Here is a 72,089-nt window from a genome sequence, read left to right as displayed (position 1 = left end):
CAAGTATCTTGCTGAGTTGAAGAAGAAGCAGCCCGGTACATCCGGGACTTCAGGTATATTCTTCACCATTGAATTATATTCATTTTCTAAGCGGAATTCATGGGTTTACGACACTGGGTGTGGTACTCATATCTATAATTCTTTACAAGGGCTTAGAAGAGGAAAGAAACTGAAGTCAGGATCTTTACAACTGTTCGTGGGAAATGTCCTACCTGCAGCTGTGGAAGAGATCGGCGATTATCATTTGGTTTTACCTAGTGGTTTAATAATTGTCTTGAACGATTGTCATTATGCACCCTCTATTACTAGAGGTGTTATTTCAATTTCTTTATTGAAAAACAACGGTTACATTAATTTCTTTAATGATATTGGAATTTCAGTTTCTCGAAATAATGTTCATTATTTTGATGTTATTGCTTGTGATGGTATTTATGAAATTGATATGCGTGGTTGTGATTCAAAGGATAATTCAATGTATCAAGTTAGCAAACGAGTCAAGTCCACTTTGGACTCGACTTATCTTTGGCATTGTCGGCTTGCTCATGTTGGCAAGAAACGCATTGAAAGACTTCAAAGGGACGGTGTCTTGCAATCAAATGATGAATCATTTGAAAAATGCGTGTCTTGTGTTTCTGGCAAAATGACAAGGAAACCTTTTCCAAATAAACGGGAAAGGGCTAAAGATCTACTTGGACTAATACATTCGGATGTATGTGGCCCATTTAGACATGTGTCAAGGAAAGGTGCTAGCTATTTCGTCACTTTTACGGATGATTTCAGTCGTTATGGTTATGTTTACTTGATTAAGCATAAACATGAAGTCTTTGAAACATTCAAGGAATTTAAAAGTGAAGTGGAGAATCAACTCGGTAAAAGCATCAAGATCCTCCGTTCGGATCGAGGTGGTGAATACTTGAGTCAAGAGTTTAAGGATTATCTCAAAGCTTGTGGAATAGTTCAACAGCTTACTCCTCCATATACTCCTCAACACAATGGTGTTTCAGAGAGGAGGAATCGAACCTTGTTGAAAATGGTTCGATCAATGATGATTCATACGACTCTTCCTTTTTCGTTTTGGGATTATGCCCTTGAGACTGCTGTTCGCATTCTCAATATGGTTCCAACTAAGAAAGTTGACAAGACACCGCATGAATTGTGGCATGGGAGTGTTCCTCAATTGTCTTACTTAAAGGTCTGGGGATGTGAGGCGCTCATGAAACGAGATACGCTTGACAAGCTTGCACCTAGATCTGTTAAGTGCATCTTTGTAGGATACCCAAAGGAAACGATGGGTTACTACTTCTACTTTCCTACGGAAAATACTGTCAAGGTTCATCGATGTGCTGAGTTCTTTGAAAAGAAACTCATATCTCAAGAAGACAGTGGGAGGATTGTTGAACTTGATGAGCATCAAGAAGATGTGTCAACTTCTAAAGATACTAGCAATCTTCAACTTGGGGAGGAAAATGTTCAAAGAGATGAATCTTAAGATGAACTTCAAGTTGAAGATGAAGCGATTCCACTTCGTAAGTCCTCAAGGACTATATGTGCTCGTGAAAGATTAAATCTTATGATTGAGTCTGAACAACACGTGGTAGGAGATTTGAATGAACCTCTTAATTTCAATGTTGCATTATCAGATCCAGAATCTGAAAAATGGCTTGAAGCTGCAAATGTGGAAATGAAATCCATGAAAGATAATCAAGTCTGGAGCTTGGTTGATCTTCCACCAAATGGTAGAACCGTTGGGTGTAAATGGATCTTCAAGAAGAAGACCGACATGGATGGAAATATACACACCTATAAAGCTCGTCTTATGGCGAAAGGTTATACTCAACTCTTTGGAGTTGATTATGAGGAAACCTTTTCTCCGGTTGCGGACATTAGAACTATTAGGATCATCTTAGCCATAGCGGCGTACTATGACTTTGAGATATGGCAAATGGATGTCAAAACCGCTTTCTTGAATGGTTTTCTAGACGAGGAAGTCTATATGGACCAACCTGAAGGTTTTGTCGATCCAAAACATCCCAACAAAGTATGCAAGCTTCAAAGGTCCATTTATGGACTAAAGCAAGCATCAAGGAGTTGGAATAAAAGGTTTGATGAAGAGATCAAAAAGTTTGATTTTGTTCAGAATCCTGATGAGCCATGTGTATATCGCAGAGCTAGTGGGAGTAATGTTACTTTCCTTGTCTTGTATGTCGATGACATATTGATAATAGGAAATCACATTCCAATGTTAAAAGACGTTAAATCTTATCTTGGAAAGTGTTTTGCTATGAAAGACTTGGGTGAAGCAGCATTCATTCTTGGAATCAAAATCTATAGAGATAGAAGTAACCGGTTGATCGGATTAAGTCAAAGTGCGTATATAGATAAAATCTTGAAGAGATTCAAGATGGAAAATTCTAAGCGCGGGAACTTGCCTATGCAAGAAGGACTTAATTTATCCAACAAGAATGGTGCTTCTACACCTGAAGAGGTGGAGCGTATGAAGAGAGTTCCTTATGCTTCGGCGGTGGGTTCTATCATGTATGCGGTTAGATGCACTAGACCTGACATTGCGTTCGCGCAAAATATTGTAAGCCGATATCAGCAAAATCCCGGAGAGGATCATTGGACTGCTGTGAAAAACATTCTTAAGTACATGCGTGCTACTAAAGAATTGTTTTTGGTGTATGGAGGAAATCCGGATCAAGAGCTTAAAGTCACTGGATACTGTGATGCTGGATTTCAGACTGATAAGGATGATACCAAGTCTCAGTCAGGGTATGTCTTCATTTTAAATGGAGGAGCAGTAGATTGGAAGAGCAAGAAGCAATCTACCGTTGCTATGTCTGCTACAGAGTCTAAGTATATAGCTGCTTCGGATGCAGCAATGGAAGCTGTCTGGATCAGAAAGTTTATTTCTGGGCTTGATGTGATGCCATCAAATAATACACCTATGGATCTGTACTGTGATAATTCTGGAGCAATTGTCATTGCCAATGAACCTGGGGTTCAAAAGGGTGCCAGACATTACCAAAGGAGATATCACTATGTTCGAGAGCAAATCGAATCACGTGAAATCAATTTACTCAAAGTTCACACAGATAATAACTTGGCGGATCCTTTCACAAAGGCATTGTCGAAGGGAAAGCTCAACAAGCATGCAGAAGGCTTAGGTCTTAGATATTGCTAAGTTATTTCATGTAAATCTGTGATTAGTATTTGGATAATGGGATGTTAAAAAATTGTTATTTTCAATAAATGAATTTTATACGCGGTATAAGTGGTTTCATTTTTATAATAATTGTGTCCTGTATTTGCATGTTTAAATCCATGAATATTAGTTGGATATTCTAAATGTCTATTGTCGATTAATTATATGGGAATATGATTAAAGTAAGACAATTGTGAGAGATTGGTGAAAATATTTAAGGGAATATTTTGAAGATGGTGGATCGTACCAAACTCAAATGATATTCAAAAGGTGAATATTAGACTTACCCCACAGAACGAATTATCATTTTATGGATCGACGTCATTATTAATAAACCTTGAAGCGGTGTTGTCAAAGACTCAAAGTGATTTGAGATTTATCCCTACCGTTCGAACTTGCAGGTAGCTAAATTTCAATTCTCTTTCTTTATTATATATTATTTATTATTTATTATAAAAAAGTATAATATTTTTTACAGTTAACAATATATATAATATATCATGAGTATCACTTTAACAAAACAATAGTGTGATTTGTTGTTTATAAATCAAATTTTTTATGTATTTTTGAACTTATGAATATTTTATTAATGTTTTTAGGTTTATTTTATTTAACTTTAATATTTGATTGTTAATTTTAGAATTTAGATTAATCGCAAATTAATAGTCGTTCTTGAAAAATAACTTTTGCTATGTTTAGTGATATAACATTTATCGTCGTTTTTAAAGATTAGTTTATATATTATAAACTCGTTGTTCAACATATATATATATATATATATAATTTGTTGCGCTTGACTTATGGGCCTTTTTTGGCGCTCGGCCAATACCTATAAATCTTTAGGGACGGCCCTGGTAATACTAATTATTAAATGGCCATAAGCCGTCACTTTCTTCATACGGGGTGAGTCGATAGCCGTATCTAATTGTGGTACCGGGGCTTAAGTTCCCCATAATAATATCTACTAAAAAAAACTAAGAAATTTTTTTTGAAAAGCTTATATTACCAGCAATATTTTATACCAACAGATTGAAAATAAATCATTAGAATAATTCGTAATATATAGAGGCATTAATTGTAAATCATTAGAAAATCAAGATAGTAAAAAACTTTAGGAAACGTAAGAGTTGGATTGAGAGCTGGATTCATAAAAGACCTATAGTGTCAAACTACCATAAACATATATGCTTGAAATTACTACAGATTCAAGTCTAGAAAATTTTATAAAAGAGAATTAGTATAAGAATACAAGCCTCATTAGGATAGCAGAACACTAATCAGAAACAAAAAAAAATAATACATCAACTACTACAAGGAGAATGCCAAAAAGCACATAATGAGAACAAATGAAACCTATGAATGTATTTGCATTGGGTGGAGATTATGGTCTACTTCACCACTTTAAAAGACCTTCTAGAGATGACACTTCCCCGGTGAAAGAAAGAACCTAGCAGGAGGATTCAAGATCATGAATGTCCTGATTCATTCGTCACTAAAGGCACGACGCTTTCAATATAACTTGTAACTTGATCAAACTTGACGGTTTTGGGTCGTAGAAACTGATAACCCATAAAGTATTTCACTGAGTTAAAAACTTCCAGTCTTCATATCAAATCAAACACAGGCACACCTATCATATTCCTAGATGGCCTTTTCGGGTAAAACAAAATCTCTTCCGATTTACCAGGCCTCGATGGAAAAGGCCCGTCTAATTAAATCAACCCATGACTTGGAAATAGAAAAATATAGGTTTTCTCACCCAAACACGAATTTCATAATCTTCTAGCTAATACCCAAATTAAGATACATTTCGTTACGTACTTTCCACCACACGATCATGACAAAGAACACCTTACAATCCATCAACTTAATTTCATAACTACAGGGATGTTCAATTTCTTCGTATTCTTCCCCTTCCTAGTATACCTAGTCAAAGGCACAAATGCAAAAGCCTCATTTGGAACCTTAATTATCTTGTAGGCGGGTCGATGTGTTTGATTGGAAGTACGAAAATTAAGGATATCTTGTATGATTTCAATTGGGAATGAAATTGATTTTGTTTGGTGGTTTGATTGCTTCTTCTTCTTTTAGGGTTTGGGTTTCCATTTTTTGGGAAGATCGAGCAGAACAAAATATTTTTCTTTTAAAAAAAAACATTGCAGGTTAGACTGGACTAAGACGACTAGATATCGGCCTATCGGGTATGAAGACAAAGACATGACATTTGGTCTATTTTGAATTTGACTTTTAAATACTTAATTTATTAGATTGACTTATTAAGCAATCAAATCGCTTAACTTATTAACCAATTAAATCGTTTAATTTTATCAAATTGACTTTCGCTTATGTCATCATTTAGATTAACTATAAATTAAAAATCCTAATAATCATTATCCAAATATATTATTGTATTAGTATTTATATTATTTTGTAGAAAAAGTCTCATTAATTTATACTTTTTTGGTTTCCATCAATATTTTACACTTTTTAACCTTAAATACTTAATTTATATTTATTTTTAACCATCAACTTGAGAACTTTTTTTAAAATTTATAATCATTTAATTAGTTAAAAATAATTTCAATATATTAAATATTGTCTACAAAAGATTATTTCAAAACCTAATTGTAGAAGCAATTTCTGATAGGCTTTTGTTGTCCGTTGTAATACAATTCAAAGGGTTGATTATGATGAAAAGAAGACATCATCAAGGTCGTGATGACGTCATCATCACTTCGTGATGACGTCAGCACAAGGCAGCAGTTCGTGCGAAGGAGCTCGAAGCCCATGAACATGATAGAAGCTCAGCCCATTCGATAGCCTATATATACACGACTTTGGTTACAATTTAGCATTAATGGTTTTAGACTAGTCAAAAAGCTATTCATAGGATCGGTGTAGAGATCTATACACCGTGTCCGCCCATGTAATTCATTATTATTGTCATCTCTTTGATTGTAATCCGTAATCATTGAGATGTTTTCTATACGGATTTATCATTATATTGTAATCGAGATGACTGAATAATAAAGGAATTCGTTTTTTATCTCTTGTTCTTTGTTCAATTCGTGCATATATGTTCATGTTTATTCAGAATCCTCAAAGACAATTACAATCGGATTCCGCACGTTTGTAGTTGCTTAGATCACGATTTGAACGGTCCTCGTGTTTCAACACTAATGACTTATTAACATATTAGATTTGATTTTTATAAATTATAAATATTAATATTTAGTTTAATATTTAATATAAAGACAATTTGAACTCTAGATACATATCCAAAACATAATAACAGATGACGATATACAACATCGTTCTGCTAAAAACAATAGGAATCACAAAACATGCGATGGTCACAGAACAAAACACGATTTACAACACAGGGTTACTTGAATATTAAATCGAATTCAATATGAACTTTATTGAAGATTCATTACATCTCTCAAATCAAAAAGGTACATAATTTTCTTTTCTTTTTTTGTATATTAGGTTTGCGTATTAATGTTTAAAGCTACAATTGTCACTCAAATCAAGGGACCTAATTGTTATCAAAGAGTATGGAAACAATCTTAATTGTTATCTAATTATCATAGGACAGGTGATTGAAAATAAACCTATACGTGTTATGGATCCGCATCATGATTACATACATATACTTGAATGTCAAATACATGATCAAAAGTATGTTTATATTTTAATTCTTAATTATTTTTCATAATAATATCACATTATGAGTACAACTGGTTTCAAAAAGTTATATAATAGAGATTTTATTATAACATGTGCCTTGTGGAATGAATATGACAAACAATTTCATCAATATGTCTCAGCTAATAATGACAGTGACGAACATATGATTATTGTACTACTACTTGTAAAGTGTAACACTTAAAACCCTATATCTTCAAAATTATAAACTTTTATGACTTAAATGTATGAAAATCTAATATTCATAATATAGTAAACCCCGTGTCCAATGTTAGACACGGGTCTAAAATCTAGTAACTTGATTATTTGAGTATAAATATCAAGTAAAAGATAAATATGTATTATCAAATTGTTTATATAACTGCATGTTGTAAATATACTTAATCCACGACATATGGGTTCACAATTTTTTTGATTATTTAACAAAATTTTAAGAAATTGGCTAAAGCAAGACACCAGATCAAGGTTTTGACTACCTACCTAGCTTTTATTTTTATTTGTGTTTGTGAGATAAATAATAGATCATATAATTAATGCATTTACTTTTCAAAAAAAATTATAATTAATGCATTTTGTTAGTAGGATACTGAGTGTAAAACTAGGCCTAGCTAAATATATTGGGCTGGTAAAAGGTGCTCATTTAGTCATATGACTGAAAGCCCAAAAGTGGGCCAGGGAAACAAACTTCCCTTTTCAACTCATTGTAACAAAAGGCGCTCAATGTGCTCTTAACGATTAATAAAAGGGAGCTAATTAGATGTATAGATTTTCTTTTTTCTGAATGATATATCTGAGCTTAACATTACTCGTCCGTAACTATTCCAAAGAAAAACAAATGGTAATTTCCGAAAAGGCCCATGTCTCCAGCCCGGAAAGTATTTTACTCCACATGATCCTGATTCGAACCTAAGACCTTAAAGTCTCAAATACTTTAAGTAATAATCCCTATTGATTATAGTTACATGTAGTTGAAGTAGTCAATGGGTGACCGGTGTTGCATACAAGGGATCAAAAGCGACAAAGGGGATGTTATTCTAAATCTACTACTCCCTCCGTCTCATTTTAGTTGTCATGTTTACTAACTTTGACCGTAAATAACTTTGTTTGTACTATATAGTAGTTGATGAAACTTATATGAATGAAAAATACATTAAAAACCCAATCCATTCATATATTTTATATCAAGTGTTACATGATACAAACAAAGTTATTTACGGTTAAAGTTAATCAACATACAACTAAAATGAGATAGAGGGAGTAATAAAAATGGTGTATAAATTAAAATACTCATATATTCATCAGTAAAAGGATTGTAAGAAAATGTTTCTGATTTGTTGTTTTCTTGAATGACCCCACAAGCTCTCTCTCCATGCACATGCACATGTACAATGTCAGTCACAATAGTCTGCTATCGATCATTTGTGTTCTTGGAGTTTGGCACGCACGCTTTCCTATTCCTACAAATATGTATATATAATAATGTGTAGATGTAAATAGATAGATACATATATATATACTTAGCATTAATAGTGGGTGGGGGGGAGGTAGTAGGAGTTGGCATTGTCCAATTAAATAGGCAGGTAAGGTTGGCATTTATTTCGACAAATCGGATGAATATATCTTTCTGTAAGTAATAAAACTGTTCTTCTTTATTGTATGTTCATGATCATTGTACGTGTTTATATATAATAATAAAATAATATAATATAGTTATACTTTGGCTTTTTTGAATTTATAACTCAATGTCAATGATACCGTACGTCATCGATCTATTTGATGTAGGCAATGTCTTTATCGATGGGTAAGTAGACTGTTTGTTGAAAGACCATTCGACTAAACAATTATTATATATCTAAATATATATAAATTGCCAAATTGTTACTCAAGGATTATAAAATGAAAAATGAGCTTCAATCTTTTCTCCACCCAAACTATAATTGTGTTTGAAAGTTAGATTATTATATATATATATATATATATATATATATAGCAACAACCAATTCCCTTTGTTTTTCGTTTTAGCCTAGTTTTTATTATTATAATAAAATAACCAAACAAGTATGAAATTAATAGCGCAATATGATATGGTTTTAACTTTTTTTACATGGGAATTTTACCTCAGACGCGTATGATGTGTGATAATTGCACAACGAAAGTGTCTCGCACTAAGCGGATCCTAAATAGTATTTCTCACCATACCACCTCCTTAATTGGAAAATACCGTCGAGGAGAACATACCAAGGCTCGAACTCGAAACCTTGAAGTAAACTCCCCCGGGGCCCCACATAGCAGGTTTAGTGAAACACCTCTGGCCACTGTGGTTTAACCCAGTGGTTATGATATGGTTTTAACTAATTTGCTGAATAAATGGACTTTTATAGAGTATTAAGCCATTAAGTTAATTATGGCAACTTTGAACTATGGTCTTATGGATGACATTTTATTTTGTTCGAATTTTTGTTGGTGAAATAACTGGGCCTTAATTCTTTTTGGGAGCCCGTTTGATGTCTACAAGCTTGACAAAGAAAACCCAACTATAATTATATAAAGACGGTCTGAGCCCAATTGCGCATAGATTCTAATAGGAGGTTAAAAGTTCTTTTTTTTTTGTTGATTTTGAGCTGGGAAATGAAATACAAGGGGTTTTGACTCTTTTGTATTAGGGGATTAAGATTCAATACAGGGATAATACAAAGTTGCGCAACAATGCACATTAAAAAAACATGTACATAACATTGACTAATTATTTAAGCAAAAATTTTATACAAAAATTTAACATTACTACATTCAAAACGTGTTTAAAAATATTTCAGTATTACTAACTTAATCTTTTGTATGCATGTATAAGAGTTTCCTCGTAATGCTGGGTCTCGTAATCATGACTCCTGCTCGGCTAATCTGGATGATTAACGGACTATTGGAGCATAATCGTGCCATCGGTACTACTATACCACCCTCCTCGCCCAACAAGAAAAACCTAAATTTTGGTTTCATGTGATCATAAGACTTAAACTCATGACCTTCTCAATATGTATTTCGGTTAAATGTAGTTTTAAAGTCCTACACAATTCGATCTCAACTCTTTCTCAATGTCATGTATCAACGTCACATCACAACTTTCTGATTTCATATTTCATAAGATGTCACTATCAATCATACTTTTTCTCTGAAGATTTGTGACAAAAATGATCTCGCTCAACTAATTAAGCTACACATAGCTAGTATTCCTAATATTAACTAGCTATCAGTGAGCCTTCCAACAAGACGCGGATCGCCATTCCCAAATTATCGTTTGATTGATATCTCTACATCCATTTGCCTTTACTTTCTTTCTAGTGCATTTAATTTCTATAGTGAAATCCTGGTATGTATAGTAAAAGATTCCGAGTTTAACCGAAAAAAATTATTAGCACATATCCTAGCTTGAATATTTCATAAAAACGTTTTCTGAATTTCATTCCATGGTATATTTATATACCTAAAATAATAAAAAGATAAGATGAGAAAAAGGAATAAATGTCGTAATGTTGGCAAGTATTTTGTTTCTAACGGCATTGTATATGAAAAAACTAAAAAAGTCTAGCAACATGCTAAAGAATTACCGATTAAGTATATTTTTGTCCTTCTAACGCCAATGCATACTAAAAAAGCTAGGAATTAAGATAGTGAAGATACTAGAGAATTAGCTAGCTAGAGAGTTTAAACTTTAAACATAACAAATCTACGGATCGATCCATATATTTGCCAATCGAGACGTACATTAGATATTTACATACACCATCTACAAATCCAATTAAAAGAGTAGAAGAGGACTACAATATAGTCAAAAATATATAACTTCTGGTATGTAGCGTTTATATAAGGTGGAAGTAGTTAAGTTTAGCAAGAAGCTAGAATTGATAGGATGAACTTTCTTTTTTCCTCATCTATAGATGGCATTGAACTTGTTAGTATATTTCGAGCTGATCTTTATAATTCTTTAAACTCAAACCTTATATATCACTACTAATTTAGCTACTTAATTTAACTCAACTAAAAGATAGATTTGAGACTATATATAAGTCTTGAGTTCAAATTCGGCGAGTTTTATTGCTATGGGTTTTTGGGGTGGGTATTTCCCAGAGCGAGCTTTGGCTATCAACCGTTGTTTGTTGTACATTATAAGTGTCTTCCGCCAGGTAAACCCGATTATTGAGACATTAATCTTTGTTATGCTTTAAAAGACTCACAATGAGTCAAACACATTTTCTTACTCGAATAACTACTGCATGAAATTACAATTCATTTACAGCACATTTATATCAAATATATGATGAATTTGACAAAAAAGAAATTAATGGTATCAATAAATTTGACCATCCTATTTCTGTAAAACAAGAAAATAGACTATAGAGGTAATCATTACACCTAGTTTTCATCACAAAAGATGGCAGTTTTGGGGAGACAAAACAAAATAATATACAGCATTTCATACTACACAAGTTTGATTATGTAAAATAGAAACAACTAAAACAAACAAAACACTATTTGTACATGGACCCATCTCCTGGTCTCTATCTATTCATTTTGTGGCAAATAATTTTGCAAATAATAACAATATTATCAAATTTTAGCAAAAACAAAACTTATAGTATAATTAATTATAATCATATAGTTTCAAGTATAAATAAAATTATGATATAGCATCTCAAGTAATATGTAGTATCATTACAATGAAGCAAGAATCAGATTAGAAACACTAGAAATGAGGTTGTTTTTGGCAATATATATATATATCTCCAAAGATAATTATATATGGATGTGATTACCTTTGAAACCCTAAGGATCAATTGTTGTTGGCCCATCATCCGTTCCGGCGCCTCGAGTTTGTTGGAATTGCGGGTGTTGGCCAATACCTCCGGTGGATATATTCATAGCAAGAACACCGGCTGAAGTGTCGTAACTATTGTTGACATCAAAAGCCCTAACGACAGAAGTTTGTTGATCCCTAGTTGTGAAAAAGGGTGGGTGGTGGTGGTATAGATGGTCTCGAGTGACCCCACCACCACAACAGGAAATCAAGTTGTTTCCTAGGGTTTGGTGGTGGGTTGCTGCCGCAGCTGCTGCGGCGGCAGCTATAAGTTCTTGAGCGGCAGTACCGCTCAAGTTATGGTTCTGGTACTTGGAAAGTTCGGATTTTGCATATGTAAGATCCATTTGAAGCTGGCGGAGTTGGTGTTGGAGGAGGGAGATGACACCAACACAACCATATACCGGATCCCGGAGACGCATGTCCGCTTCGTATGCAAGCGAGTTCACGGCGTCTTCACGTTGGTGAGGATGGAGTTCATTCAGAAGCTTTGTCACGTTGCTAGCTCCAAACACTTTGTGAACATTAGCAAATTTTTGAGGCTGGTCTGGTGGGAAATAAGGTGCAAAAACACATTCTGGTTGGCATTTTCGCCTTAAAAACTTGCAGGCTGCACATGGCGAATTTGAAGATGATGCCATTATTTATTTTCACAATTATTCTTGCACCAGTTGTGTTCTTGTAATAATTAATAGATATATTTCCTGCAACAAAATTTGTACAACATTATAATCAAAGTTACTAAATTCACAAAAAATAATTAGAAAACTTAAAAAATAAAACTTGATAAAAACTATTTCAAAATGAAACTCATAAGTTTTTTACTAGCTTGTGATCAAGTAGATTACACAAACCTAGATCTGATACTGATAACCCTTTTGCTCACCGATGACTACGGTGATTATTTTAGATCCGGTTTTCGTATCTGGTAACCTTTTTTAATATCTCTTAACAAACAAGTTAACTCTGACGAACGGAGTTAACTCGTTCAGAGAAAAGAACTAGTAAAATGGAAGAAAAAAGTGTGGAATTATATATATATATTATGATGAAGCTAGAGGGTGATTTGGAAATAGCTGAATATTGATGAAGAGAAGCCAATTAATTAAGAAGATTGGATCTCGTGAAAGTGAGGAGAAGTTGTTGTTTCAAGACGAGGGTTTTGAGGGCTTAGATTTGTAAAATGCTTCTTGGGATAACAATCATTGATGACTTTTTTGCACATTGAATTATTTATAACTATAGTTTTTTTGAAACTACATTACAAAACTTTATGAAATGAGAAAAAGACACTTAGTTACATCAATTGTGACTAAACAAAGGATAGAAATTTTGGTTGTACAAGTTAACAAAACATTTTTAAAATTCTAGTGAACTCAAAAGATCCACTAGATGGAATGTTGATACATCATTGACTACATTATTAAATGGTAATAATCATACTATATACATTGAAAAAAATTATTAAGCATATATAAAGTGAAAGTATAATATAACCTGAATTCTATATACTCTTCTTGGAGTTAGGAGTTGGGAGCAAAGAAGGAAGGAAAGATATGATGATGGCCTCGATCTCTTCGGTCAAACCCCTTTTTTTCTCTCTTTTATTCTCTTTCTCTCACTCTCACTTACAATCACACAAACAAACTCCTTTTTTTATTCTTCTATAAATAAACTTTAAAGAGAAAACAGTGTGTGAAGTAAGAGATGAATTGAAGAAAAATTTGGACCTCAAATCTTTCTAACCAAAAAGACAAAAAAGAAAGTTACAAAAAGGTTTTGATGAGTGGCTGGTCAGCTTAGCTTTTTATTTTTTCTTCTTGAACTTGAGAGACAGAATGGACTTAAAATAATCTTATGAAATGTCTATCTAAGCTATAGCTAGCTATCATAGCTACTACCTGTTCACTGTAGTGTCAGCTAGCCCTTACTACTGTTGTGTTCTTTCAAGTGTAAGTGTTTATTGGTAGCTTTCTTGGTGAATAAAGGATGGATATAATTAATGGGTTTTTTTTAGGGTTGTCAAGAAAAAGGAAAGTTTCAAGTCTTTCTTTGTGGTGAATAAATTATAAAGTGGATATATGTAATTAAAGAGGTTTCAAGAAACAAGAAAGTTTGAAATCTTTCTTGGTGAATAAAGGAAGATATAACTAATTAATGGGGTCTTTTTAGGGTTTTCAAATAATTGAGATACGGAGTATATATGAAAAGGAGAAAAATTAGAAAGGATATTTTACTACTATATTTGTGTTTCTAAGATTAAAAAGTTAAGGTTTTGATAAACGAAACTCTTAAGACTTTCATTAAAGTGCATTAAATAGTTGTATACTTAGCATAAAATTCAAAGGTTGAACTTATAATATGGAAAATACATATTTTTTATGCACGTTAAATGCAGCCTTTAAGGTTGCATTTAACATTTTCCAAAAAGTTATTATTAAGTTATTATTAGTAATTATTCGGGGTTGATACAAGTTAAAAAGAAATGGGAATGTGAATATGCAAAAAAAGTATGGATAATGAGTTTGTATAAGTTGTTCTTTGCATTTATACGTTGTCATTAACAAATGCAGCGTATAAAAACTTATATTAATAAGGCTGTGGCTAGTAAAATCTTACTAAATAATAACTTTAAAAAAATGGATAAGACTTTTGCTTAGTGAATAATGCAAAATTGTAATGATATATTTAATTAACTATATGTTTCTAAATAATTAATAATTGTAATATTCAACTAGTCAATCTAGCTTACATTCATCACTTTTATATTATATGAATTATCCTAAACATATATTTTCATATTTTAAAAAAGTTATGCATTATCATTTAACTAAATATACGATAACTTGTGACACGTAAATGTATAATCTATGGGAAATCATATGAACTGCAGCTGTTTGGAAAATCCGAACTATAGCTTTTACATTGGTGGGTGGGGGGTTGTTGATTATTTATTGGAAAATGATTGATCCTTCCAAAACTTTAGCCTAATAATCCTCCTAATATCACAACATTTTGACATGTGTAATCTACTCATTATCTTTCATACATCACCCCCTTGATTTTTCCATGTGGTTTAATCATATAATTAGGAGGATAATTAGGTTGATCTATTAGGAGGATTTATCATTACTCTTATTTATTTCATCACATAGGGAAAATTCAGAAGATGTAAGGTAACAATATTGTACAGTTCATATCATTTTCCCATAATCTATTGAATGAAAAAAGTTCTATGTTAAACTAATCTATGTTTTAAAAAAATAAAATGCACCAAGTTTATCTCTAGAAAATGGCTGAAATAAATATATAATAATGTTAGAAAGATTATGTGAAGAAAATAGAAAAATGTAAAAAGGCAATCTTTAGGCCTTCATGTAATCGGTTTTTAAGGGTAAAAAAGTGCAGGATTTAAAGAAGCATATAAAGATGGTGTCAACAGAAGGGAGACTGTGAGAGAGAGAGAGATCCCCCATGAGCCGAGCCTAAGGAAACGCGGAGAAAGCGAGCCTATTTGATCCTACCCTATTGTCCTTTCTTTCTAGCTTACTTGTTTCTTCAAATAAATACATACTTTTTTTTAATATTAAATGAACATATACTAGTTAAATAAATACAGTATGTTTTTATAGTTTTAAACCAATGACCATTTGAATGGTTGAGATCTAATATTTAGATTTGAGGATTTTATATCATGAGTTAGAACATATGCAATTCGATCAAAATCATTTTAATATAACTAGACACTATATATACCTATGCGATACGACGGCAATGATGGTATCTTTGACGGTGATAGTAAACGGCGGCGATGGCAATATGGTGTTGAATTAATGTAAATTTAATTGATGTAAAAATAATTAATATAATTATTTAAGCATTGAAGGATCTACGTTATAAATTATATTATTAAGAGTATAGTTATAAGTATATCAGGTAAATTTAAATTAATAAATAAAAAAGTGAAATAATATAGTTATTTCGAAGTCTAAATTGCTTAAACAAAAAACAAATAGTTTGTTTTATATAAGATTAAAGATATTAGTTTAACCTTTTGTGATAAAAGAAGAACATGGTTCATTTGCATTATTTCATTTAACTATCATCATTGAATTCAAAAAATAAAATTATAATAAAAGACAAAGTCAAAAAATAAACTAAATCTTTTTTAAAATAAAAAAAATCTTTTTAACATATCTTTTAAGTTTTTTTAAAGGTGTTAATTACTCACGAATATCGGGAGGTTTAACATATTTTATCTTAACTAGGCTTGTGTTAGATAGCATATTACTAGATCCTTAGCTTAAACTCTTCAATAAAAAACGCTTATATAGATCTGAGCAAGAAGTTCACTCAGACCCAATTGAACCTATATATATATATATATATATATATGGAAAATGATCCGTACTGCAGACTTTACCTAAGCTTAGATACTGTCACATTAAAAAAAGTTACATATTAAACCTTTGAGTTTAATAAACATACATAACCCCCCTCTGAATTTTACATAAATTCCCCCTGAATTTTACATAATCACCCCCTACTTTACCTAAGATAGGTACTGCATGCTTTACCTAACATTTCCCCATATATATGCCTATCCCCAAGTATGGATTATTGGACTTTATCAAGTGTAGTATTGATCTTGTTGTTTAAAAAAATTACTCGTATTACAAGAGTATTTTTAAGGGTAAGTTCTCTAGTTCAATTTTTAAAGAAAAGGAGAAGAAAATAAGAGAGATGAATGGAAGAGAAGGGGTAGATTTTTCATCCTTCCCAATCATCCCAAAAATGGGATGAAAGTTTCTTGGCTAAAATCTATTGTATTCTCCTTCTAAATCTTTTCCTTTCTTTTCTCTTCTTCTCTTAAATAAAACTTAAGAACATAACTATTTTTAAAATCCTTCACAATCTTTTTAATTTCTTCCAACAAAAAACTCGAGAACTTACCTAAGAGATTATATACATTATCCACTTTAATTAAAATAAAAAAACTCAACTACTAATTTAATAACATTAAAAATCTTAGATGTTATGAAGTGTTATATATGGATGGGTTTTAACCGACCCATCAAACCCAAGAAGAAGTCTTTTCACAAAATATTTGGGGTCTTGCGGTACGGTGTACTTGCATAATATTCTGAGGGGTAGTGAATGAATGTGTGTTGTCTAATTGTGACAAGACCTTTCCTATTCCTTTCTTCTCTAATATACTACTACTAGAAATCTATAATAGACAAAAGACCATTTTGTTATGTTTTGCCCCCACCCCTCATTATTTCTTATCTCCCTTTCACGCACATTAATGAAATAATACATGTATTTAAACACACATATATGTGATTTTGTAGATCGTATTGTAAGTTTGAAGGTTTTAGGAACAATAATCATATACAGTCAACTATAACAATAATGATATCTAATTCGGTCAAAGACAGAGTATAAATAGATAACTACCTAAGTAGACTGTTTTAAAACTTCCAATAAAAGTATGTGACAAGCTGACAATATATATGTCTCTATGGTTCTATACAAGTATTATATAAAAACTCTATGAAATAATTAGTGTAAAAATTTATAGTTTGTCATGCAAAGTTCTCTTTGAAATGCAAAACTATAAATTTGTAATTGCTTCACTCCAAAATCATAAAATTAATTTTCACTCCATGATTGTTTTTATATTATATATAAGAGAAATGGCTATTTTCCTAGGGTGTGGTGCCCTTCTACATTTAAGTCATTTGTCGCCAATGTTGCTACCCCTTGATGGTCAATATACTCAATACATAGTCAATTAATGTCATGGTTTACCATTGCTTTTCTTTTTATTAATGAATATGATGATCCATCTAATCACATTCACTAACCTATGATATCACCTGTGATCTATTCTCTCAAGCCAAATCATCTAGCCATGTCTCGAGTGCACGCTTATTTTATAAACCCACGGACTAGTTATAAGTTACTGTATACGCTTCTTAGTTTATTCAGCCGTACAACAACTTCTCTGTTCTTATTTTACTCAACTCACGCTTAGTTAAGTTGATTAAGGTGCATAAATATAGCAACGGAAATCTTGGGTAAACGTTTTTTGCACGATGTTGTGTTCTGTATTTCGGGTCAACCGGATGTCGATAAATGAAACTAATTCTAAAATTTCGAAATACTTTTCTAGCAATAAATTATTACACTAATCAACTTCACACTTTTATTCATTACCGTACTTGTTAATTGTTACTTGTCACCAATCTCATTTACAAATTAAGGAAAGACCACCTTAATATAGTGAATGTCCAAGTCAAAAATTCCAAAGCATATAGAAGCCGTAGAGAGGCCCAACGTATAACATTAGCCCAAATCGTAGTGTAAAATCAAATCATCCAAAACCAAATGCGAGTCCGTTCACTATTTGGTACTTAGTATATTAGCTAGTTTTTTGTTTAAATAAAAAAAACTATAAAAAAAAATCTTTTTTTTACTTTTATATTTCAGTGCAATTTTGATTCGTTCAATAATGAATATTTTTTAAAATGGGATATTCATCACAACTCTAATCTTGTATTCTTATGTCTTAATGAAATCAGTAATCTCACTTTTGTAGAATTATAAGGCGCTAATATGAAATTTTAGTGTAGTTCGAACTCCTCTCACAATATTTTTTCCAAATGGTAATATTTATCAATCACATATTTATACTACTATATAAAAATTATACTCCAATATTGAAAAGTTAAGATTTTTGAAACATGCAAATTACCATTTTCCCCTTAATGAATTAACTTACATAATTATTCAATTATCTTCTAAAATATATTCACGTTTTTAAATCAAATATCTTTATGTCAAATACATACACCACTTGACGCAACTGCCGCCACCAACGGTCGTCGCTGCTGTCCCATCCGTCGATGCCACCACATCACTGTCACTGTCATCACTACCGCATTGCGCGGATAATTTGTTCGTAATTCTTATATAATCATACTTCGAACTACATATGTTCACTGATAACTAAAGACAAGAAGTTTTACATCAATACATATTGACATTTAATAGTAGTAAATTATTTTTGAATATTTTTATTAATAATAATATAGATGGTATAGATATACTCCGTAATTATTAAATTTATAAAGTGCAATCATCAAAATACTATCTACCCTGATTTTTGGCAGATAGTCGGGCTTAATCAATTTGATTATTTGAACATTATAATCTACAAAGATATTGGTTTTTTTCTTTTTATTTTTAAAGATTTTGGAGTGAACTAGCTAGAAGTTTCATGCGATTCAACAGTGTTTGAAAAGAATTTTTTTTTTTGATTTGAAACTGTAAAAATTCCGAACTGGTTTTGGGTTTTCATTATTTGATTATACATTAAAAAAAATCATTAGGGAAACTTTTTCTTTGACAAACAAATGAATATCTATACCATCTATATTATAAATTTATATTATAATTTATTTTTAAAGATTTAGGTGTGAACTAGCTTGAAGTTTCATACGATTCAACAGTGTTTGAAATTTTTTTTTTTTTTTTATTTGAAACTGCAAAATTTCAGAACTGTTTTGGGTTTTCATTATTTGATTATACATTAAAAAAAAATCATTAGGAAAACGTTTTCTTTGACAAACAAATGAATATCTATACTATCTCTATCTCTATTACATTATAAAATATTTGTTCCTTCTAAATTTTTTCAACTTTCAACTTTTCAATTACTCATTATTCTTCATCTCCTCAAATCTTAACCACTCATTTTTTTTTCTTCTCTATAAATCATTTTACTACTCTAAATCATTATCTTTTATTTCAAAAACCTTACATCGAAAAATTAGGACAGGTACGAGGGCTTCAAGAGAAAAGAGTATGAACCGATTGGTTACTTATCAAAGCTCTTTCCCTCTCTCATTCCACTTTCGGTGGCAACAACTCTTCGAAGAAAGACAATAAAAATTATATGTGTGTTCTTAAAACTTCATGTTCTTTCATTAGAGAGGTTATTCAATATACTTTCGACAAATTTTTAAGTCCGAAGGCGGAGCCCGTACGGCTAAGGCATTTAAATATCACACTCTATGACTACCCCACCATCTCACCGCCACAAAGCGCGGGTACTTTCTCTCGTACTATAAAGCATATTTTCTCTAAATTTTCAACATTGAACTTAAATTTTTAATATTGATTTTAAGTACTTCCCCAAAATGTTCTTCATATCTATTCTATATTTACCTAAAAAACTATAATATCATTTCTCTCTCCTCAAATCTCAACCAATCATTTTTTTTTCTCTCATCCATAAATAATTTATTCTTCCAATTCATTCAAAATCTTTTATCTCAAAAACCGTACATTGATAAATTATAAAAATTATATGGGTGTTCTTAAAACTTCATGCTCTTTCATTAGAGATGTCATTCGATATACTTTCAACGAATTTTTTAATCTGAGAACGGAGCCCGTACGGCTAAGGCATTTGACTATCATACTCTATAAAATATCAACTCCTATTACCTATCACACTTTATGACATATCATACCCTATAAGGCTATAACCTAGGTATCACCTCCACCATCTCGTTATATAAGATTTTAAAAAAGTACATAATGGAAAAACAAAAAAGAATAAAAGAAAAATAGGATTAAAAGATAAGAGCGACATGCAAAATTTAAAGGTTGTTGGTCAAAACCATCTATCTACCTATCTATTAAAGGAACCCATATTTTTTTTTCCAATCACCTAAATGCAATTCAGCCTATAAACTTAACTTATAAATTTAACTTTTATTTACAAATAGCTCCTTCTTATTTATTTTCAGATCCCTCTAAATCTTAAACATATTCAAAATCCATTTGCTGACATAAAATTATAACTCCATATTCTACATTCAAAATCATGTTAATTGTCTCACATGCATATGAATCATGTTATTCAACCTCCTCATATTTGAGAACAATTATAAACATTTGTAGCGGATGATTACTTTTGAATCAAAAATCTAAAATTGGTGGAGGTGCATTCAAGACCTATTGTTAGTGTTTTGCATAATAAAATTGAATCTTTGAATTTTTAATATCTGCTATTAGTAATTTAGTATTACTTTTTTTTATTTAACTTTATTTTAATGCAATGAAATTGATGTAGTTGAAATTCAATATGTCTGCTTCCATCTTCCCTTTGATTCATATAGACAATTTTTTAAGCAAAAACTTTATGGAACCGTATGTTAACACGGGACCAAAATCTAGTAAGCTACAAAATCTGAAGCCTCAAAACTCTCAAAGTCTCAAACCACCATAAACGGCATAAACAAGATATTATTGGTTAATTAAGCTGCCAATAAAATTTACTTTTTAAAATTCAATCATTTAATAGTAACAGATTTAGTTATTTGGGCTGTTATGTTAAAAAAGTGGGCCGTCCCAAGTATTTTTTTTTTTTACACATATACGTTACTAGTGCTCAGCCCGTCCAATAGACAAGTACTCTCAAAATATATTAATCAAAGCTAAAAAGTTATAATTGAAGTATATTAAATAGATACTGAATAAATTTTAAATACCTAAAAATAAAACATAAAATCTTTGACTCTATATGAAGAGACACACTATTACTTAACCTCACAACATCCTTAGCTATAAAACCATGATAAAAGAACTCAACATTTGTCAAGGAATGAATAATGATAAGTTTTGACATAAAAGCATACTACAATTTAGTTATCACACATTTCTAACACTCAATAAATATCCATAGAAAACAGTTGTGTGACTAAAAAAAAAAAAGAGAGATGCACAACTTAGACGATTTAAAAATCACACGGTAATAGTATGATTCGAGTAACCATCAATATGACCAATATCACAATTTAATCAATACAAAAACTAAAGAAGAAACATATAAAAATTAACTCCATATAAATATTGATTACAGTTTACCTCTTTTTTTCCAACTTTAATTAAATAAATAATTTATAGTTTGTTATATCTAAACTTATTACAAACACAAACAAAAAGAGAAACAAAAAATATACAGTATATAATTTGACAAATACATACCAATTCATTAACAAAGACCATCTCAAACGTTTTGATTTGATTAACATGTGTTGGCTTAAGATTTTCAAGATGAACTAATGTGATCTTATTTTTTGTTGTTGAAGAAGAAGTCATAATGAATTTATAATGGACAACAAACTAAATTAAAAGAGATAATAATAACAATAACATAAGAATTCAATGTTAAATAATAATAATAATAATAATAATAATTAAATATGAACAAAGTATTATTTTAAAATTGGGTTAAAGTGTAAATTAGTGATGGAAAACCAAAAGGTGTAAATTAATTATTTTAGATTGGGGTTAAAGTGTAAATTGGTGATGGAAACCAAAAAATGTAAATTAATTTAGATTAATATTAAAAAAAATTAGATGATTAATAAGGAGGAAGGATTGGCTCTAGAAGGGAGATTAGGGGTGCCAAGTGTACCCCCAACCCCCTCTTTTAGTTATATTATTAGTCCTAATACCCGTACAATGTACGGTAGCTATATAGATTGTATCATAAAGAAAACTCAAATATGTATCATACATGATTCGTGAGTGTAAAATAAATTGTGGTTAAGGTAATTGATGATCGAAGCTAAAGTAATATACAGTAATGATAGATATAATTAGTTAGAACTTTGGATTAACCTTTAATTTTTAAAAGCACATCAAAATCGGAACTTATAAGCATAGTGGATGTATGATGACAAATAGCCTTGTGATTTCGGATCGTAAACTTGAATTTTTGAAGTCTTCATAATAATAAGAGTTGAATAATTGAGAAAAGAAAAAAAGACAATTTATTAATGAGAAAACGATTAATCAAATAAGGTTATAATGTCTTTTGTATTAATAAAGCCAAGAGTTAAAGTTTAATTTTAAATCTAATAGGGAAATTGAATTTATATACAATTAAAAACTAATTTGAATTTATATACCACTAAAAAAAGCTAATTTAACAAAATCAATAAATTAAAAGGACACGTGTCAATCAAGGATTACGACACGTGTCGTTTTAATAATATGTCAATACTATTTTAGTTTATTGATAGATAGATATTTTTTGTGAGCAGCTTATTGTGATTGTGACCCCATTTTGATAGACACGTAAGACATAACGCATTCCAACGGTTAAAAAAAAAAGTTACTCGTTACTTAAACAGTTAAAATCAAGTCAGTCGTTATGAACAGTTAAGAGTAAAAAGTTTTTCTGAATTTGTAATATCATAAGTCATAATAGGTGAAAATAAATATTTTCTGAATTTGTATATTATGAATAAAAGTCATAGGTGATAAGGGATAACTGATAACAGATTAGTGATATATAGTTTGGGCCGATCCATGCATCCTCAATAAATAAATAAAAAATAAAAAAATTTGATAATATATACTAGATTTTAGACCCAAGTCAAATATATGGATTTTACAACATTATTAATATATAAATTAGTATATGGAATAAAAAAAAATACTTATACGTTAACATGTAAAAATATACTAATTTTTTTTTGAGATATTCAAATATAAATATTGAATGCTAAATCATATCAAGGTTGGAAGTTGCAGCAGATTTTCTTTTATACAAACTCTTCCAAAAAAATAATATCTTAACCTTGATTACACAATTTACCGAGTTTTCATTGATATCTTGCAAAAAAAGAAAAGTAATTTTGTTTTCGTTAGCTATGGTTCTTAAGAACAATAAAAGCATTAGTTGGTTCGTGAGCTTTCAATGATTTCGTGTGTTATGATTTTATTTGTAGCTAGGGTTCCATTTACATAAGAAGAACTTGTATATCCTAAATATAATTTAATACCAATTACTAATAACAACCCAACAATAATTATCTTAATTATAGTCACCTTCAACATAAAATAAAATACAAAACCTGAAAGAATACAGGTGTAGTGATCTGATAATGTACATTTTATCTACATTGAAAAGTTTGAACAGTATAATGTTACTATTAATTAGGTTATGATTTTGCTAACCAATAATCCTGATAAATGCCACTAAAGATTTGTTAAATTTTAACTAGTGATGTATACAGGCGAGTGGGAGGTTACCCAAATGTAAAAAGTTGGCATTGTAATCCCAATCAGATAAAGCAACATCAATAATGCAAAATTTTGCCAAAACATGTTAAATTTTTGGAGGTGGTTGCGGAAAACATATAAAATTTCTTTCTAATGTTCAATCTAATTTAAGCTTAGAAAATTGGGGGTCCGAGACAAAAAAAAAGATTTGAGATCCATCATGCCGCAAGCACACAAGTTGCATGCAATGCCATCCGTGAGCATTTGCAATTTTGCATTAAGTCCATCTCCATAGCCAATAAACTATGGGAGGTGATATTTGTAGTTTCGTATCATTGTTTTTTATTGATATATCAAAATGTATAAGTTTTATAGCTGATTATAGAAGCCATTATTGTATAAATATGATAAATCAATTAAAACAAGTGGTATTAATATCATCTTCTCAGAGCCGACCTTGCTAGTGGGCTGGATAGACAGAAAAAGTCAAGGAGGCAGCAAGATACAAGTCTATACATACATGTATAGGCTCAATTTTATTTTCAATAGATTTTAGAGTTTAAGCCCACTATAAGAAAGAAATAGTTATACTTTCCGTTCTTTTGTCTCATTTTCATTCTTTTACAAGTACTAATTTACCTACGGTCGTTTTCGAAATTTTGAATAAATCAAAAGGAAAAACAGAAAGATCAATATCTTATCATATATACTATACTATCAAAATCTACACACCCATATCCAACCATACAACTTTTTTCCATTTCAAGGTGACATCTTTCTTTTATATTTTTCTATTTATTTTTTTATATATGTAGTTTATTAATTTAATATATGTATTAAGAGTTTAACAGAAAAATAGAATGTATACATAGTTTTCTTCTTTTTGTCATATTATTTTTTATACTTTTAATTGGTTAGTCACTTATTTGTTCATATAAATCGTAAACAACCATTTGATGCCCAAATAAAAAAAAAATAAAAAAGCAACAAGAAGAAGTTATATACTCAATATTTAGTAAATACCACGAGTCAAAGAACGATTAAACGAAGTTATCAATATTAAGTATTAAAAGGAGGTTCTTAGCTAATGTAAAATATGACAAAATCATTGAAGCTTTTGTATCAAAAACTGCACTTAGACTCATTTTAGATGACTCATTTAATTTGTTGTAATTTCAATTCAAAGTTTTGTTAACTGGTATTTATTTATGAATTTTTATTTATTTTTAAAAAAATCGGTGTGAAATGAGCCGTCTAGCTTGCCTGGGTTCTAATCCTTTATACAAGTTGTGTTGTATTATTAAAAAAAAAATTATGTGGGCATAAATTTTACCATTTAGACATGAGCATCCAAATCTCATCCAAATCTTTAGGACAGGCTCTGCATTTCTCATAGATTATATTAAACATTTTACGTCAATAATAATGGTTATATACTTTTTGAGACTTAATGGAGAACAAAACAAATTGTGTTGCCTTTACAATACAAATGAAAAGTCAATGTTCAATAACTTTAATTAAAAAAAAATGGGGGCATGAAAAAGTATGAAACCTCATATACTAAATAAAATATTTAATCATTTGAAAACTAAAATTTATATGAAAACCAGAAAACTGACTAAAATACACTGTGATCTTATTTAACACAATGTGTTTTTAATATGTTTTTTAAAAACACATTATGTTAAGTTTATATCACAGTGTGTTTGAACAATTTCTGATTTACAGCGCTATCAAAAACACACTGTGATTTAAAACTTAACACAACGTATTTTAGATTACACAATAAAAACACATTGTGTTTTATAAAAACATAATTAAAACACATTGGGTTAAACTCAGATCACAATGTGTTTTAACAGTTTTCTAATTTTCAACAAAAATTTAGTTTTCAAATGGACAATTCACATTAAATAAATAAAGGTTTGCATATTCGGAACTTTTGGGCGAAACGTACAAGATATGCCTCTACAGCTCTACTCTATCATATTTTGATAGATGAATAACACACTATTGAACTTGGCCGTTGACAAACAATCTGAAGGACGCACTAGTAAGTAAAATAAACTATTTATAAGGTTACGGATATATGGGGTGTTTGGTATGATGGAATGGAAAGGGGAAAAAGGGAATAAGAAAAACTTCCCTTGTTTGTTTGAGACGAAGAAAGGGAATGAGAAAGGAGAAATGAGAATCAATTTCATTCTCTCCATTCTCTACAAATTGTAGAGAATGGGTGAGAATGGAAAAAAAAAAAATTTTTTTTTGAAGATGTTATATGTAATAAATGTATTATTATTTAAAATTTTATTTTTATATATATTCATTCTCTGTGGGTACCAAACAACGGAATCCATTCTCTTTCCAAATACTTATTCTTTTTTTCACTATTTCCATTCTCTATTACATTTTCATTCTCTATGATTTCCTCCTATCAAACACCCCTAGATTTCAAAAAAATATTGTAACTAACTTCATCATTACAAGAACTTTCAGTGAAACTTCATTATTATCTACAGTAATGTTGACATTATGGCCATTTGAATCTATTGTTTATAGAACTAGTTTATCAACTCGGGTGATACTCGGGCATTATTATGATATTTTTAAAATTTTAAAACATATAATCGTTATTAACGTTAATTAGCATATAATCGTTATTAATGTTAATTAATTTTAAAAATTGATTGTGGTAGAGCTATATAAATTTTTTTATATATATAAAAAATAGATGATATCATTGAAAGTATTTTTTTTATTTAGAAAAGTGATAAGGATCAACATCGTTAAATTTAAAATAGAGTGTTCTATTTTAACGTATGATACTATTTATGAAAATTTGAAACATTTTTTTTTTAAATAGTTAGAAAATATTAAACATTAAAAGAAAATAAATATGTGATGTCATAATGTTGTTATTTTATGGAAAGTATAAATTGTAGAAAGTTATGGTAGTGCTACATATGAAATTTTTTTAAAAATGATTACCTCATAACAATTTTCTTTTATTTATATATAAGATAAGATTTTAATTTTTATTATCTTTATAAAAATATCATTATTGTCTTTAATGAAAGATATATTTAAAGATCATTCTAAATAATTTTGTTGTTTGTTTCTTTTACTATATATACACTAGTACACAAGGTTGATTAACTTTTAGACTAACCTTATCGACTTCTTCAAATTTTACTAAAGCTATAAGCAATTAAATTAAGCTAAACCTAAAACCTCTAAACATGAATGAATAAGGCCTTAATTATCTCTTAACTCAAATCAGAAACACATAACACAATTTAAGTTATGTGAAGTTATGTGTTCTTTATCAATATTTATATTTATGTATGTTCGGCTAAGACAATGTAATATATTCTGAGTGACACTCACCTTTGTTAGTATGTTAGTGATTTTTAGTTTCATGCTGTTATATTTGTTTGTGGTGTTTATTTTTTTATTGAACGTTCGATGGTCAGAGGCTGTTAATCATGTTACGGTTTCTACGCTTGGTAGACATAATCACTCGGATTCCAGGAAAAAAACTCTCGGGACAGCTCGTCAAACGACACGAACCCGGGTCTAACTTTTCAGACTTCAACCAGGGTGTCTTCCGGCCAAACCTTCATTATTAAAGGACTTACGATGCCACAGGGCTGTGAATCCATTGGCTTGTGCTTAATTTAGTACGAGTAATTAGTTTATGGTTAATTAAATAGATAAACTACTTACTAACTAGAAGAAATATGACGAGAATCTTGGTTAGTAGGAGGTGATTTATTGTGACAAGTATTTTAAGGGTCCACGGCCGGCACGAATCTCGTGCTTAATGTCATGGCAACTGGTCTATAAAATTATACCATTTGAATAGATATGGATAAACATAGATTAAATTTTCATATAAAATTATTGATAGATTAGATTTTGATACTTAGTTAGGTATTGTTTGAGCATCAACTTTACATATTAGAGGTATCAAATTCGAGATATGCGAAAGACATTTTCATGGAATATCTCAAAGAAAATTGTCCAGTGAAGCAGGTTTGAGTTCTGCAAAAAGACATGATTTAATCCCAATTAAATGTCGTGTATTCGTAAGGTTTAGTTGGGAGTTTCTCATCCTATCAGGTATTGATGAGGGTGAGGGGACTCTCTAGCGGACCCGGTTAAGACAACGTAAGCTAGATACCCCTGTTGCGAGCAAATGATCCACACCTTTCAAAAAAAGGTATTGTTTATAATAAATTAATTAACTTAATATAAAGGGTAATGGGGGAACCCTAGCCCCGGTACCACAATTGGATACCCATCGACCCACCCCGTATGAGCCATATGATGCTGGTAAAATACCTCCATTCTAATCCCCACATGATCTGGGCACCCCGAAGGATCGAACCCGCATATTTAAACTTCACATATGCGTCTAGGCTTCATTGGTAACAGGTACCTTAAAGAAATTATTTTTTGTTCCAAGTGGGGATCGAACCTGAGACCTTAAGGTCACCAAGTGCTTGCCTTACCACTAGGCTAATTCCTTAAAATATGAAAAATAATGATGACAGTCCTAACGGTTGTCATTAACAGTTTATTACACGCATAAAAACTAATACTTTATACATTATTAATCACCCCTCTAAATTTTCGAATATCAAAGTACAAATTTTAATGCACCTAAATAGTCAATATTGACACCTTATTGGCAATTTTTATGGTTGTCATTTACAAAATTCTAAACATATTTAATCTATTAAGTTAAATAAAAATGTTCTTTAAGAAAAAATAAATAAGGAAGATATCTTGACCCCGGAATCACATTGGATACAAATCATGCCACAAAGTCACAGGGTTATGATGCCGATACAATACTTTTCCTTAACATTCACATAATTTGAACAACCCAAAAATTAAACTTTTATCTCTCAATTTGCTATGTGAGTCCAAACTGCATTGGTACGAGTAACACTTCATTTATTGATAAATAGGCTGGTAAAAATGTTCATTTTTAACAATCTTTACTTAATGGATGTTTTATTTATTATTAATATATTATTTATCTGTTTAAATACTTAACTGATTCAGTATATAATGACTAAAAAAATTAAACCGGCCATGAAGTCAAATATACATCTACGTGATGCAAAAGAGGCGCTTTGTATGAATCGTGAGAATTAATGATATCCAAATTAGCATTCATACAACAACGATTTATAAAAATTTGACTGCCAAGAAATACACCAATTGATAGTATCGTTTACTTGTATTTAGATTACAAAATTTGAAATTGTTGAGAAGTCCCTCCGAATCCTCCATGTGTCTGTCTTGGTGGGTTGGTCGAATTCTCTTGATTTTTATGGTGTTTCACCTAAATGGCTAAACCCATGGTTGAGTCTTTGACCATCTCTTATCATTTCTTCGGAAAGATTTTATTATTATTTTTTTTCTTTTGGAAGGGCAGATTGGAAAGATTTAATATAACATCTGTCCAACACTTCAAATAAATGATTAAAAAAATTTATTCGCTTGATGCCTTTATAATAAGAAAATGTAGCATAAAAATGGATTGTAGCAGAGACAATTCATATCGTTTCTTAGGATAAAATTCTGTATTGTTTTTATCAATTTGATCACCTTTATAGAATATTACAAAAAAAGAAAGTAAAATTATCTTTCTTTTTTTTTTTGAAAGGTAGAAGTAATATACGAGTATATCTAGAATATAAAAGCAGTTTATGTTATAAAGTGTTGTACTTGTTTTGGTGTAAAAATATGAGAATATCAATGAGGTTTGGATACTATCGTAATCTTTTTATTTTATTATATAAAAATATAAAATCATTTCGTGGTGTTCAAATTCCACTGGATACAAACAGGAATTCATATACACACATGGAAACTGGAAAGGGACACTCGACGTTTTACATAAGCCTCACAAATTAGAATTAGGTTAGGCTTCGTGCAAACATAGTTTCACAAAATATACATCTTATCTTGCATTGCAGTAGGAGTAGTATAATCGTTAAGGAACTTTAAAGAAGCATCATATTGATCAAAAAGAACATTTTTTACTCTTTTAGATGTTCTATTTAATGACATTACAATTTATAGCATTCAAGCATAGCTAAAAAATCTCACAAATTAATTACATTTAAATTATACATTTTTTTTAGCTTCAATTCCAAGAATTTTTTTTTCTTTTTTTAATACGAGTATTACATATTTATTTTATATTATAAAGCAAATCTACTTTTGATTTTTAACTTTTAACTTAAAATTCAATATTGATTTCAAGTTTTAACAATGTACACATTCTATACATCATAACTACATTATATCAATAACTTTCATTATTCACCGGCTCAAATAGCTAGAACATCTACGATTAAAGGTACCCAATAATTTCTTTCTGGTCCACCAAGAATTTTTTTTTCAACTAAGTTAAAAAGCTTAATAAAAAGGTTTATACAAAGAATACTATTAGTCTATTAGCAAGAAATTTTGCTCAATTTGGAATCTCCATGATCCATCTCATTTCTGCCGCCACCGGTGCTGCCACCATCACCTGTCACCGCAACCATCACATCATCACTACCGCCGCCACCTTCATCACCCATCGTAATGCGCGGGTACCTTACTATCGTTTTGATGAATTGGTCACTGCCTTAGGTGGGCTAAAGAGATGTTTTAATTAAAACTTGAGGTCTTGAGTTTAAGTTTTGCCAAAGAGTTTTTCTTGAGGGATTTAACTTCAGAGATTTGCTCAAAATGGCCTTTTATTGTAAACTATGTTAAAATAATGTATGTTAGATCTCTTGCACAAATGGTTTACACATTTAAAAAATATAAAGTTATTTGATTGAATAATTTGAACTCTAAAAAGGAAACTTTAATTATATTTAATTAGTTTTTTTTTCTTTTCTAAATTCTTTTTTAAATTTTTATGATTCTTTGGAGGTTTTACAAATTATAAGTTAGACATTTAAAAGAAAAAAAAATCAACATTATCATAAGTATATTTAATATCCAATATACTTTTTACATTAATAATCTACGCTACTTTTTACATTAATAATCTACACTACACTGGGCCACCATCACCAACGTATTGCGCAGGTTTTCGTTTAGTATATATAACCCATGGTGTATATCGACACATAGTATAAATTCCATTATTTTGTTCCATTGTGCTTAAAATGCGACCATCTAAACCAATGATTCTACCGTAAATAAAAATATAAGGAGTTTAATATTTTTGACCTTAAGGCTAACGTCATAGCGCCTAAAAGTTATTTTAAGAAGCTATTAATTTCATGTGTAACATTTTATACATGTGATATGTTATTCATATCCGTTACACTTACAAATAACAAAATCAAATACGAGTATATAATAACAAAATCCAATATATAAATAGAACTCGTGCCTTATGTTTGGCCAACCCCCATCAATTTAAATTAGTCAAATATGAATACAATATTCACTACTACAAAGCACTCCTTTCTCTATCTTTGGTTCACGACTTCACTTTCTAAATACTATATAAAGTATAAACTTATCTAATCATTATTTATCACATTTTAAACTCCAAAAGTTGATCAACAAATAAGAAATTTAATGAAATAAAAAAGTTGTAGCAATGCACAAAGAAAGAGGGAAAATTTTGTTTGTATGTGGAGTGAGAAAGAATGAAATCAATCTTATGCCCACTTTCACTAAAAGGTAATTTCTTTTTCATACAATACACTATATAGATACATACACATATGCATATACGTCTTATAGATATAGACACATATATATACTTGTATTAAAAGATGGTAGTCAATAAACAGAGCACTCTTCTTTTTGCTTTGATAAGTGTGCATTGATGAAGAAAAAGAAAACAGCCTTTTATTAACATTCTTTCCTTTTTTTATGCTTATGATTAGAGAAAAATAGGCCCACATAGATTTTGCAGGTTTTTTGTTCCTTGGTTTTGGATTTTTGAGGCATGCTATCTTTATCAACTCTCAATTGTTGTTACTTTTAGATTCCTCTGTTTTTGCCTCTTAAATCAGACACCCATTTTCTTGTTTTCTTTTGCTTGTTTTTAACAAATGTATGTTTATTTTCTTACAAATGGGGTTGCTTGAAAACTAAGATTCTCAAAGTGGGGTTCTTTTGTTTTTCGAGTGAAACATAGTACTTGGTTTGGTTTGATTGAAGTGTGGTTTTTTGGACTATTTTGCCCTTGTGAATGAAGGAATGGATAGTATATATTGTTAGATGGTAATTGAAGTGTGTTTTGGAAGTGTGAAATGAGTATCATTGAAGAGAAGACTTGTGTGCATAATTTAATTGAGGAGATGAAATTGTTGAAGGAAATGCAGGATCATTGTGGTAAGTTTCTCTAATTTTTCAAATTATTTAGCAAAATATCAAGTATGTGTGTTATTATATAAGTAAGGTGGCATAGTAAATTAGTAATCAAATGTCAAATGTGATATAATTGTCAAATATTATATAAGTTGGCTAGTATGTATATGTATTGTACTTAACTTTCAAAAAAAAATAAAAATATATGTATTGTACTTAAGTAACCAATGTTAACAAATAACTTAGGTGTTAATTCAAGAATACTTGCTTTACTCCTCTCTCTTGGTTACATAAGTAGAGTTCATCCCTCCAATTTCCGTTATGCAAAATGCAATCAAATTTAGTTACCACCCACAATTGCATGAAGTTAAACTGTAAACAATTTATTTCACTTGAATATTTGAAGTTAATGCTTTGGTGGTGTTTTCCAAAGTAAATTATCATTTGTTTTATATAGTATTGTCAATATTTTGGACTTTTGGAGTATATTTTAGATATCAGTCACTTTGTAAATATGTGTGGATTCTGTATGGCTCTGTGTAGTTGTCTTACATAAAAATTGAAACCATATAGTAAAAGCCTAAAAGTTTAGGTGTCGTAATGAAAGTTATTACTAGTATCTTTTTATGTTTAATTTTAAAGTTTTACTTCTTGACATTAGTGGCAGAGAGTGAAAATGAGAGTTGTCTTTGGCTTTGTGGTTTTATATCTGGTAGTTTTGTTTTTATCCATTTTGTAGGGGTAAAGAAACCAATACATTCAGAACTATGGCATGCATGTGCTGGACCATTAGTAACCTTGCCACAGGTTGGAAGCCTTGTTTATTACTTCCCACAAGGACACAGTGAACAGGTTTGGTTCCATCCTAAACAAGGGTATATAAGTAATTTGGCATTATTCCCGGAAAATTATTTTTGTTGCAGTGAATAGCGACAATGATACTAGCTGCAACAAATAGCTGCCTCAAAACTAATTATCCGGGAGTAACATCAATTTACTTGTATACCCTTGTGGCCTTGTCGCTGCTAGTATGAAAGTGGTTATTTAACCCCTATAAATCAATTTTTTTAGTTCAACTTTTCTTTTTCAGAAACCTTGATTATAATGCTCTTGTTAATACTAAAATTAAGCTATAGCAAACAACACACGAAACTGATAATTTGATCACTAACTAATGCTTAAATGTGGTTAATTAGGTGGCGGCCACGACAAATACAATTGCAACAACTCAAGTTCCTAACTATCCGAACCTTCCTTCTCAGCTATTGTGCCAAGTTCTGAACACCACACTACATGTATTTCATCTAAATTGCATGAGAAACTGCTTCTTTGTTTCTTTGGTCAACTTGTTATTAGCGCTAAGTTATCTTTTCTCTTAAATAGGCAGACAAAGACACAGATGAAATCTATGCACAAATGAGCCTTCAACCACTGAACACTGTAAGTTTTTTCAATTTTACGAAACTAAGATGTGCGTGTGTAGAGGTGACAATTTCAAACCACTTATTTAAACAAGGTCAAAATGGTTTTCCACTTATTTCTTAGGCTTAAAAGTCGCCTTATCGTATTTCTTGTAACATCTAATGTGTTGAAAACTTATTGAATAAACAGACAAAAAACTGGGTCAACCAAACTCAAACCATTTTGACCTGTTACCAACTCGTCTGTCTTGTCACCTCTACTTTTGAAAAAGACTTGATTTTGCATGACGTATGTGATGCGCGAATACTCTTATCATTCAGGAAAAAGATGTTTTTCCAGTACCTGATATTGGAATGAGTCTGAGCAAACATCCAAGTGAGTTCTTCTGCAAGACTTTGACCCCTAGTGATACAAGCACACATGGTGGGTTCTCTGTGCCTCGCAGAGCAGCAGAAAAGATTTTCCCCTCATTGGTGAGGTTTCATTTTCTTTAGTTCTTTGAGTGTTTGACAAGATAAGTTAAAACTAGAAGTATGAGTTTTTACACATTTGCTTATCTGTGGGTCGATTTTGGAGATGTATTCTCTCTAATGGCTGAAACATGTATAAAGAGATATCTAAAAAGTAAACACGTCAAATAGTTTGAATATATCCCCAGACCCCAAAGGTATTTTCATTGTAACTTCTGTAATTATTTATCCAAAAGTTATTTCACCCAAGTCGACCCATGACAAAATCACTCATTATGACCCAGTGTCTGACCCACCCAATTTGTCACCTTTAGCAAAAATAGTTTAACGTTATCATTTGCCCATGTCATTTTACAGGATTTCTCGTTGCAACCCCCTACTCAAGAGCTTATTGTTCGAGATTTGCATGATAATACTTGGAAATTCCGTCATATATATAGGGGTGTGTACTGTGTATGCCATTTATTTTGGATGTTCAACTTGTATAATCTGAATGCTATAATACTCCAAGCAAAAATGACCCGATAACCTTCAAATCAACTTAAAATTATGGTTTGATGCTGTGCAGGACAGCCAAAACGACACCTTTTAACTACAGGCTGGAGTACATTTGTTAGTGCGAAACGGCTTAAAGCAGGCGATGCAGTCCTATTTATCAGGTGAGTGCCGCTTAATGCTCAAGCAGTCTTTTTCACATCCCTAAGTGGTGAATTTAGATCATTGTTTAAGTACTTTGTACTTATATATTGTGGCAGGGATGAAAAATCAAAATTGTTATTGGGAGTAAGACGTGCAAGTCGTCAACAAACAACTTCACCATCGTCCGTTTTATCTACTGATAGCATGCACATAGGAGTTCTTGCTGCTGCTGCTCATGCTGCTGCTAATCTAAGCCCATTTACAATATTCTATAATCCAAGGTATCCCTGAGTCTTTCAGAATTATAGCTTATATAATACACAAGGATACATATTTTTCTTGTCATTTAGGTAATTATTGTGTTATTATCTAGGGCTTGTCCTTCTGAATTTGTTATCCCAATGGTAAAATATCGAAAGTCGGTGTATCGGATCCAACTTTCTATTGGCATGAGGTTTGGAATGATGCTTGAAACTGAGGAATCAGGAAAGCGCAGGTATATGTATATATGTGTTGTTTTGAACTTTGAAGTATTGTCGTTTTTTGTTTCTTTATTAACCCATTCACTCATGGATGAGTTGATTTGGGCCATGCATTTATCTCTAACGAGTCAAATGGGCAAAATTAAAGTTCGAAAGGAAACGGGTCAAACAGTCGAACAAGTCGCTGAAAGTGTAATTTTAATGCATAAGAGTGATAAGACCGCATAAACATTCTTCTGAAGAAGTTCAGATTATTATTGAAGATGTTTAATGTTCAAAATCATGCTTGACGCAATTGTTTATAAAAAGGTTGAGGACAAAAAGAATTTTGAATCAACCCAACCTATTTGAAAATATCGTTTGAACAGGTCACCCAACCTACTTGACCTAGACATTTGCCACCTGTGTACCTGATCTTTCGCTTATAGGCTGAAAATGTAAGTCGATCATTTTTTTTATTATGTAGGCATATGGGCACAATTATGGGCATAAGCGATGTAGACCCATTAAGGTGGCCCGGGTCGAAATGGCATAATCTTCAGGTTTGTGTATTATCATTTATATAGGTTATATCAAGGGTAAATCCATACATCGTAACTTCAATACTTCAAAAACTAAATTCAGTACGCATTCTCTCATATAATTACACATATCAGGTGGATTGGGATGAACCAGGGTGCAGTGATAAGCCAAACCGAGTGAGTCCGTGGGATATCGAGACCCCTGAAAGTCTTTTCATTTTCCCTTCACTCACTTCCACCCTTAAGCGACCCTTTGGATCTAGTTTCATAGGAGAAGAAACTGAATGGAGCAACATGGTGACCCGACCATTTAGCCTGGCTCCAGAGACCATGAGCGCCAACTTTTCTATCTCGTCGAAGTCTAATCAGTGGTCAGAACAACCAATTAATATGTTAAAAAAGCCTCAATCAGCAGATAATAAGGGCCCTATTCTGCCTGCTATCGAAAATGCCTTTGCTATCTCAGAGACAGTAAAATCGGATAATTCTCCCCTTGAGCCCACAAGCAGTCCACAAAATCTTGTAAACGAGATGTCGATTCATAGCCACTTTTCGCCTCTTGAACAGCTTGATCCATCTCTTTGTGGTTTCTTCCCTCTCCTTGGGCATGAAATATGGGATGCACATGATGATGCTTATAATTGTATCAACTTTGAGGCCAGTACTGGTGGCTGCTCAATTGTTAATCCGTCGGTATCAAGTGCAGTGTTGAATGAGTTTAAAGATGGTGATTTAAGAAATTCTTCTGATCGTTTAGTGAACAACAATTATAGCTCAAGCCAAGATGTTCAGTCGCAGTTCACGTCATCAAGCAATGAAGAGTTCACTGACACTGGACTCCTACAAAATAGCTCGTGGCAAAAAGTAACTCTGCCTCCCCGCGTGAGAACCTATACAAAGGTGAGGAGTATTCTGCTTATAGACTTGTATACACACATGCACCTCCTTATGCTCAAATATTTCTAGTATCCAAATTCAGTATCCATGAATGGGTTTGTTTGCAACCTATGCAAATGGATGTGCTATGTTGGCTGGATCGGGCTGGTTGGGTAATGGGTCAAAACTCAAAACTGGAGCAGGTCATAACAGATATTTTAGGAGGGTTCAGGTTAACTTAAAACACATTTTTCTCAAATCTTTACACTTTTACATAGTGTCTATTAGGTATGAATCATAAAATTGTAGTATTTTAACAGTATATTTATTTATCAATATAAGGTTTTACTTATGAAAGACGCACTTTGGTGATTTTTCTTTTTTGCTGTTCCCCTTTAACCTATATCTTAATTGTTTTAACTGTTTGACCCAGTGTGACCCGTTCATAAGTAAACGGGTTGAAATGACCTCCTCATTACTAAACACGAGTTAAAAACCTTTGCCACGTTTCTTGCGTGTCAGAAAACATCATTTTTTATTTCTTTCAGATTCAAAAGGTAGGATCAGTAGGAAGGTCCATAGATGTTTGCAGTTTCAAGAACTATGAAGAACTATGCTGTGAAATTGAGAGGATGTTCGGGCTTGAGGGGCTACTTAATGATTCGATAGGTTCTGGTTGGAAGTTGGTGTATGAAGATTTCGAGAATGATATCCTTCTTGTCGGTGATGATCCATGGGAGTAAGTTGCTTTTAATCATATTTAAGATAGCAAATTTGTTTACAACTTAAAATATGTGTATTTATTTTTTTTAATTTTTTGAACAGCTTAAATTAAGTATTTGAATATTACCAACAGTCCAACACCAGTACTCTTTATTAGGGAAAAAGCTAGAGGTGACAAATTTGATTACTTCATTTTTGAATGCGTCAATGCTACTTATGTTTTATCTGAAACCGGTCAAATTAGAAAATTTGCTTAAAAGAAGATGGCCTGAATGGTCAAACGGGCCAGAGGCCACCCAAATCCATTTTTAACGCATATAATCCTCTTAATCCTTTCATTGAACACTTGGATTATTTTTAAAACAATATGATCTTTGTTATCACATCTGACATACTAGTAAGTTGTATAACTTGATATTTTTGAAGGTGTTACAGATCAACCTCTTCTAATTATGTCGACCTTGCAAAAAACCCATTTAACTTTGATCTCTTTTTGACCCATTACCCAACCCATTAAGTGGTTGAAATTCACCTGGACACTAGCCTGGCTGGGGGATTAGTCGGTACCAATTGGTACATGGGATCAGGGGGTTTCCATCCAATTACCCTTTTTTTATACATAGATACAATCGTGGGCTTTCAATGATAGTTTATTTTTGTGAAAATGTCACCAAGTTAGCCAAAAAACTGAAACCACCGAGTCGTCTTGGTTTTGGTTGGTTGGTGGTTTCTAATATCCAACAAACAAAACATGGTGGTTTGGTTCCATCAAACTGACTTAACCGAACCGTGAACCACTTCTTATCTTGATGGCTTTGATGTAGGGAATTTGTTGGGTGTGTACGATGCATTAGAATACTATCACCTTGTGAAGTTAGGCAGATGGGGGAAGAGGGAATGCAACTTCTGAATAACAGCACAGCCGCATTACAGGCGTTAATTGCATGAAGACAAAACAAACTGGATGACAATTGTACTATGATCCTTCATTCCTTTGATTGCCCATTCGCATGTGTTTATAGCCATCAACCTTTGTAATATATGAGTGCTAGTTTATCGATGCTAGAACAGTATAATTTAGCTTATGCAATTATCTGGTAATTTGTTACCATAGGTGTACCGTATTCGTTGACCCTGCAATTGTCGATGCTCGGCCTCGCTAATCATGAGTTATGGATAATAGTTGGATGTAGGACAATGACGAGCTGTTTAACTTGTCAAATATAGATCAATTGAAAACAGGAAATTTCTAGCGTGGGTCGAATAATGATTCTAATGACTCAGTGTAGATATAATTAAAAAACGCCTAATTCGTCTAATCTTAACGTATGAAAACGAACATGTTTTGTGAATGTTAATAGACGATTAGGGCATTTTTATGTTTGTTTAAGTGTTTCAGGTCTTTGGTGACAAATTGAAGTTAAATGGATCATTAAGAAGTCAAGCAAAGTCGAAAATCAAGTCAAGAAGTTTCTAAGCAAAAATCTGAAAAAGTGCCATTTCTGGAGGGCAGTCTCAGACGGCCAGGAGGCAGTCTGGGACGGCCATATCTGTATACAAATCCGAATTTGGTGGTTATATTCTAATTTTCAGTTTATATCCCCTCATGGACGACTTTGGGAGGTTACAACTCATAATTTCACACACAAGAATCAGTTTTTAACCTTCCCAACACCCCAATTTCATCATCAATTCATATTTTCATGGAGATTCAAACCCTAATTGAAGAATCAATGATGATATCAATGATGAAGATTTTAGGCTAATTATCTTTTGATCATTCTCATGTGAACAATTATGTAAGACAATTGTATTCAACTTTTCTTATGTTCATGTTGGATTAGATGTTTAATTTCCCATTAGTCTTTTAACATCTAATGTTGTTTGGATTGTTTGAATGATTACTAGTTTATGACTTGAATGGATTCCATCTATCTTTTGATTTCAAATTCTTGTTAATCAATTATTATTGGAAGAATCTCTTATGAACTTGTAATCTTGTTAATGAATAAATAATTTAGTTGTGTCAATTCCCCGGTTTTCATTATCGTGAATCATCACAACCTAATTGATTAATTCTTAGCATTCATTCAATCCAAGCATATAACGAATCATGTCTATATGATTTTCAACGAACATAAGTTAGGTCATACTCTTGAAAACATAATTTGAAGCATGAGAATGATCCCTTTTATTTAATTGAAGTATTTTATTAAGTTTATGATCAATTGTAGTTTTAATCAAAATCAATCAATCAAATCGTTTTAAGTTTATGTCTAGTTCAATTAATTATTGTAACTTGTTTAACACTCTTCCTTGATTCCCTGTGGATACGATACTCTACTTACCCTAGCTAATTAGTGGTATTTAGTTTTAATTTTGACCGGTTCAACGACATTGATCTATAATACTAGATTACTAGGTATAAATATGTTTGAAATGAATTATAGCAAGTGCAGTTTATAAATGTGTTACAATTAGAATTGAACTTTTTTCAGATGATTAAATAAAAGGACTAAATGTCAAAAAGCTTTTTTGACATGTGCAAAATTCATAAGTGAAATTACTATTTCTTGTAAAGGTTTGAATTTGGATCGACATATACATATGCATCTCAACATTATTGCAAACTCAAATTATGGTAAAGGTATATAATCTTAAGCACTATCAAGATGATTTAATGCCACACAAAATGTTTATGTTTAGATATCTTTAGATAAAATCAAGAAAAGTTCGAAAAATATATAAAAAAAAACCCGATACAATGAAGTAAGAATAAGCAAACAACTCAAAAACCCCAAAATGACAAATCACCCGAATCTGTACCGAGCATATTTTATGTTTAGATATCTTTAGATAAGTATCTTGGCAGTAGTCAAGAAAAGTTTGAAAAATATTCGGAAAAAAACCCAATACCATGAAATAAGGATGAACAAACAACTCGAAAACCCCAAAATGAACAAATCACCCGAACCTATACCGAACATATTTGACCTGGTTTCCGGTCTTATTTTTTCCAACATTTTCGGTTTCGATTTTTGCCGTTTCGGTCCGGTCTTTGGATATGAATTTCAAAACAATATAAGGTACCATTTCAAAATAATATTTCGTTTTTCATATTTTGTGTTGACTCAGTTTTGGTCCGGTCCTCGGGTTCTTCTTCCTATTATCGGATTTGACGGGTTTGATTCGAGTTGTGACCCAATCGCATCGCTACTTTAAGTTTAAAAAAAGAAAAGATGTATTATTGTTTCGTAATCAACTCATTTCAAATAGATTGACCACTGGTTTGTTTTAAAGTGAGTCAAGAGAGTTTTTACTCTTTAAGGTCTCCTTAACATGATGATAGTTTTTTCATCGATGTCTTAAATGGGGATGTGCTTGTTGAAAGCGCTTTCTAGCAAATTTACAATTCAATCCCAAATAGTTTCAATAATCCCAAAACAACCCCTACACTCTCCCACCACTTTCCATACACTTTCCGGCCCAATTAACACCAAAAATCTCACATTCACACCCACAATGAATAATATAGCCACCGGAATCCCATTATCATTATCATCATCTTCTTCTTCCACTTTATTCAATCTCAATCGCTATCGCCAATTTCTTATCACCTCATTTTCTTCTTCTTCTTATGAACCCCAAATTAAACCAAGATTTTATAGAAAAGTTACAATGTCTTCATCTTCATATGCATCCCCGGCGGCCAATTCCGGTGTAACACCGTCGGTTCCCGGAGACCCAGTTACGGAAATTAGCAAGAAGCCGCCGCCGCCGCCGGCAAAGCAATATCCTTGGCTGATTGTCGGTCTTGGAAACCCTGGCAAATTGTATAACCGCACTAGACACAATGTTTGTATTCCTTTTTTCTTTTGTTTTATATATATATATATTGAAAAAGTTTACTTTATGAATTTGCCATTCATAGTAAATACCAAGAAAATAGTATGATTAACCCGACTCTTTGTTATATATGTATTCGAAATTTAGTATGGCTTTAATCAAATTATATATCTATGCTGTTGTATAAAACATTGAACTTGTGGGACTTTCCAAAGAAGTTGATACAACCAAGTAACCGACACAAAGACACGTTCTATACGTTTTTAGTTTTGTAGTATTGCATGAAGACACTGGTAGTCTAACCTTAATCATTGGTGTTCTGAATTTGCCATTTATAGGAGTGAGTTTTGGTGTATACAAGGTTTAAATCGGCGTTAGGATGAAATTTAGATTCGTACAGTAATTTAGTCATGCATTGAATAAGTGAATACCAAGAAAGAAAAACAACATGGATGCAACTCTTTTAGTTATATATGTTTAGATGGGTAGCCAAGAAAATCAATACAGATGATGCATAGGATTAGTGAATGTTTAGGAAAAAGTTTCGAGATTTAGGAAGTGGGGCAAGAAAAAGACCAAATGCTAATCGTATAATCACTGGAACTTACTTTATTTATTGGTATAACAGTGGGTGTTGTAGTTGATATGATTATGAAAGTGTAAGGTAGTGAGATTTGAAGAAAATGATGAATCTCTTTTGTTGAGTATGTAACTGAAAAAAGGTTTGAAACGACCGGCATGACCTTTGGATACTTGCAGGTGGGTTTTGAGATGATTGATGCAATAGCAGAAGCTGAGGGTATTCCCGTTAGCGGTGTTTCTTTCAAAGCATTCTTTGGGAAAGGTTTGTTGGTTAAATTAATTATTGTTCTTAATGTGAGTATGCTCTAACTAAACGAATTTGTAATGCATGTTCAGCAAATGAAGTATAACCTAAAACCTGTTTTGCATTGACAAATAGGCTTAAATTTTATTAGTATGTTATAAATTTCTCTGAAATTTCTGAATTTAATAACTTCATGGTGTTGGTTTTTCTTTCTTGTTAGGGTCTATTGGAAATGTACCATTGATGCTTGCTAAGCCTCAGACTTTTATGAATGTTAGCGGTGAGTCTGTAAGTAAGCTCATCGGATTCTACAACTGTTGTGTTTTCTTTTTCTTCTTTTGTTTTATACAATCTTGTTGACTTCTTGATTTTTTTTTTCAAGGTTGGAGCAATTGTTTCTTTCTATAAGATTCCACCTAAACAAGTACTCGTGGTAAAGTGTCCAACTAATATTTGCTTTCAATTTATTTCCTTTTAAATACTTTGAACTCATGATTTGTCACTTGCAGATTTACGATGACTTGGATTTGCCTTTTGGAAAGTTGCGGCTATTGCCAAAAGGTGGACATGGTGGACACAACGGGTAACTAGCACAAGCTCTATAGCTGCAAAATTTAATAAAATCTACTGTTGTATGCCGAATAATACTTCTTACATGTAATGATGTAAACATGTAGGACTCTAAATATTTGAAGGGTTATGACATGAGTAATCTAAAATGCATGTTTAAGAAGTTGAACTACTCACATAGGAATTGCTAATTATATACCCCTGAAGGAGAATATTAGTTTATAAATTACGAGTTTTGATGAGTTAACCCTCGATATACACTTTCTATTTAATGTGCTAGACTAACTGATGATCTGATTTGGTCTTTAGTTTTAGACATGTATTTTATGATTCTTGAACAACAGTGTATTAAGAATCAATGTGTATTCCATATCTTCAATCTTGTTCTAGCAGAAAAAATATACATTGTTCCTCTCAATCTGCTTGAACTGCAAAGTTCCAATGCTTTGACTTGGTTGATCTCGTATTTAGCTGGCAATGCTGTAGTGATAAGTTTATCTATAAATTTGAAATCATGACAAGGCAGTGATATTTGACAAGTTGTCTGCTTTCTAGAATTATGCTTCCCTATGTCCGTATTGATTTAGGTTACAATGGCACTCGCATCACCTGTGTATTCTGTGTGATGTACTGATGTGATTGTTTTTGGATCTGGCCATATACATTTTCCATGTTTCTTTAGTTTCAATCATCAATACATTGTGGTTACTTGCACCATCTTAAACAAGCTTTTGCACGTTTTTATGCATCCTGATGGCACATTTTGAGCTCCTATATTTGCTCTGTTTTTCTATCTTTACCCCCTTTTAGTCGTTGTTTAACACCTAGGTCTTGAACAGTTTCTATTCATTGTTCATTCTTAGCCTGCAGCAGCATCTAAAACAAATTCCTAGTATTCTCATCTGATCCCCATGCTCTGTATTGATACTGATGTTTGTTATATTTTGAAGGATGAAGAGTGTGATCAATCATCTCAAAGGCAGTCGTGACTTTCCGCGTTTAAGAATAGGTTGGTTGACCACCTTTAATCGTTTCCACTTGATGTGACAATTTTGGCGGTTCGGGTGATATGGGTACTGGGTAGGCAGGTAGCTGGTTAACATAGGCAATTTTCCTGTACTATTCGGGCTGGGTTAATCTGAAACAGTTGGTTACTTTTTTTAAACTAGTGTGTTAAGTATGATTACAAAGTTTAAATTATCTTACGAGTTAGGAATAATCTAAAAGTGAATAATGATATGGGAGGTTTTAATCAAAATATCATGTTGTGCAACTTTTAACTCTTTTACATAAAAATTATATTTATTTTCACCCTTTTGACCTGCTAGGATAAACATAACCTAAATTAATGCATTCATAAATTGTGACGAAATTGTCTCCTTTAGTTCCACTAAATATATGTTGCAATTTAGTGATGAGTTGGTCATCCTTTGTAGGCATTGGGAGGCCTCCTGGCAAGATGGAAGCTGCTAGCTATGTTCTTCGGCGATTTACCAAACAAGAAAGCGATGAGGTATGTCACATAACATTTGAATAACATACAAACAACTAGATAGCTTAATGATGGAATTGGATCATGTCACTTTGTGTTTTGCAGCTGGAGTTTACTTTCCAAACTGGCATTGAAGCGGTTCGGATCCTTCTACTGCAAGGTTTTGATAAGAGTGCGACATTTGTTAATAGTTTGAAACCCATGAAGGTATAAATAACTGTAGAACATCCATGGGTCAAGACAGGTATATGGGGAATAAGAAATGATTAACTTATCTGTCAGCCAACCATTTCAAGGTGATTATTATTTTTTTGACATGCATATATAGCTTTTTAAATAGCGATAGACTAGCTATTGTTAGGTTATTCTTTTAAAATTGTGTGAAAAAGGATGTAATTGATTTGAGATTTTAGCACATACAAAATTTACGTATGGTAAAGATTTTGAACTTTTATCATATAGATGTGAATTGATATCTATTCGAAATGTTTCGTAGCTTTTGATATCGTTTGCTGAGAAATGATGTTCACACTTTATAATCTGTTTCTCTAGAATTGAGAACTTTTTGTTACAAATTTGTGATGGTGTATATGATTGTTCTAAATTTTGTTTCAGCTGTTTGACATTGAGCGTTGAAGATCATGAAAAACACAGTTATGTTTGGAATGCTTTCTAAGACGAAATATATATCAGATTGAGTTTTTTTTTTTTTTCCCATTTTCCATTTTTTTTATATTAAAGTTAAAACTATGTTGAAATTTATTATTTTATTCGCCGTTTTTATTATTACAATTCGACGTGAATTGTACTCCAAATTATCATTTAGTAAGTCGTACATATATCAAAACAACCTGTAATAAACGGATGAGGTATTTTTTCTGTTAAATAAAATAAAATTAAATAACTAAAGGTAAAGTAAAAAAAATAATAATTCCATGAAGTATAATATTTGCATTTTCATTTTCCATTCTAAGCAACAAAAACTAAAAAGTTGCATCTCCTGGTTGAAAATTGGTATGACCCCACATGATCCAAACTCCCTCCAATGTTGATGGATGTTTTGTTTCTTGAGATAGACATAGAGAAAAACACACAGAAAACAGCACCAAATTAAAAAAATGTCATCTGCAACTTCACTTGGCTCTCCATTTCTATCTCCACCTTCTTCTTCAACTTCTTCGTTGAAACATTCTTCTTCATCATCATCTTCTCATTCTCATTTGGTCTCCTTCAAATGCTCAAGAAACCAACGTCATCCACACCTTATCAAAGCTGAGCTAGACCAAAACACGGTTTGTTTTTTTAGTTTTTATTTCTTTTTTGTTGTTTTCTAAGTTAAAAAAAAAAACACAATGTTGTAATCTATGTTTTTACTTTTTGTTGAGTAGTTAGTTATGTTTTGGTGGTGACAGGTGATTGCTGTGGCTGTTGGAGTGGTTAGTGTAGCTGCTGGACTTGGGATTCCGATTTTCTACGAGTCACAGATTGATAATGCCGTATGTCGGTTCATTCGTGTTCTTTCATTTTCGTTTGATAGTTTTACACTCGTATGGTGCCAAATCAATCTATTTGATTAAGGATACCAATTAGTTCTCAAAGTGATGATAAATAGGAGTGATATATAAATTGCCCTGGACAAACTTTTAATCTAATGTAATATACATAGGAATCGAGTATACTTTACAACATCAATCAAGTAACTTTTAATGAAAGTGTCGGGTGTGAGTCAATTTTAATGAAAGTGTCGTACACCCATAAACGTTCATGTGTAATTATCTCCTTTGTTTTACCATAAAAACTGTTTCATTTGAACAAACCCCATCATATATTAGTAGTTTTTTAAGGCATGACTGCCTACATCAACATCATACGTTTTTAGTGTGTGTACGACTTACTGATCTTAGGAACCTACTCAATGAGACAATGACTGGAAGTATTAGAATTCTCAATCATCTTCCCGCATACATAGTGATATATTGGGGGAGTTTGAATGGGTAAACTAATTAGTGAAAAAAATATAAAGTAGAGCACTTGTCCCCAGAACCACATTAGATCCCCATCATCCCACACCGTAAGGGTTATGATGCCTGTAAAGTACCTTCTAGGGATGAGAAAAAAACCCGAAACCCGTGACCCGACCTGGAACCGGCCCGAACCGACCCGCCTGAAGGGCTAACGGGCTGTGTCTCTCAACTTCACATCTAGGCCCAAGCTGCATTGGTAATGGGTACCATTATCTATTGATGGATTGGTAGGTAAACTAATTGGGTATTACTTAAGCAATTCATACTCTGAGTTATGTTCTTCAACTTGCAATAATCACTTTGAGTACGGAGGGTGTAGTAGGCATCGAATTGAGCTCTTCACCGATTTGAATTCCGAGAGTTAAATTAGTGGGCAATCTTCTAACTTATTCATGTTTACGATTTTATGAGAATCTCAAAAAATAGCAGTTTTTCCCCTTATGATAGTACAATTAGTTGTGTAGAACCAAAGGAAATATCAACAACATGTCAAAAACAGAAAGAGCATCAATCTAATAAAAAAAATTAGACCTCTTGACAATGTCATTTTTGGATACCCGATTCACCAAGTCAAATAATCATCCTGCACCCTCTGGATAAAAGCGACAAGCTACTTGTCATATTAGAATGAATCATGATACTTGTTGAAAACTGAATATGACACTGATACTATAACATATATGAATTGGATATTCCATTCGAAAACAGATTATCATTGCATATATAGCATTTTAACATTAATGTATGTACTGCAGTCAAAACGAGATAACACACAACCATGCTTTCCATGCAATGGAACCGGGGCACGTAAGTTGAGCTCTTTATTTCTATCCTTATTTATAATTTTGAAGCGTCAGATTTCTTGTGTTAAAAGGATGATGTGAATCAAGATTGCTTCTTTGTCATTTACGTTGTATAAATAATATTTCCAAAGCATACTAAACATAAAGTGAGAGGAAAAAATGTACTAGTTGCATACGCTTGGTAACATTTATACGATAATGATACACTTCCAATGATATGCAGGATCTAAGTCCACGTCATTCTGCGTATTCTAATCTAATTTGGGCAGATGTTAAAATTCTTTTTTTCCAGAATCGTGCAGATTTTGCACAGGAAGTGGTACTGTAACAGTTGAACTTGGCGGTGGTGAAAAAGAAGTGTCTAAATGCATAAACTGTGATGGTGCTGGTGGATTAACGTGCACCACATGTCAAGGCAGCGGGATTCAACCTCGATACCTTGACCGCAGGTACATTCACATGAGATTTGTTTCTGCTTGAGTGGTGCGAGTTAGAAGTGACAATGTTAACCAGTTTGACTAAATTGGGTCAAGTTGGGTTGTACTTTATCTCCAACGGGTCATATGAATAAAGTTTTACAAACTTAGTTAAAACGAAAAATGTCAAAGGGTTCAAGTTGGGTTGTATTGTATCTCCAAAGGGTCATATGAATAAAGTTGTACAAATTTAGTTATAACTTAAAACGAAAATAAAGTCAAACGGGTCAAACAGGCAAGGGAGTTTCCCCAAGTGTTTCAAATACTTTTAAGGGCACCCTACTTATGACCTTCTAAATTACTTATTTGAATGAATGAATTATAATTATAAAATGTAGTTTGTAAAAAAAAAAAAAAGGTAATTGGATGGCAACCCCCCAATGCCATGTACCGTATTGGTACCCACTAATCCCCCAGCTGGGCTAGTGTCCAGGTGATTCTCAACCAATTAATATTACCCAGAATATCTCGAGTTTTAAGACTCGAACCCGGGGTATTCCCCCCAAGAATTGGCGGCTGGAAGGGTGTACATCCTAGCAACCACTGTACTATTAGTTGGAGTACATGTAGTTTGTATAATCCCTCTCTATCGTAACTCATAAAAGTTGTGATTTGTATCGCCAGAGAATTCAAGGACGACGACTAGAGATAGTCTTTTTGGGGGCAGCATCTTTGGTGGATTTCGGATCATGATCAGAGGGTACTTAACTTCATTTACTGTAAAGATGAATGAACATCATTGTTTTTTCCATTTTCTCCTTGCAGAAAAATAATATTCTCTTGCTTATAAGAAACATTACTATATCGGAATATATCTACATTTTTTTTGTAAAGTTCTTGAATTCTTCTATTTTTGTTGAGCTAATAACTAATGGTCCATCAATTTTCCAGTTATGTATAACTGTATAAGAGCAACAACTCATTCACATTTCACATATGCATCTTTATTCAGTTGGTGTTAATTTGAGCCGATAGATCACAAACTTACTTATCCTGTGAAAATAATGGTAAGCTCGGTTTTACTTTTAGCCCCGTGGGTTGCCATGTTTGAAAGCATAAGGTGTTGGGTTCGAATCATCAAAATCCAGAATCTTTGCCTAGTTAATAGGCTCAAATTTTTAGGATTCAAAATTACGCGTGTGACAAGATGAATGGATTAAGAAGGGTTTTAGGTTCAATGACAGGTTGGGTAAAACCGTAAAAGTTATTTTAGGTTTGGTAATGGGTCGGTAGGGTCTTCACAGAAAATCAATTATATACTAAAAACGCCATTGAAGTTCTTACAATGCCGAAGTTTCTTGCATTATGAAGCTTTCAAAACAGTATATGAGAGAATAGTAGAATACCACCAAAATCAGGAATTTTTGCCCAGCTGTTATAGGCTTAAAAAACTCAAATCCGATGGATTCTTATAGAGGTGGCCTTTGTAAAAGGTTTACCTACAGAGCTGTATCAAATCTTGCTTTAAACAGTGTGCGTATATATACGATTTGTTTTGAAAACGATGTCTTGTGACATCCACAACAAATCTTGCTTTAAACAGTTATACATTGTACAATAATATATTTATTGTAAATGGCAAAAATCTGTTTGAGTTTATCACTACCCATTAATTTATATAAAATCCATTTCATCACATAACTGAATTTTATTTTTATTTTTTAAAGATTGTTAGCTGCTAGAAGCATATATTTTATGCCCTTAATTAATTTGAATGGAACTATTTTTATACTACGGGTTTTTATTCCTATACTGCATGAAATTTGTTAGGACTACTTTGCCCAAATATATTAATTACTCCTTTTACTATTGATTTCTTGTACGTCCATTTTTACTCCACCCAGTCTTCCAGTTCCACTCTTATTTCTACCTTTTACTTAGTGTTGGCAACAAACAATTATCACGCATATAACCACACTGAATCTTTGTTGGTTGTCATATAAAACTCTATTTACTCTCATTTCATAACGTACATAAACTGTTCGTATAAGTCCTACGATAGATTGGTGCCCATTTGGAAAACTGAATTGGTCACAAAGAATTCAACTACGTACTACTACGAAAAATTAGCTTTGTACAACTCTCTTAATATGCTTGTTATACTGTTAGTTCATTATAGTTTTAGTATGAATATATTACATTGCACTCTGAATATTTGTTTCATCATCAACGATTTGCCACAAGAAAAACACAATGTAATAAAACATCTTCACGACTAAGGACCTCATACAACCTATAAAATTTATATCATCAATAACTCAAAAAACTGAAAACCACTTTACCAAGAGTTTATGATAATGGTCTTTTTTCTCCATCGAAAAACATGGTGTAATAATGAAAATGTTGTAACATGAAATCCAATTTATAATATGAGATAAAATTTCAATCGGAATAAAAACTTTCTTATACTAATTACTTGTCTAGACTCTAGTATGATGTGTCGTGAGCAATGGTTTAAGAGCAAGAAAGGCAAGATGAATAGGAATATGGTAAATATGTTATCAATTACCAATACATCACATATATAAAAAATTTAAAATTAATCATTAAGGGCAATTAGGCAAAAAGGTAATAAAATTTTTGTTGTTGTGACTTGTGAGAGAAGTAAAACTTGTAGTACAAAAATCATCTCCCAATTTAAATGTGGTATGTTTTTCGAACTCATTGTTGAAAAAAATAAAGTCATTTAATTAGAATGTTACTTGGTTGTATTTTTTTTCCTTTCCAAACCTCAACATACCATTTGAACGAAACGGTTTTCTGACTTACTCGTTATCAGAAAATAAAATGTAATTGTACGAATTGAATGAGAGTTTTCCTTTCCATCAGAAAAATATATCGTAACAAACAGCTTGATAAGCTTTACCCGGTTGCTCGTTTAATTGAGAAATGTACCAAGAGATGAAACTGGATAATAATAAATTGTTAAAATAATCTTCAACGACAATTTATCAAGTGATAGATATTTAGATTTATACCTATACTACATTATAAAGTATTTGTTCCCTCCAATTTTCAACTAATTTAAAGGTTGAAAACCTATTATGTCTCCCTTTTAATTTAGGAAAATGATTAATCAATCTAACTCATATGCCTAAAAATCAACCTAAAACCTTAAGAACTTGACATGTGGATTCCACTAATTCTTTTTCCTAATCTTGCCCCCTGATTTTTTCACATGTCACCATCTTATAATTAGGTCGATTATTAGGCATACCGCATACAAATTAGGTTGATTTATCATTATCCATTAATTTATTTGTTATTTTAAACATCTCCACTTTCAAATACCTATAATATCCACTTGAAATACCTATAATACCCTTAATAAAATCAAGTTTCAACATCTATCCGCAACTCCTAAAAACACTACACTATCCCTTTACATCAATAAACTACACTAATCGTTGCCGGCATCACCACTAATTGTCACCACCAACACAGCCGCTACCGCCATGCGCCACAACCACCTGTTATCGCCGTCGCCACTACACCGTTGCCTCGCACGGACAATCGGACATATTACTAGTATTGTAACAAGCTGTTTGACAGGCTTGACAGACTGTAACTAGTACTGACTCGAATGAAAATTGTTTTAAGAAATGAGATTGGAAGTGTATCAAGAAATATATTTTGAAGAAGAGAAATATTAGGTTGTAGCGTAACTAGCTTGAATGAACAATCTCTCTCAATAATAAATTGGATTATGACGAATTGTTAACTAGTCTTGAATGAAAGGCGTATCTAGGAGATAGATATTGGATATTGGTGAATTGTTTAGTGAAGTATCGTGGGCTTGTGGCTTGTGCATGTGGAATGGATCATGTCACGAGTACGCACCCTGTGGGCCTGTGGTCCGTTAAAGAAAATATCAAAACTGTCGCAATTTTGGAATTTAGGATTATTTTTATATTGTTTTTAATTTTTTGTTGTAACAGTGATTTGATTAATATTCATTTGCATTACATTACAGTATAATAATTAGGTCAAGCGTGATTATATTCTTTGATGTGACCAAAAAGGCAAAAAATTCATAAACTCAAGTGTTTAACATCTACCGGGTTTTTTCAAACGAGCACGCAAGGGGCAAGGGTGTAGTGCCACACTTGTGCCAAATTGGCAAGTTTTGGCAAGAAATAAGCCAATAACTAGCCGCCACATGTCCGAAGTTTTTTTTTTTTTGCGCCAAAAACTAGCTAATATTTGCCAAACTACATGCTAGAGTGGTGTTCTTTTGCCAATTTGCCAATTGGAAATATTTTCAAAACAAACGTTACACTTTTATTAAACTTAAAAAACACAATACAACTAATTAAAACATTACATTTATTTAAAACATAAAACACACAAATACTTAAAAATAAAAACAAGATCACTAAACATCGATATCTAGATCTCCCAAGTGCTCCGTAATATCACGACGTAACATGTAATGTGTCTCTTCGTTACGTAAGTGATGGAGAAAATTAGGGTCGGTAACACGAAGATCGTTAGGAGGATCCCTGCTGTACACCGGTGATATCGCGTTCTTGTCGTCCTTGAGTATCATGTTATGTAAAATAACACACGCATACATCGCGTTAGTGATCTTTTCTTTGTCCCTCATTCATGTCGGTCGATCGATGATAGCCCACTTGTTCTCCAGAAGCCCGAATGCTCGCTCAACGTCTTTTCTCGCGGACTCTTGGAGTTTCTTCATTATCTTCTCCTTTCTCGCGACCGGGTATGCATACGCCTTCACAATACAAGACCAAGGTGGGTAAATACCATCCCCTAGATAGTATCCTCTGTTGTAACGGTGACCGTTTACGGTAAATGTGTACTCACGTGACTTCCCATTCACTTCGGGAATAAACAATGGCGATTGCTTCAAAACATTGATGTCATTGTTTGAGCTCGCAACACCGAAATAGGCATGCCAAAACCATAAATCATAGGAAGCAACAGCCTCAAGTATGATAGTCGGGCGTTCATGATCACCCCGATGGTATTGCCCACGCAAACTATGTGGACAATTTCTCCAAGTCCAGTGGGTACAGTCGATGCTACCGATCATGCCAGGTAAATGATGTCGGCTTCATGCACCTCATATAAACGCGCAACATCGTGGCTAGTCGGGGAACGCAAATACTCTTCACCATAAAGATACTTTACGGCAATGCAAAAGTTGTCTAGACACTCACGTGTCGTTCTAGTAGAGAACGCCAACCCCTCATCATAGTTGTCGGCGAGGTTGTCGTACGCTAGTTGCCGTAGCGCGCACGTGCACTTTTGAATCGCCAAGAACCCTCTAATACCCGCCGCATTTGCCGAAGACCGAAACCACGGAAATGCTGCAGTGATATCTTCCACGATTTTGAAAAACAACCTCCTCGACATACGATATCTCGTATGAAAGACATCGTCCTCAAACATCGGCTCATCCACAAAGTACATGTTCATTAATGTTTCATGAGCCGAGTGACGATCTCTCCAAATATATCTTCTTCTTCTGCGTCTTCTTCTAAGGCTTCAAGAGCAACAGAAGCCAAAAACTCGAAGCCGCCAGAAGATGATGACAATGACGACGATGACGAGATTTCGAGAATTATATACACGGGTAGTTCATCGTCAGACATTTTGTCTTATGAAAAATTTGATAGTTGGTGTTTGATTGTATGTGATAGTTTGTTGTTTGATAAATATGTGTTTGTATATATAGAAGTTGGAAAAGGAAAAAAAAAAAAAGTCACAGCACACTCCAAACGTTCAATTTCATAAAAAAAAAACAAAAAAAAGGTCAACAAGAACGCTCCCAACGTTCACTTTGATCGACCAAAACTAGCCGATGTAGCATGCCAATTCTAGCCGATTAAACTTGTCAATACTTGCCGAGTCACGTGCTATAGTCTTGTCGATCTGCCGATTTACCCGATGGTTTTTGCCGAGATATTTTGCCGACTACACCCTTGCCCCTAAGGAACCAAAACTGAAAAAGGTTAAAAGTGTCTAATGATACACATTATCGAACTTCAAACCACATAAACCTCCAGTTTAGCCAAAAATCATGGACCAACCAAACCTTGAGCACAAAACTAAATTAACCATAATCACTCGAGTCGTAAACTAGTACCCACTAGCCATTATCTTGAAACCAAAGATTTCAACTAAGCATCCAATAAATTAAATGCAAACAACATCACAAAAACATAAAAACCCCAAATCCAAAGGACATTATCGATTATTATTAATCTCAAATAAGCACAATATGGGATACTAAAAATACCCTAATAATTATAAGCACAATAGATTCACTAATTATATTCATAAAACATATATACTCTTTTTAGAAAGAGAAACCACAACTATTTCTATTAGGCTAATCATCGATCATATATATAATCGTGAAGGGCTTAGTAGGTATCTCTCATGGTGACAAGGGCTTAATACATTTAATATATTAAATGTCTTTTTTCCCCCGATTTTCAGCTAGTTTAATTATTTAAAACAAAACCGTATATACTTAGTTAGGGTGATGTTGTAAGATAAATAACAATTTAGTGAAAGATCACAAAAAATTTTTACAAACATAAATATATAGTAATGTTGACGATTACAGTAAAACCTAAAAAGTATTTATTTTAAAATGTTAGCAGTTCATTTCCAACACCGAAATACGCATGCCAAAACCATAAATCATAGGAAGAAACGGCCTCAAGTATGATAGTGGGCGTTCATGATCACCCCGATGGTATTGCCCACGCAAACTATGTGGACAATTTTTTCAAGTCCAGTGGGTACAGTCGATGCTACCGATCATGCCAGGTAAATGATGTCAGGCTTCATGCACCTCATATAAACGCGCAACATCGTGGCTAGTCGGAGAACGCAAATACTCTTCACCATAAAGATACTTTACGACAATGCAAAAGTTGTCTAGACACTCACGTGCCGTTCTAGTAGAGAACGCCAACCCCTCATCATAGTTGTCGGCGAGGTTGCCGTACGCTAGTTGCCGTAGCGCGCACGTGCATTTTGAATCGCCGAGAACCCTCTAATACCCGCCGCATTTGCCGAAGACCGAAACCATGGAAATGCTGCAGTGATATCTTCCACGATTTTGAAAAAAACCTTCTCGACATACGATATCTCGTACGAAAGACATCGTCCTCAAACATCGGCTCATCCATAAAGTACATGTTCATCAATCTTTCATGAGCCGAGTGACGTTCTCTCCAAATATATCTTCTTCTGTGTGCAGAAGAAGATGCAATGTCTTCTTCTAAGGCTTCAAGAGCAACATAAGCCAAAAACTCGAAGCCGCCAGAAGACGATGACAATGACGACGACGACGACGAGAATTTGGAAATTATATACACGGGTAGTTCATCGTCAAACATTTAGCCTTATGAAATGTGATAGTTTGGTGTTTGATTGTATGTGATAGTATAGTTGTATGTGATAGTTTGTTGTTTGATAAATATGTGTTTGTATATATAGAAGTTGGAAAAGGAAAAAAAAAAAACACAAAAGTCACAGCACGCTCCAAACATTCAATTTTATAAAAAAAAAAGGTCAACAAGGACGCTCCCAACGTTCACTTTGATCGGCCAAAACTAGCCGATGTAGCATGCCAATTCTTACCGATTAAACTTGTCGATACTTGCCGAGTCACGTGCTATAGTCTTGCCGATCTGCCGATTTAGCCAATGGTTTTTACCGAGACATTTTGCCGACTACACCAATTCCCCTAAGGAACCAATATTGAAAAAGGTTAAAAGTGTCTAATGATACATTATCGAACTTCAAACCACATAAACCTCTAGTTTAGCCACAAATCATGGACCAACCAAACCTTGAACACAAAACTAAATTAACCACAATCACTCGAGCCGTAAACTAGTACCCACGAGCCATTAATCTTGAAACCAAAGATTTCAACTAAGCATCCAATAAATTAAATGCAAACAACATCACAAAAACATAAAAACCCAAAATCCAAAAGACATTATCGATTATTATTAATCACAAATAAGCACAATAGATTCACTAATTATATTCATAAAACATATATACTCTTTTTAGAAAGAGAAACCACAACTATTTCTATTAGGCTAATCATCGATCATATATATAATCGTGAAGAGCTTAGTAGTTATCTCTCATGGTGACAAAGGCTTAATACATTTAATATATTAAATGTCTTTTTTTCCCCGATTTTCAGTTAGTTTAATTATTTAAAACAAAACCGTATATACTTAGTTAGGGTGATGTTGTAAGATGAATAACAATTTAATGAAAGATCACAAAATTTTTTTACAAACATAAACATATAGTAATGTTGACGATTACAGTAAAACCTAAAAAGTATTTATTTTAAAATGTTAGCAGTTCATTTCCAACATTTTATTGGAATGTGTTTGTTGCTGCCGATATATATTAAGGCGTTTAGAACATCTTATAGACCCTTTCTTTTATTGGTGTTAAACTGTTAATAACTTAGTTTAGGTACTATATATATACTCTCACAATTGGTGGGACATATGGAGGTTGAGAAACTAGATTGTCTTCTAACTCCATAAAAAGAGGGTGAATATTTTGATGGATTCGATTATCAATAACTCTTTTCTATAATACAAACATAAACAGATGAAAAAAAATTATATTAAGCTGGAAAGAGTAGATTAGAAATTCACTATTGACATTTTTATATTGAGTATGATGCTTTCACTTTGTTTCGTTTGTAGGTGGCTAGACCTTTTGTTGTATACCTAAAATTCTTGTACTTCAATCTAGCATCTTGCTAGATGGTTCTATATTAATAACATTGGGGGCCAATGTATTTTATATATTAAAAATTATGATGTGAGAGAATTTTTTTTAAAGTTAAATGCCTAATAGCCTCATATTTCCCTTTTCTATATACTTTTTGAGATTGTTCCAGAGATAAACTTTGCTTCTTCTTATTATTAACTTTTTAATTCTCATATGTATATATTGAATAAATAAAGTTTATCTGGATATTATCTCTTTTAACACAAAAACCAAAAAGCCAAAATTATGTGACAACATATTGCTCATTCCTTTTTGGGTAATGAGACGAAGATGAAATCCTTAATAATGATGTAATATAAGATTATTTGGTGTAATTTAATAATATTATATCTTTAAAAAAATGTGATAACATATATTGTATACGATAAATGGATGTGAATAATAACTCGTATGCGTGGCGAGTTACTATCCGTCCATTTCACACCCCGTACTACTCTTCGGATTTTGTCAAATCACATTTTTTTTCGAGTTTTTACTATAAGTTATTTTTTGGTTTCTTCTCAGGCGAGTTACTATTCGTCCATTTCACACTCCGTATACTTATTTGGATTTTGTCAAGTCGAATTCCGTTTGGATTTTTTACTACGGGTTGCTTTTTGTTTTCATACATATTTTTTTCCTTTTGGGTTTTCAAATAATTAGATTGAAAACTTTTATTTTTTTCTATACCACTATTTGATTCTTTTTATATACTATAATAAGTGAAATGGATGTGAATAGTAACTAGCATGTGTGATGAGTTACTATTCGTCCATTTCACTATTCAGATTTTGTCAAATCGCATCTTGTTCGGGTTTTTTTTATTAAGAGTTACTTTTTGGTTTCTTTCAGACGAGTTACTATTCGTTCATTTCATACCCTGAATGACTATTCTGATTTTGACAAGTCGCATCCCGTGCGGATTTCCTACTACGGGTTACTTTTTCTTTTCTTACATATTTTTTTCCTTTTGGTTTCCAAATAATTAGATTAAAAACTTTTAATTTGTTTTTTTACAACTATTCGAATTTTACCAGTATTTGAATCCCGTACGGGTCTAAACTTTCGTGTTACTTTTTGGATTTTTACATTTAAATAAACCTATCCTAAAACGTTAATTAGACAACACGACAATTAAACCCCGCAACACGGGCCTTATAACTTAGTAACTTACTAGTAACTCATTATTATTATTATTGTTATTGGGTTTAGTAAAATGTTGGCGAAAGCAATGTAACAACCTTTTATTTTGATTATGTCAAAGATAATCTGGAATAACATCCGCCACCAACTCCCTGTAAAAAAGTAAAGAAAATACACAAAGCAAAGCTACAACAAAAACCAAACCAACCAGCGCGCCATTTGTCGGTGGAACAAATTTCACTTTCCTATTTCAGCATCCTTTAAATTTGTTTTCTTCATAAACACAACAACAAACTGACACACACACACACACACACACACAGTACACACCAAAACCCAAAAGTCTTCAGATCTATACCACATTATCATTCATTCATTCAGGTTTGTAAATTCTTAATTCATATTGTAATAAAATAAATCATCATTAAATTTTCTCATCAAAAACCCCCAAAACCCCTGTTATGATCTTACATTGTTAATATTTGTTTTAAATTTTTTATTAGATCCGAATATATGAATAAATATCGACATTGTAACACTATTATAGGACCAAACCCGCCTAACGAATTCAAATTCAAATATATAATAAATGACAACTAGCTAGCGATATCAGTTTTAAAAAATTTTTATGTCCAAGATATGGACACAGACGGGTCGGGTTTGACCAGGGTTTTAGAGGTTTGAATATTTAAATTACCCTTAATTGGGATTTGTTCATTAAACTTGAAATAATATATAGTATGGTATTCACATTGTAAAATTACTTTATTGTTTAGATCTGAGGAAAGTGGTTTTAATTAGAAGTTGGAGGAAATGGGGAAAGGAGAGAAATCTGGGGGATGTATGGGATGGTTTATTGCGTTTATTGTAGTCGCGGCGATCGCCTTAGCGATTGGACTTACATTGAGAAACAAGTTTCATCACAATGACGACGACGATGGTGGGGTTCCGGGTCCTCCCGGAGCTGTTACTAAGAAGTATGGTGATGCTCTCAAGATTGCCCTCCAGTTTTTCGATATCCAAAAATGTGAGCTCACTTAGTAGTAGTCATATTTATAAGTATAACTACTTTTTTGTATGCTATATCTATAGATATAATGTAGGAAGGATGATGCATGCACCTATTTTTCCTTTTTAAATTCTAGTCATTGAGTGCATTTAAGTTAGTAGACTGAATTGACTTAAATGATTACTAGTATTAGATTTGGAATATATACACATGTTTGACGTGATATTCAGGGGCGGATCTATATATATATATATATATATAGCCATTTGAGTGTATGGATGTGCATACCCTTTAATATTAATGTTGTTAGATGATGATTAGTAATTTGATTTTCAAGGCTTTGGTTTGACTACTAAAAGTAAAAGCACATTCTAATTTTAGAATGGAGTGACTATGAATATGAAGTAAAAAGAATAATCTATGTTGGCTTGCTTCATGAGATAACGATGTCACTTCATGTATAACCTTGTTTAACAAACTAGTACATTTTACCTACTTTTCTTTTAGGAAAAGCTGCACTAGTCATGTTTTATTTGTCTTTTTGTTTCATGAGATGGGTCATATTAGATTCATCGTTATTCATTAGATTTTCTATGTTGTAGCTGGTAAGTTGGTAGATAATGAGATATCATGGAGGGGGGACTCGGGTTTACAAGATGGGAAAGAGGCTAGTTTGGATCTTTCTAAGGGAATGTATGATGCTGGAGATCATATGAAGTTTGGATTTCCAATGGCTTACACAGCCACCGTTCTTTCTTGGGCTATCCTCGAGTATGGTGATCAGATGAATGCAGCTGGTCAATTGCAATCTGCCAAAGACTCGCTTAGATGGATCACTGACTTCTTTGTGAATGCTCATCCTGAACCTAATGTGCTATACATTCAGGTAAACATAATTCTCAGATTCGTGTAGCTTCACATTTAATTTTGCTAAAGTTGGCAAGTTTGATTTAAGTATGCTTTGAATTGGTGAAAGCATGAAATAAAAGCTTTTTCTTTAAAAGGAAATGGGATGAATGGGTAGAACTGATCAAACGGGATGAAAGTCGCCCAAAGTTATTTCTAATGAATCAAACCTCTTAAATCATTCAATTCAAAAACTTAGATCAAAGAATATGATTTTGTAATCATTTATGGCATACTAGTTATATACAAAACATAACAGAAGTTTAGGACATGTAGTGTATTATGGTGGTTTACATTGGCCCATTTCAAGTCACACCAAAAATTACTCACTTTAACCTGTTACGAAAACCGCTCGACCTGCCCAGTTTGCTAGATTTACAGTTTACTCTTGTAGTCAACAGTCATGTCACAACATCTCTTGTGATTTCTTATCTTATTCTTATGTGGGTCAATTCGGTTATGTTTGATCTTTAATAGGTAAAAAGGGTAAAATATAGGGGGTTTGGGGCTATATAGGAGCATATTAGGTGGGTTGAACCTCGAAAGTGTTTTGATGTGTATTTTTAATGCAAGCAACCGCTTATATTTCCTTTCTCCAAAAAAGAAAGTATATTATTGTTGTAACAATATAGTTTTTGAAGTCATATCTGACATGCAAGTTATTTATTACTTTATTTACTTAGCTGATTTCCCTTTTCAGGTGGGTGATCCAGATCTTGACCACAAATGTTGGGATAGACCTGAAGATATGACCGAGAAAAGGCCGTTAATACAAATAAACGCTTCTACTCCAGGAACAGAAGTTGCAGCCGAAGCTGCCGCAGCCATGGCATCTGCATCATTAGTGTTTAAGTCTAGTGATTCCACATACTCAAAATTGCTTCTCAAGCATGCTAAAGAGTTGTTTAAGTTTGCTGATGAACACAGAGGAGTTTACAGTGAAAACATCCCTGAAGTTCAGACATATTACAATTCAACTGGTTATGGTGATGAACTTTTATGGGCAGCTAGTTGGCTCTATCATGCAACAAGGGATAGCACTTATCTTGACTATGTAACTGGAAGTAATGGAGAAAGCTATGCTAATTGGGGAAGTCCTACTTGGTTCAGCTGGGATGACAAGCTCCCCGGGCTCCAGGTAAAGCTGACCAGTACTTTTACTAGGGGTGGCAAAATAGATGGGTCAGATAATGGGTAGTTTTGGTTTGGGCGGAGGCTTAACCCCTGTAATTTATCGAAAGATTTAAATTTTTTATAGATGATTTGTTTGTTAGTTATGATTACAGAACAGGAGTTATATGATATTACGAAAGCTATAAATTATATATATAAAAAAAGGATACCCATTGACTCACCCAGTATGAGCCATATGATGCCGGTACAATACTTCCAACCTAATCCCCACATGATTTGGGCACCCCGAAGGATCAAACCCGCGTACTTAAACTTCACATGTGGGCCTAGGCTTCATTGGTAACGGTTACCTTAAAGGAATTATTTTTTGTGCCAAGCAGGGATCGATCGAACCTGATACCTTAGCTATAAATTTTAAATAAACTGACGGGGTTTTTTTTACATATATTTTATCTGTTAGAGATAATACACATTCCGAACTCTCTAATTTAAACCTTATATGTGAGTGAATTTGATAATGCATCTTCTTGCTGTATTGGTGCCCATGGTTTTCTAGTTGGCTATTGCGGACCATTAGTTTATAGAATTGACGGGTTGCGGGGTTGAGTATTAGGTAAAAACTGATTTGGGCTGAAACATTATTTTAGAATGGGTTAGATTGGCCTACAAACACTCTCTTCGTATCTTTTAATAGATGAGTAAGAGATTCTATGCAACAAAAGTAGACTTTCAGCGACTTTCATACCATTTGTCATTTGACCTGTTTGTTTAGCTAACTTTTTTCTATTTGACCCGTTTGAGATGAATTGCAACCCATATGGACCCATTAAGGGTGTAAAAAATGCCACCTCTTCTGAATACTAGTCTAAAGCATAATGACGGAGTGCAGGTTCTTTTATCAAGAGTAAGCTTCTTTGATTCAAAAATTGCTACAAATGTGGATTTCAAGAAGTACAGAAAGACTGCTGAGGCTGTTATGTGTGGCCTTCTGCCAAAATCTCCAACAGCAACCACAAGCAGAACAAGAAGTATTTTTTTGATTTTGTGTGAGCATATGTGTTCATTTTATTTTTAGTGCTTGGTGTATCTTACTCTATCATGTCAACATGACAGGTGGTCTAATCTGGATCAGTGACTGGAACGCATTACAGCATCCTGTAGCTTCTGCATTTTTAGCAGTCATTTATAGTGATTACATGCGTACATCTCAGACCAAAAAAATCCAATGTGATGCAGACGCCTTTTCAGCTTTAGATCTTCGAAAATTTGCCGCATCACAGGTATGCTTCATATAATTACCATCGGAGACCTAGTTCTCAGACGGGTAACTTTTAATCTTTTATTATGGACAACATCAGTTGGGTTAAATCGCTTGTTCTGCCAACATTTTTTGTGCCCTTTTCAGTTCTATAAATAGCTTATACATTAAGTATTTATATGCTCATTAGAAACTATATTGTTAAAATAATAATCCATGGGGCTGTTTGGATAATATAAAACCGATCCAGTCACACACAAGAGACTCAGTAATCAGGATCTGATGCTTGGTTATTGTAGTTATATAAGAAAAAAATTACTAATTACTTGCCTTCTTCTTAACCTTGTTTTTAAAAACTTCAAATCCACTAATCCTGTTAATGTTATCGAAAAAGGTAGTGAAAGATACTTATATTTTATTGTAAATATAAATTGTGAAATTTTTAATTTGTTCGTTTTAACATGAAAGAAATGTGTTTTTACTGGGCTATTGGTATGGAAAAGCAATTAATTTTCCTCATTGTCCACCTAAGTAAAATTCCATTTAAATTGTTCAAACGTTTTTTATCCTCTAATATATGTTTCACTCATATCTCTTATCTTCTTCTATTTCTCTTCTCCTTACACCTCTCTTTTCTCGTTTACTTCTGTTTATCACCAACACCACCATCAATTACATCACATGCACCACCAAATAATCACATGCATTGAGCTTCCCTACCTGCTGCTGGAAAACACACTTACCTTCTTAGTTTTACAATATGAAACATGAATTGCAACCACTTACCTTCTTAATAATCATACTTGAGTTTTTTTAATATTCTAAGTAAAACAATTTGAGATTGTAAGCATTTAAATAGGACCATTTTTTTTTTTTTTTTTTTATAGAAATTCAAGTATTCAACCTGCTTGACGCGTTCTCTTCTATGTTATAATTTTATCTTACCCAGCTGACCCATCCGAGTTAAATTACCAAATGGAGCTAGTTTTACAAGTAGGTCCAAATTGCCTTCTTTATCTGATACTTGCATGATTCAATCTGTATCAGGCTAATTATGTATTGGGAGACAATCCGATGAAGATGAGTTATCTTGTCGGATATGGTGACAAATATTCACAATATGTACACCATAGAGGAGCCTCAATACCTACTGATGCAACCACCCGCTGTTCTGATGGTTGGAAATGGCTCGAATCAGATCAACCTAACCCAAATGTAGCAACTGGGGCACTTGTTGGTGGACCATTCCTAAATGAGTCATTTGTAGATTCACGCAACAACTCAATGCAAACTGAACCAAGTACTTACAACAGTGCAGCCATAGTCGGCCTTCTTTCTGGTTTGCTTACAACCTCATCCGTGGTGACATCTTTCACATGATTTCATGCATCTTATTTGTGTTACACGCAGTATCGTGTTACAGTATGTGTTTGTGTAGGCTTAGTGAATTCCATCTCAGAAATATACAACTTGTGTGATGAGTGTATATAGGTTATGATTAATTGATTGAGTTGAAATTATTAGCTTTATAATGAACCTAGATTATTTTCCCGCAAAATATGCGAGTTAAACATATTATGTTTTAGTTATAACTTATACAAAATTCATATTATGTATAAAACACGTTGAGATATAATGATACTATAATATTTAAGTGTTTTAATTGTATCAGAAATTATTTTTTTTTGAACGGCAGGATATCTTTTATAAAATAATTTAAAATAAGTGTATAAAGTTAAATGTAGATTTTAGCTGTTGAAAGTTTTATTTATTTTTACATAATATCGTAACTTAACAAACATAGATAAAAGAGGTTGAAAAATTGTGATACCAGACATTTTTAAAGTTGTTTATTTATTTTTATTATTCTAAGTACCATATACTGATATTCATATTAATATCTTTTATTTAAATATCATAAGATATTACGACGTAAAACTAAATAATTATAACAAATTTTCACACATTTATCCTTATATTTATTACGTTAGATGATAAAAATTATATTTAAAGTTATAACTTGATAACAACGTACGACATAAAACACAAAGAAATGTTATAAAGAAATAAAAATCAAAAATTTGATAACAACTTACATTTATCCGCCGCTACTGCCGCTCACCACCACCACCCATCACCGCCACCACGCCGCTATTACATCACCACCACCGCTGCCACCTCCATCGCCGCTGTAACGCGCGATTCCATTTTTCTCGTTCTATTTGAAACCTTTCTATTCCGGAGTTGACAATGCTTGTTTGATACAACGATACAAGTATATACTACTGAATTCAATCTTAACAAAAAGATAATTAAAGAAAACTATGACATTCATATCATATCTTTAACTGAAAAATAAGATAAATGAAATTTTTGGTGTAAAGATAAACAAGAGTAACATCAGGAATTTTTCATAGACAAAATTGAAATTCACAATTAAATTAGACAAGTTTCGGGGATGGATTTGGGTAATTTTTCATTGTCACAACATACAATCATTTACCAACATGCTTGCCGTCGAAAACACCACGTAATCTTTCTACTCGAGCTGTCGGGTTTCGGCACGGTCAAGATTTATTTTATAGACAAATTTAAAACTCACACTTATATAAGACAACTTTCTGGGATGGATTTGGGTAATTTTTCATGGTCACAATATATAATCCTTTACCGATAGGTTTGCCATTGAAATCACCTATGTAATCTTTCTTTCCAGCTCTCGGGTCCTGGGAGAGTCAAAGTAGCTTTCAACGGTCCCGGGTATTCTTAAGCGACGTCCATTGATGGTAAAACACATAAAGGTACTAACAATTTTGATGTCTTAATTACTACTATAATTTAAAACGTGACGCAGACGGAAATTTATGATAACTAATTAATTCTGTTGATTCTAAGAATACCCAGAAACAATTCTTTTAGTATTTCGTTGATTCAAATAGAATACCGAAAATTAGGCAATTTCACACAACACACACAAGTGTAGGGAAAAATGAACTTTTGATTTATGATAAACGGATCATTTTCCCATGTCTACAATGATATAAATAAGCATGCAAAATTCGACCGGGCCCCAAAATTACAAGTGGGTCGAAAAGTTATAACGAAAACAAAATCCACCGAAAAACTACTAAAAAGGCCTGCATCATAGAAAATGGCGTTTTTGGGCCCGAAGACTGACCCAAACCGCCTTTGGTTGTTTGCAGCTTGATGCTCCTCTTTTCGACGGTCATTTTGACTGGTCATACGTCAAAATCGGAGCTCTATAGCAAAAGTTATGCTCATTTTAGTGAAAGTCTCTTTTTCTTAATGTCTTGACCTTCCAAACACAAAAGGGCTTGGGCTTCTATACTTAGGCCTCCATCAAAACGAACTTTAAAAAACCCAACTATTGACTAACTAGAACAAAAGTTCTAAACTTGTGTTGGCTTATGATCATATTATTATAAGTCGCATGTCCGGGAATAGTTTAAGTCTACGGGGTCACACAAAATGACACGGTAACTCGATAATAACAATTGATATATTAAAGTAATATATTAATTAGTTTGATCACGAAATAATTAATTAAACATAATTAAAGGGTTAATTATATTTAGTTGATTAAAAAGGAGGATTAAAATGTGAAAATTGGAAAATGGACTTGGACCTAAGGTCCATCATGGGGGACGATTTGGTTAAGGGCCTTTTAAGCCTTAACTTAACTTGTTTTTCAAGACAATGTTAACCTAATTGTTCCCTATAAATACAAGGGTTAATTCTAGGTTTTCATTCATTCATTCACAAAACAAATTCTCTTCTCTCCCTCTTTCTTTAGTTCAGCCGATCCCCCTCCTCTAAAGGGTTTTCGGTTTCGATTTTTAAGTTTAAGGGTTTTAAACAAATGGTTGTTTAGGTTCGTGATCGGGGTACTAGCATACATTATTCGGGGTGTCTAGTGTGCGATCGTGGAGGAGTTTTGCTTTAAACCCTAAGTATTAATAATAATCTTATTATTATTATCTCAATTGGATCTTTGCATATAAGGTACACATCTCGATTCTCTCTTTGTTAATTAATGTGATTACATATATGTTTCGATTTCTTCCGTTGCGTTTATTCGTAATCTTGTATGTTTTATGTGTTCATATTCTAACAACTTGGAATCAGTTAAAAATATGAATTCGAAAAACACCATTTGATTTTTGTTTTGATTGTAAAAAACATGAATTTGGTCTTTAGACAAAACATTATGAACAATTTTGAAACAACCTAAAATTTAGATATTTATGATTATGAATTGTAATTCTAATAAAAATAAATGAAGCTTAAATTAAAGTTAAAAGAATTTGATATTATACGTCGGGATTAGTCTGAAACTCAAAAACATGTCTATAGATACGTCTCTAGAACCCATTGATGTTGAATAAGACGTCATTCAAGGTTTGTTTTATAAATCTTGATAAACCTCATCTTTTCTAGTGATAAAAAGCTCCTATAACAAAATAAATAAATAAATGCTTATATAAAATTACAAGATTATAAATAACTGCATTTGAAAATCAAAGTAAGAGAAACATACATGAAGATTAGATATTGATAAATGATAAAGCTTGACGTGTTTCACAAAACATATCAACTCCTACTGCTAGGAAATTCAAAATTACCGACGGTAAAATCTGTTCCAAATCCATTCCAAATCGTGTTACGAGATGTATTTTGTCCGAACCTAAAACGTCCTTGATAAAGTTTATCGACGGATTTGAACGGTTCTTATATTTATCGACAGATGTACGACGACACACTTAACGACAAATTTACGACACTATAATAATTTTTGCGGCAACCAGAAATTTATCGACAGATTTACGACGACACATTTAAGGTCGAATTTGTGACAGTCATTTTACTAACGGACATGTTTACGACGTATTATGGATGGCATGATTATCTTTAAATTACCGATGGAAGCTCGTCCCTAATTATACATGTTTTTTTGCAAATTTTTTCCCACTAATTTCATTTTTACTACTTTTTCTTTTCTTATCCATCCACGAATAAAAAAAAAATATTCCTTAAAATTAAAATTGCATAAAACCTCCAAAAATCCATACATATGTAGAAACCCAGATTTTATATCAAAAAATTGCATTTGGTATACCATTAATTGTAACACCTCGATTTTTAAAATTATAATTATATAAATTTTATATGTTTAAATTTAATATAAGTAAGTTATTTAGATAAAAATATTGTATGTTATAATTATTTAATATTGGAAGTATTTTTATAGTTGCAACCCTATTGGTAAAATTCTCATTAACAACTCACCGCCGGCGAGGGTGTACATACAATATTTACAAGTAGCACTATACAATCTTAAAATTACACCAATCTTCCCATTCGATTCCTTTATGTCTCGACCTAGTCTTATACAACAAATAGGCCATCGACTTGATGCTTTGTATAAGCTTATTAACGTTGAAAATAACATTGCTAAACTTGGTTTCATTTCTTGATTTCCATATGTTTATGTTTTACTTTCTTTACCTCTTCCTCCTCCTCCTCCTCCTATATCTATGTTTTACTTTTACAGTTTTACAGCAACAAAAATAAAACCAACTCCCTCCTTCTTCTTCTTCTTATTCTTCTTCTTCTTCTTCTATATATACACATCTATGTTTACAAACAAAAATCCCAAATTAACAACTACACACTGATTTGCATTTGATTGAAGCTATTCTTGGTACAGTGCGTTTAAAACTGATTTGGGACAAGGAGGGGGGATTTTAGAAAATAGCTTGGATGATATTGTTAAATAAAAATCGTTTGTTCGGGAAATTTTATGATGAAAGCATATGCAAATATTGGTGCATACTGTGTGTTTGTTTATAAAAGTAACGGAAATGGGATCTGCATGGTTACACATTTAGATTTTGTTGTGTTTTAATTAAGTGGTTGATAGATGTGTGTTGAAATTTGGGTTTAGCGGTGATAGTAGTGCGGTCATATCTATGATTGTGCTGTGTTTTAAGCGTGAAAATGTAAGTAGTGCCCATAAGTTGTTTGATAGTTGACATGACCAAAACGTGGTTAACTGGTTACTTGGTTTTTGCATGCAATAACGTTTAATTGCTTCATTTTTAATTTGGCTAAAACTGATTTTGGTTCAAAGCTGATAACTAGGCTACAGATTTGCTTACAATGAAAGAAGCATCAACATGATTTATAAGTTATGTAAACATGGCATCTAGACAAAAATATCTACCGATTGGTTTCAGTGGAATTCTGCAGCTTAGTAAATGACACTAATTATCCTATACATAGTTGGTCATCCCTTATGAGAACTCCAATGCTTGGCTTACTTGATTATTATGTTGTTAATCTTGTATATATAATTAATATTTGAAAAATGAAAATGTTAGATGATTGAAGGCTTGAAGCTTTTTGAATTACTGTTGCATTTGTGAACAACAGAGGAAGTTTGATGGTGTACCCAACCTGTACGTGACACAAAGAGCCTGCCTCTCGAAAGATTAACAGAATACCCTGCGGAGCGAAGGGACGCCGGATATCACATAACGCAATAAAGGAAGGAACTAATTATCCATAAATAAGGGGATTCGATTCCCTCCTTAAGAGCAGATAATTAAGGAAAAAGTTGAAGCCGATCGAAGACCTAGGAAACCCTAGAGAAAGTCTACTTTTGGCGCCAAACATTTCCCGCTCGAATTATCTCCTATAAATAGGAGCTCATAAGACCTTCAAGAGATAATACAACACGTTCACATACATACTTACAAACAATCTTGTTCAATTGGCGTAAAGAGGCTAGAACCCTACCTTCGGGGAATCACCAATAAACAATACAAGCACACCCATCACCCTATCTTCATCCTAACCCCGGTTCGGTGTACAAACATTTGACGCCATCCGTGGGACCCGACATTCAGATCCCTCAAACTCTCAATCCTGTTTTTTACGACGAACCGATATTTAGGAGAAATGGCCGACATTCCCAACTCCGAACACAACACACAAGCCATTGGAAATGCCCCTGCCGGAAACACCCCGCCTGGACCAGATTCAACAACTGAAGCACCGCGTCATGATGATCAACAGGCCGATTGTCAGGGAGACCAGAACCCCGACCGGTCGACACAACCAGGGGGAGACTAGGGGATGTTCTCAGTAGGATCCCCTCAAAGAAGCCCGCCGCTATTTAACCCGGATTATGTCCTCCGAAATTATGATCACATTCAAAGAACAATGAGGCATTTAAGGAGGATCGGGGCCCTGGGCAGCACCAGCAGAGTCCTAGATTTCGACGAAGCAATAGATTCATTACACAAAAAAGTAAGTAAACACCTAACGCCGTCTTCGACGGGTTTTGGGTCCGAATACCTCAACGAGTCGACGACATTTGGGGGAGGTGGCAAATGTCCACAGCTTACCTCTACCTAGGTAGAGAGGCTATTCAAGTTCTATCTAAATGATAGAAAACAACCTCCAGTCTTTGTATGGGGTGAGGATCAAACCGTTGACCCCTGTTTTAAAGGGAAAGGTGTAAACAACTTGATCCAAAAAGTGCTACTTTACATATATGCATTACATGTATGCCAATAATTTAAACAAGGTTCTTATATATGGGGTTATCAAATCTTGTCGAGTAAAAGGAACTTACATTCATATCGAGACTTCAATTGTATTTACTAGCTTATCCGGATAACATATATGCAAGCTTTACTGCATTGCCAAAATCTGATTAGATTTTTGTACGTTGAAAACTCGGATCGAGACCTTCCTCTGCACTCGCAATAAACCGATTTTGAACACCTCGTTCTCCCACCTCTAAAAGAGAGCATTGCTTTAATGTCAACCAATTTATCTTTGCTTCTGTCCTGATATTACAAAAAGAAAATAGTTAGGAAAACTAAAGTATAAGAACCTAAAGTACAAAAAAGGAAAATTAGGATTAAGTGCAAATTTTGTCTATAGTATTTAAAAAAAAAACCGCTTTTTATCCCTGCCGTTAAATTTTGTTTCTTTTTCATCTATGTAGTATTTCTTTAGTTAAATACAATCGACCCTGTTGTTTCACATGAGGAGAATTTTTGTTATTTCATCCTATCTATGCCTTCCGAGATTATATATGTATATACTATGTATTTCACCCGCTCGCGTTATACACGAGTTTTTGTTAATTATTGTTGAGCGTAAAATAAATTCATTCGAAATTCTCGATCATTACCTAAATGGCGAAACTTCTCTTCAATAAAAACACAAATGACCCCTTGCTTTGATGCATTCCAACCTTGATCACTTAATTGTCAAAATCCGGATGCATGATGCGAGTAAGTTATACGAACCCCGATCAACATCCCTACTGAAAAGGATCCGAAAGTTCTCCGTGACTCAAGACATTGAGGCACGTGCTTCTAATCATATTTTTCATAGTTTTACTATTGCTAAAGAAGTGGGAGCTCAGATAGTATCGCGGCTCCTCTCTAATTTCTTGTAATTTCTATGAAACTTTTAATGAAATAATAATAATAATAATAATAATAATAATAATAATAATAATAATAATAATACGATAATTTATATGTGATGTTGCACAAAGAAAATTTCTTATATCCACAAAGTAAAAGCATTGATAACAAAATGTTAAAACATGTAGATATTAATTTTTCAGTTAAAAAAAAGAGTATCCGGATTTGTTATTAATAAAGGAGGAGTATCATCATCACCTATCACCATAACATGATCACAATGAAAAACATTTAGAAAAAATAAATGAAATTAAATATTTGAACATATAAATGAAACTACAAAAATTATTCATCAATAATACACGAAAGATATACAAAAGTGGTTCAATTTAGATTATCCAATTTTCATGTTTCTTGTTTCGCAGAAACATAACTCAAGAAAAAAACTTTTAAAACAAATCATTAAAATTGGACAATAAATGATAACATTAGGAGAAGGATGACAAATATAAATAAATTTTAATACATAGTATACAAATTACGTACCTTATAACATAGGTTTGAAATCTTGTAATGTAAGACTTTAATATAGTTTCCAAATCTATGTCATAAACTATTTTATTTTATCACATTAAATTACCTTAAAAGATTTGTTATTATGACATTCTAAGATTTTAATTTCTTTCTTATACAGCAATTAGTGTTTTAATAATATTTTCATTATTATTTTATCATTATTAAATATAAGTATTCCCTCCGTCCCATTAAAAGTGTCCAATTTTATTTTGTCAAGTCTATTTTATTACATTATATAATATTTGATGAAAGTTATACTCAATGAAAACATATCGAAACCTCTATCAACTCATATAACTTTCATTAAATATTATACATAATAGGTAAAAATATTTAAGATCCAAGTTGCGAGACAAAGACTTTGAAAATTCATAAGTGGACACTTTTGATGGGACGGAGGAGTATTTTACATAAAATAAAACAAATATTGTGTAAACAAATATGGAGATGTCACGTAGGATAAATCCTAGGCTTTAGAAAGTTAGGATAATTACTCTTTTATATTGTGTAATACTCTTTTATAATGTGTATATAGATATAGATATATCGATCTACTGTTCAGGTCCGTCCAATGGACGGGTAGTCTTAAAATATACTAATCAAAGATAAAAAAAAATTGAAATTCAAATATATTAACTTGATACCGAAATTAACTTGAAAATTTGCTTGCTCAATAGCCACTCCATTGGTCAAAATACTCATAAAATTTTCCGCTCATTCACATTGACCGAGCCATGTATGGTAGTGCCCTGCAAATATAAAAAAAACATGGAAAGAACTGGTAATTTCTTTTATTGTGTTTCTATGTATTTAATCCAGTTTTAAAATATAAACCCCAAAAAAATTAACAATAAGAATCGAATAAACATCTTTACATACAGAATCCTACATGAAAATTAATCTGGATAAAAAAAGGAACCCAACCAAGGACACTCCAAACGTCAATTAAATGATTTTATAGGCTAATGCAAGAAAGATAAGGAAACAAATTCTTGATCAAAAAAGAAGTTGAGCCAAAAACTTTGCAAAGCCATCTCCTGTTGTGTTAAATAAACATATCGTTGATCAAAGGGTTTTATCTAAAGGTATTATTTAAAATTGATAGCATTCTTTTCATAAGATCCGAAGTTCATACACAAACTAAAATGATGCATTGTTCCACCATGCTATATAATCATACTAAAACATTCAACACCATCTCAATATATAGCATTTTCCCCTGATAGAATAACAATGGCTAAAAAACTACACCATTAATGAGCTAGTTTCAAAACAGATTCAAAATAATCATAGTCGATATATTAAAATAATCAGAATCTTACACATAGCAAAATTCGACTTTTTATCTAAAAGCTTATAGATAGATACTAGATTTTAGACCCGTGTCCAATACTGGACACGAAGTTTACGATATTATCAATATTAGATCTTCAA

At 32.5% G+C, this 72,089-nt stretch overlaps 7 protein-coding genes across 9 annotated transcripts; 4 read left to right on the top strand and 3 right to left on the bottom strand.

The window, feature by feature from the left end:
- Positions 1-11,573: 11,573 nt before the first annotated feature.
- LOC122589269 (protein ASYMMETRIC LEAVES 2) lies at positions 11,574-13,496 on the bottom strand. 2 transcript variants are annotated; one of them, XM_043761537.1, is made up of 2 exons: positions 13,260-13,496; positions 11,574-12,466 (listed from the first exon to the last, which is right to left on the bottom strand). In XM_043761537.1, the coding sequence occupies exon 2, from the start codon at positions 12,401-12,403 to the stop codon at positions 11,732-11,734; it is 672 nt and encodes a 223-aa protein (XP_043617472.1). In that variant the 5' UTR covers positions 12,404-12,466; positions 13,260-13,496; the 3' UTR covers positions 11,574-11,731. The 2 variants fall into 2 exon arrangements, with proteins under 2 accessions (XP_043617472.1, XP_043617474.1); XM_043761539.1 differs by lacking the exon at positions 13,260-13,496 and adding an exon at positions 12,617-12,735.
- An 18,583-nt stretch (positions 13,497-32,079) lies between these two features.
- Positions 32,080-38,651, top strand: LOC122589641 (auxin response factor 5-like). The gene is made up of 13 exons (XM_043761958.1): positions 32,080-32,222; positions 32,938-33,050; positions 33,395-33,493; positions 33,582-33,638; positions 33,941-34,093; positions 34,448-34,532; positions 34,659-34,749; positions 34,846-35,010; positions 35,103-35,225; positions 35,678-35,753; positions 35,868-36,632; positions 37,157-37,347; positions 38,156-38,651. Exons 1-13 carry the CDS (start codon positions 32,141-32,143, stop codon positions 38,277-38,279), a joined length of 2,124 nt encoding a protein of 707 aa, XP_043617893.1. The 5' UTR covers positions 32,080-32,140; the 3' UTR covers positions 38,280-38,651.
- Positions 38,652-40,800: 2,149 nt separating this feature from the next.
- LOC122589643 (peptidyl-tRNA hydrolase, mitochondrial-like) lies at positions 40,801-44,787 on the top strand. 2 transcript variants are annotated; one of them, XR_006322296.1, is made up of 9 exons: positions 40,801-41,186; positions 41,937-42,021; positions 42,224-42,291; positions 42,386-42,436; positions 42,513-42,586; positions 43,524-43,582; positions 44,010-44,086; positions 44,171-44,361; positions 44,681-44,787. XR_006322296.1 is itself a non-coding variant. In XM_043761959.1 (8 exons), exons 1-8 carry the CDS (start codon positions 40,854-40,856, stop codon positions 44,276-44,278), a joined length of 855 nt encoding a protein of 284 aa, XP_043617894.1. In that variant the 5' UTR covers positions 40,802-40,853; the 3' UTR covers positions 44,279-44,544. The 2 variants fall into 2 exon arrangements, 1 of the variants encoding a protein (XP_043617894.1); XM_043761959.1 differs by lacking the exon at positions 44,681-44,787 and having other exon boundaries at positions 40,802-41,186; positions 44,171-44,544.
- Positions 44,788-45,142: 355 nt separating this feature from the next.
- Positions 45,143-48,201, top strand: LOC122589644 (protein SPA, chloroplastic). Its single transcript, XM_043761960.1, has 5 exons — positions 45,143-45,357; positions 45,478-45,561; positions 46,845-46,896; positions 47,185-47,341; positions 47,993-48,201. The coding sequence occupies exons 1-5, from the start codon at positions 45,184-45,186 to the stop codon at positions 48,012-48,014; spliced, it is 489 nt and encodes a 162-aa protein (XP_043617895.1). The 5' UTR covers positions 45,143-45,183; the 3' UTR covers positions 48,015-48,201.
- A 3,773-nt stretch (positions 48,202-51,974) lies between these two features.
- LOC122587522 lies at positions 51,975-52,424 on the bottom strand. The gene has a single exon (XM_043759707.1). The coding sequence runs from the start codon at positions 52,422-52,424 to the stop codon at positions 51,975-51,977; it is 450 nt and encodes a 149-aa protein (XP_043615642.1).
- Positions 52,421-52,804, bottom strand: LOC122587521. The gene has a single exon (XM_043759706.1). It carries the CDS (start codon positions 52,802-52,804, stop codon positions 52,421-52,423), a length of 384 nt encoding a protein of 127 aa, XP_043615641.1.
- Positions 52,805-57,574: 4,770 nt separating this feature from the next.
- Positions 57,575-63,279, top strand: LOC122589484 (endoglucanase 2-like). Its single transcript, XM_043761778.1, has 7 exons — positions 57,575-57,685; positions 58,081-58,331; positions 58,916-59,199; positions 59,920-60,357; positions 61,243-61,381; positions 61,467-61,633; positions 62,659-63,279. The coding sequence occupies exons 2-7, from the start codon at positions 58,118-58,120 to the stop codon at positions 62,989-62,991; spliced, it is 1,575 nt and encodes a 524-aa protein (XP_043617713.1). The 5' UTR covers positions 57,575-57,685; positions 58,081-58,117; the 3' UTR covers positions 62,992-63,279.
- The last annotated feature ends 8,810 nt before the right edge of the window (positions 63,280-72,089 follow it).

The sequence above is a fragment of the Erigeron canadensis genome, chromosome 2 (assembly GCF_010389155.1).
Source record: "Erigeron canadensis isolate Cc75 chromosome 2, C_canadensis_v1, whole genome shotgun sequence".
Classification (NCBI taxonomy): Eukaryota; Viridiplantae; Streptophyta; class Magnoliopsida; order Asterales; family Asteraceae; genus Erigeron; species Erigeron canadensis.
Note: the sequence above shows the minus strand (reverse complement) of the source record. Positions and strands in the feature narration are given on the sequence as shown.

Excerpts from the sequence above, each read along its gene's own strand:
- LOC122589269 (XM_043761537.1), bottom strand. The coding sequence starts at position 12,403 with ATGGCATCATCTTCAAATTCGCCATGTGCAGCCTGCAAGTTTTTAAGG.
- LOC122589641 (XM_043761958.1), top strand. The coding sequence starts at position 32,141 with ATGAGTATCATTGAAGAGAAGACTTGTGTGCATAATTTAATTGAGGAG. Across the intron at positions 35,226-35,677 it reads GAGGAATCAGGAAAGCGCAG|GCATATGGGCACAATTATGG; the intron begins GTATATGTATAT and ends TTTATTATGTAG. Across the intron at positions 35,754-35,867 it reads CGAAATGGCATAATCTTCAG|GTGGATTGGGATGAACCAGG; the intron begins GTTTGTGTATTA and ends TACACATATCAG.
- LOC122589643 (XM_043761959.1), top strand. The coding sequence starts at position 40,854 with ATGAATAATATAGCCACCGGAATCCCATTATCATTATCATCATCTTCT. Across the intron at positions 41,187-41,936 it reads ATAACCGCACTAGACACAAT|GTGGGTTTTGAGATGATTGA; the intron begins GTTTGTATTCCT and ends GGATACTTGCAG. Across the intron at positions 43,583-44,009 it reads CTTTCCGCGTTTAAGAATAG|GCATTGGGAGGCCTCCTGGC; the intron begins GTTGGTTGACCA and ends CATCCTTTGTAG.
- LOC122589644 (XM_043761960.1), top strand. The coding sequence starts at position 45,184 with ATGTCATCTGCAACTTCACTTGGCTCTCCATTTCTATCTCCACCTTCT. Across the intron at positions 45,358-45,477 it reads CTGAGCTAGACCAAAACACG|GTGATTGCTGTGGCTGTTGG; the intron begins GTTTGTTTTTTT and ends TGGTGGTGACAG. Across the intron at positions 46,897-47,184 it reads ATGCAATGGAACCGGGGCAC|AATCGTGCAGATTTTGCACA; the intron begins GTAAGTTGAGCT and ends CTTTTTTTCCAG.
- LOC122587522 (XM_043759707.1), bottom strand. The coding sequence starts at position 52,424 with ATGATCGGTAGCATCGACTGTACCCACTGGACTTGGAGAAATTGTCCA.
- LOC122587521 (XM_043759706.1), bottom strand. The coding sequence starts at position 52,804 with ATGTACTTTGTGGATGAGCCGATGTTTGAGGACGATGTCTTTCATACG.
- LOC122589484 (XM_043761778.1), top strand. The coding sequence starts at position 58,118 with ATGGGGAAAGGAGAGAAATCTGGGGGATGTATGGGATGGTTTATTGCG. Across the intron at positions 59,200-59,919 it reads CTAATGTGCTATACATTCAG|GTGGGTGATCCAGATCTTGA; the intron begins GTAAACATAATT and ends TTCCCTTTTCAG. Across the intron at positions 61,382-61,466 it reads AACCACAAGCAGAACAAGAA|GTGGTCTAATCTGGATCAGT; the intron begins GTATTTTTTTGA and ends TCAACATGACAG.